The following is a 71,384-nucleotide window of genomic DNA, read 5'->3' on the forward strand; positions in this document are numbered from 1 at the left end:
TTTCTTCTTTTTTTCAGCATGGAATAAACCTATTACTTGACACTGATTTATGCAGAGAGTAGCGGGGGTGGGATGTCAGGGCCATACGACACTTCTTTACTTAGAGAGTGGCAGGCGTGCAATGTCAGGGCCTGACAACACTGCTTAACGCAGAGAGTGGAGGGGTGGGTCTCAGGGCCATATGACAGTGCTTAACGCAGTGAGTGGCGAGGCTGGGATGTCAGGGCTATACGACAGTGCTTTACGCAGAGTGGAGGGGGCGGGATGTCAGGGCCTGACAACACTGCTTAACGCAAAGAGTGGAGGGGTGGGTGTCAGGGCCATATGACAGTGCTTTAGGCAGAAGGTGGCGGGGGTAGGATGTCAGGGCCTGACAACACTGCTTTATGCAGAGAGTGGTGGGGGTGGGATGTCAGGGCCTGACAACACTGCTTAACGCAGAGAGTGGAGGGGTGGGTGTCATGGCCATAAGACACTGCTTTATGCAGATAGTGGAGGGGTGATTGTCAGAGCCATAAGACACTTCTTTACGCACAGAGTGGCAGGGTGGGATGTCAGGGCCTGACGATACTGCTATACGCAGAGAGTGGAAGGGGTTGGATGTCAGGGCCATACGACAGTGCTTTACGCAGAGAGTGGCGGGGGTGGGATGTCAGGGCCTGATGAGACTTCTTTATGCAGAGTGGAAGGGTAGGTGTCAGGGCCATACGACAGGGGTTAACGCAGAGAGTGGAGGGGGTGGGATGTCAGGGCCTGAGGATACTGCTTTACACAGAGAGTGGCAGGGTTGGGATGTCAGGGCCTGACGATACTGCTTATCGTAGAGAGTGGCGGGGGTTAGATGTTAGGGCCATATGACATTTCTTTACGCAGACAGTGGCGAGTGTGGGATGTCAGGGAATGACGATACTGCTTTACGCAGAGAGTGGCGGGGGTGGGATGTCAGGGCATGAAGAGACTTCTTTATGCAGAGTGGAAGGGTGGGTGTCAGGGCCATACGACAGGGGTTAACGCAGAGAGTGGAGGGGGTGGGATGTCAGGGCCTGACGATACTGCTTTACACAGAGAGTGGCAGGGTTGGGATGTCAGGGCCTGACGATACTGCTTTATGCAGAGAGTGGAGGGGTGGGTGTCAGGGCCATACGACAGTGCTTAATGCAGTGAGCGGCGTGGCTGGGATGTCAGGGCCATACGACCATGCTTAACGCAGAGAGTGGAGGGGTGAGTGTCAGGGCCATATGACAGTGCTTTACGCAGAGAGTGTCGGGGGTGGGATGTCAGGGCCTGACGATACTGCTTTACGCAGAGATTGGCGGGGGTGGGATGTCAGTGCATGAAGACACTGGTGTATGCAGAGAGTGGAGGGGTGGGATGTCAGGGCATAAATACACTGCTTCATGCAGAGAGTGGAGGGGTGGGTGTCAGGGCCTGACAACACTGCTTAACGCAGAGAGTGGAGGGGTGAGTGTCAGGGCCATATGACAGTGCTTTAGGCAGAGAGTGGCGTGGGTGGGATGTCATAGCCTGACCATACAACTTTACGCAGAGAGTGGCAGGGTTGGGATGTCAGGGCCTCACGAGACTGCATTATGCAGAGAGTTGAGGGGTGGGTGTCAGGGCCATGCGACACTTCTTTATGCAGAGAGTGGCTGGGGTGGGATGTCAGGGCCTGACGATCCTGCTTATCGTAGAGAGTGGCGGGGGTTAGATGTTAGGGCCATACGACATTTCTTTACGCAGACAGTGGTGAGTTTGGGATGTCAGGGCATGAAGACAATGCTTTTTGTAGAAAATGGAGGGGTGGGTGTCAGGGCCATACGACAATTCTTTAGGCAGAGAGTGGCGGGGTTGGGATGTCAGAGCCTGACAGCACTGCTTAACGCAGAGTGTGGAGGGGTGGGTATCAGGGCCATACGACACTTCTTTTCGCAGAGAGTGGCAGGGGTGGGATGTCAGGGCCTGACGATACTGCTTTACGCAGATAGTGGCGGGGGTGGGATGTCAGGGCTTTACGACACTGCTTTATGCAGAGAGTGGAGGGGTGGGTGTCAGGGCCATACGACAATTCCTTACGCAGAGAGTGGCGGGGTTGGGATGTCAGAGCCTGAGAGCACTGCTTAATGCAGAGAGTGGAGGGGTGAGTGTCAGGGCCTGACGATACTGCTTTATGCAGATAGTGGCGGGGGTGGGATGTCAGGGCTTGACGACACTGCTTTTCGCAGAGAGTGGAGGGGTGGGTGTCAGGGCCATACGACAGTGCTTAACGCAGTGAGCGGCGAGGCTGGGATGTCAGGGCCATACGACAGTGTTAACGCAGAGAGTGGAGGGGTGAGTGTCAGGGCCATGTGACAGTGCTTTAGGCAGAGAGTAGCGTGGGTGGGATGTCAGGGCCTGACCATACTGCTTTACGCAGAGAGTGGCAGGGGTGGGATGTCAGGGCCTGACGAGACTGCTTAATGCAAAGAGTGGAGGGGTGGGTGTCAGGGCCATACGACAGTGCATTATGCAGATAGTGGAGGGTGTCGGATGTCAGGGTTTGACAACACTGCTTTATGCAAAGTGTGCAGGGGTGGGTGTCAGGGCTATACGACAGGGGTTAACGCAGAGAGTGGCGGGGGTGGGAAGTCAGGGCCTGACGATACTGCTTTACGCGGAGAGTGGCGGGGGTGGGATGTCAGGGCATGAAGACACTGGTTTATGCAGAGAATGGAGGGGTGGGTATCAGGGCCATACGACACTTCTTTTCGCAGAGAGTGGCAGGGGTGGGATGTCAGGGCCTGACGATACTGCTTTACACAGATAGTGGCGGGGGTGGGATGTCAGGGCTTGAGGACACTGCTTTATGCAGAGAGTGGAGGGGTGGGTGTCAGGGCCATACGACAATTCTTTACGCAGAGAGTGGCAGGGTTGGGATGTCAGAGCCTGACAGCACTGCTTAATGCAGAAAGTGGAGGGGTTGGTATCAGGGCCATATGACACTTCTTTACGCAGAGAGTGGAGGGGGTGGGTGTCAGGTCCATACGACAGTGCTTAATGCAGTGAGCGGCGAGGCTGGGATTTCAGGGCCTGACCATACTGCTTTACGCAGAGAGTGACGGGGGTGGGATGTCAGGGCCATACGAAAGTGCTTAACGCAGATAGTGGAGGGTGTGGGATGTCAAGGCTTAACAACACTGCTTTATGCAGAGAGTGGAGGGGTGGGTGTCAGGGCTATACGACACTTCTTTACGTGGAGAGTGGCGGGGGTGGGTGTCAGGGCATGAAGACACTGCTTCCTGCAGAGAGTGGAGGGGTGGGTGTCAGGGCCATACGACAGTGCTTAACGCAGTGAGCGACGAGGCTGGGATGTCAGGGCCTGACCATACTGCTTTACGCAGAGAGTGACGGGGGTGGGATGTCAGGGCCATACGAAAGTGCTTAACGCAGATAGTGGAGGGTGTGGGATGTCAGGGCTTAACAACACTGCTTTATGCAGAGAGTGGAGGGGTGGGTGTCAGGGCCATATGACAGTGCTTTAGGCAGAGAGTGGCGTGGGTGGGATGTCAGGGCCTGACCATACTGCTTTACGCAGATAGTGGAGGGTGTGGGATGTCAGGGCCTGACCAGACTGCTTAATGCAGAGAGTGGAGGGGTGGGTGTCAGGGCCATATGACAGTGCTTTAGGCAGAGAGTGGCGTGGGTGGGATGTCAGGGCATGACCACACTGCTTTACGCAGAGAGTGGCGGGGGTTGGATGTCAGGGCCTGACCAGACTGCTTAACACAGAGTGTGGAGGGGTGGGTATCAGGGCAATACGACACTTCTTTTCGCAGAGAGTGGCAGGGGTGGGATGTCAGGGCCTGACGATACTGCTTTACGCATATAGTGGCGGGGTTGGTATGTCAGGGCATGAAGACACTGCTTCCTGCAGAGAGTGGAAGGGTGGGTGTCAGGGCCATACGACACTTATTTACGCAGAGAGTGACAGGGCCATACGACAGTGCTTTATTCAGAAAGTGGTGGGGGTGGATTTTCAGGGCCAGATGAGACTGCTTTATGCAGAGTGCGGAGGGGTGGGTGTCAGGGCCATACGACACTTCTTTACGTAGAGAGTGGCGGGGGTGGGATGTTAGGGCCTGACGATATTGCTTTACGCAGATAGTGTCAGGGGTGTGATGTCAGGGCCATTCGACACTGCTTTACACAGTGAGTGGCGGGGTTGGGATGTCAGGGCCATATGACACTGTTTTACACAGAGAGTGGAGGGGTGGGTTTCAGGGCTATACGACAGTGCTTTACGCAGGGAGTGGCAGGGGTGGGATGTCAGGGCCTGACGATACTGCTTTACGCAGAGAGTGGTGGGGGTGTGATGTCAGGGCCATATGACACTGTTTTACACAGAGAGTGGACGGGTGGGTGTCAGGTCCATACGACACTTCTTTACGCAGAGAGTTGCGGGATTGGGATGTCAGGGCCTGAAGATACTACTTTACGCAGTTAGTGGTGGGGGTGGGATATCAGGGCCATACGACACTTCTTTACGTAGAGAGTGGCGGGGGTGGGATGTCGGGGCTTGATGACACTGCTTTATTCAATGAGTGGAGGGGTGGGTGTCAGGGCTATACGACAGTGCTTTCCGTAGAGAGTGGTGGGGGTGTGATGTCAGGGCCATACGACACTGCTTTACACAGTGAGTGGCGGGGTTGGGATGTCAGGGATGACAACCGAGGAGCCGAGAGATCATTTCAGCATTTCGCGACCAACTCGGAATGACTTGCCTTTGACGCTTTTCAAAGCGTTCTTTGTGCAAGACGACTGCGCCACCTAGCAGATACAAATGGGTTGTAGAACTTTGAACTAGCAAATGGAAGAGGGCTAAGCCCCCTCTCTTTTAGCCCAGGTTCGATCTGTCTCCCAGAATCACCAGGGCGCACCCACACACACACACCCGTGCCGTTGAAGTGCTCTGCTTCATTTCTAAGGGCAACTCAACATTCACTCCTACCCCGAGTGCAGAAAAGACAGCGTCCGCAACAACAACAGCTCAGGTCTCTGCACAGGAGCTAAGCTGCCCCCATCTCCTCTGCTCTGCGGCTCCTGCGGAGTGGAGTCCTGCCTGGAGCCGTGTTTGCAGGCGGCAGTTCGCTGCGCCCTGTCTGTGCGTCGTGTCCAAGAGCTCCTGGGAGGAAGAGAGAGCCCTCCCACTCGGGGGCTTTTCCACGGTCTGTGTGAGGAGGGGCGGGTGTGTCCAGTAGCTTATCAAGCGGAAGCCTGGGGAGGCGGAGAGCTGTGATCGTGCAGACCTTGAGGTGTCACCTCTTTGTCTGCTTTCCCGCCCCCCCTCCGCCCAAGCTCTGCTCCAAAGTAGCCCGGCAACCCCTCACACCTGCACGTGTCACAACCTAAGGTGTGGTCATGAGACACCCATGGGGTGTCGTTCTGTTCTTGCTAATTGTTTCCTGCCCGTCGCAGGCAGGAGTCCATGCGAGGAAGATGCGCTGGACAGAGCTCAGAGGGCGCACCTGGGTGGCTTTCCTTCAGAGTGACGTTCCTGCAACACTCTCCCGCTACTCTTGGTGCGCTCATGCCGCAACACAGGAAGGCTGGAGCAGGTGGCTGTGGGCTCTGCGCACCGCCAAAATAGCTCAGTTGGGAGAGCGTTAGACTGAAGATCTAAAGGTCCCTGGTTTGATCCCGGGTTTTGGTATTTTGTTTCATCGCGCCCTTTGTTCCTCTCTCCAGCGCACCCTGCCTAAAGTGACGCGTCCCTTTCTCAGCCCGAAACGCAAGCAAGACACCAGCAGCGGTCCCTGCGGGTTTCCGTAGTGTAGCGGCTATCACGTTCGCCTACCACGCGAAAGGTCCCCGGTTCGAGACCGGGTGGAAGCAGCCTCGTTTTGCACGCTCCTGTACTTCACAGAGGTCTTGAACGACCGGTCATTTGTTCCCAATGTATTTCCGGTGCCTTCGTGCACTCTTGTACCAAACGCACGTTCCTTCTGTACATGGAGCCGATGATTTGCAATTGGGCTATGCCGACAGACCAGGACGAGCTCTGTCGGCTCAAAAGCAGCGCAGGACCTGCAAGAACAACAGAAAGATTAGCATCCAGCGGGGGCCTCTTAGTGAGCCCAAGATCTCATCAAGAATCGGCTCCAGCAACAGGGCTGGGCGCATTGTTCCATTCTCCGACCACTCTCGGTGTAAACAAGTCCCTCCTGGTCTCTGCTTGAAATGCACTTTCCTGCGTTTGCTTTGGTGTAACTGGCTTCCCCTGCATGGGCGAATGTGAAGAAGATCCTTAGTAAGTCATTGAAGAAAACCAAGAAGAGGTCGGAGTGGCCTCTGTCGTTCATTAACGATCCAGTCAGGCAGTACTCCTCCTATTCTGCCAGTATGCGGCTTCGAACCGGGGTTGTTGCGGCCACAACACAAATTCTGAGCACTATACGATCACAGCGAGTTACCGAGACATACACAGCCAGTAGGAAAGGATGTACTCTCTTTGTGTGACACTAGTCGGAAAAGTCCTGACGCTGCATTTCAACTGAGCCCTAGTATACATCAACCCTTCGACACTCTGAGTGCCAACTCTCTTGTGTGTTTTCTCCATCAAGCAGGTCATGAAGGCAGCAATTAAAGTTTGCTTACATGACGCACGCACAACATGGCTGTATGCTCCCATATGGTCTAGCGGTTACGATACCTGATCTTCACCCAGGTGGCCTGGTTTCAGCTCCTTGTATGAGAACGTGTCAGTTTTGCCTCCTGCTTTCCAAAGATCAGCACCATGTTTTACGCCTCCCCCGAATATCGAAGCTGCCTCTAAATCTGCAAAAGAAGATGAGTCGATAAACCACTTGTTTTTCGTATAACTATACATATATTCATTTATTACTGATTTCATTCATTGAGCACGGATACAATAGAGGTACAGCCATTCACTGTTTGACATGTCTGCACTGGTACAGAACCTAGCAATCAGAAAACCGGTGAAACTGTCTTGAGAATTAGCATACAGTACCGAGGCCCCCATGACCAAATAAAGGCTAACCTCGATAATCAGCCTAAATAATGCAGACAACAGCAAAACGACTGACTTTGAAAAGGGAATGAATGTCCGGAAGGAGTAGTGTAACCAGCTTGAAATGCTTCTCCGGACCTCTAACTAAAAGAAACCGGGAACCAGCAGTGGCATCGACTCCTTTCGAACTGGGATCCTATCGCAGCTCGTGGTGTCCTAACTCTCCCGTATCTGATATTGGACCAAGCACATCAGGAGAGAGCGCGAACGCAGTCCCCCACTACCAGAAATTATGCAGTCGAGATTCCCACATTTGGGGAATTCGCAGGGGTCAGCACAGCCGGAGTGCAATGGCCGAGCCTCGCCCTGGGTGAATCGATTTTTTAAGAACTTTATTTTCTTTTCACAAAAAAATACAGGACATCACAAATTAGAAAGCTTTACATTAATATACATACTTAAAACAGTATATATAATCACATCTCATTACATATTGACACGGTACCAGTTATATAGCAACAATTTATTTTTTTCTGGTGCAAATCACATTCTTTACTTAAACATGATAATGTTTTCACAGTTTCTTGAGATATTGACCTATGCTCTCAATTTCCCACAGATTTTCTGCTTCCTCCCTCCCTTCTCTCCACAGATCTCTGAGGTAATAGTTCTCTCGGGTGATGAACAGGGCCAGGCTACCTGCTGCCTTGACTGGGACCTCGATGCCTTTGAACAGCCCCATGTTCCTCACTCTCCACAGGGCGTCTTTCCCACTGTTCACCACGGCCCAGATCCTGTCAAACACGTCAGGAGGAAGTTTGACAGGAGAGATGCCGTTGTAGCGGCAATGCTTGTTAATAAGACAGAATTAGGCGGTGGTATTCTGTCCTAAATGAGGCCCCATCTCACCCTCCATCTTTGTGGTGCAGCCACAGAGAAAGTATTCATGCAGGTTGATTTAAGATGTTTTCTTTTGATAATGGACAGCTCCCAGATGGGGATGCACTTAGCTTAGCCTGGCTATCATGATCAATGGTCATCCATTGGTGCCTATCTGTCTAGGGAGTGCCGAATGGACATCTGGACTGCATTCCTAAGTGTCAAGAGTAAGTGACTCATATCTCACCTTGACCAACCAATCAGGGACTGGCAGGGCGTGGTAATACCACCTGGGTCTCTAATGCCCGCCAAACTCTCAACCAATCAGCACACATCTATGTCTTGGTCAAAAAGGGAGCGCAAGCTCAGATCGGGGCTCTCCTTGGCCATTTTCGCGCATCCTCAGAGACAATCACGTGACAACTGCTGTTGTCTGCAAAGGGACTTGGACTTTGTTCTAAGCGCGAGGCCGAGGATCCCATACGTACTCAGAATTCTACCAACGTGAATGATCCGCTTGATCAACGGCAGCCTACAGTTGGACCCTCATCGACAACCTGAATAGCTTATTCAGAAGCAGCGCTGGACCAGGAACGAACCAGCTTCTTCCCAGGCAAAAGAGTGACTTGTGAGGACTCGCGGTCACACTCTGTGCATAGAGACTTTCTACTAGCCAGATGGACTGCTGGTAGATCTCCTCGGAGCAACGACTGCCTTGCGCGCCGCAGTCAGATTCCCCCGCCCGTCCTACTCCGAGCTGTACCTCAACTGGTTGGCCGGTAGCCAGAGGACGCCGGGACAACGCCCATTGGACAACCGCTGGAACAGAGGCTGCAACAGAGCCTGTCAGCTGGTTTGGTGTTCATGCCGGGAGATTCCAAATCCATACACAGTGGATAAGTAAACCCCATGTTCTACATTGTGTCTCGAGAATTCAATTGTACCTCAACACATGTTGTTATCAATTTAATTCATGAGTAATGTATTTACTTCCGAGTTTAGAGTAACAGTGGGTAATAACACTGATTAGCGATTTGGTAACCGAATGATATATATTGACATATATTCTCTGTTGTGTATCTCTTTGTGTTGGCATCTCTTCGAGATTATATACCTTGTATATTGATAACCCTCACAGTAAGGTCTGCCGCTCGTATCCAGGCAGACTAGTATATGTTTGGTGCACAATTTATATGAATAAATGTATCTCGTGTATTGAACCCGTGTGTGTGCGTTGTTAGTTGTTCTGACGATTGATTTTCTAAAAGCCACAACGAACAACCTCGTGATTACTGCTACAATTAATAATTGTCTCAGTAAACCCATCAAACCTCTACAACCATGATACACCACCATAAACTATATTAATTTAGGAACATAAACATGTAGTGTAAACTGTATATGGCTGGTATTGGTAGTTTAAAGAAAAAATACACACCAGTATTCCACTTTCTTCCTAAACATTTTAAGCATCAAAGTCTTACATGTAGTAAGATTTTACCACATTTCGGAAACGTTTTTACATGCTCCTTCTGACCATCTTAACTTTATATACTTTGTGAAAAGTCATAAGATATTAACATTTTCTGTGAATGTGCTCGTTATCGGAGTAAACAAAAGCATACTTTTAGAATTTGATTAATAGGGAATATAATATGGAATCACGTACCTAAAGAAATTAATAACGATATAATTATTTTTATGTACTGTAGCTCAAATAGTAGTATAATATACTTTCTATGGATACATGTGCCTCTGCGCAACGCAGAAGCACATCCACAAGTAACATTACCTAGCTAAGAGAAGACATTGGCTAGCCATTATGATAAATACAGTGGAAAAAAGCAATTGGGAAAATAAGACCTGCTGATCTGTTATACATACCAGGAAGAGAACAGAATATGATTTTTTTCTGTTCGAAACGTGTGTTGTCTTTATGAAATTCATGTATTTTAAACGTTTAATTAAGCAGAAAAAAAATTACAGAAAGATACTAAGCTGATCACGAGATAGAAAGATCACCCGTTTTTCGCGCATCAAAAGTGGCTATTAACTGGATGAACTGTTATTAACTGGAGTCAACTGGGTGAAAACACATAATATGAACATGAAACAAAACAAAAAATAAAAATAAGATACAATCTACAGACATTAAAACCGGTGTCATGGAAATATAACTATCAAGGAAGCCACAAGAGAGAGTTCTCACCTGAGTAAGGTCTTTATTTCAATATTGGGAGCAACCAGAGACTCAATTTGTTACAGGCAGTACAGGGTTTTCATAAGACGTTGCGCTGGAAAAAAGCTCAGCGCTTTGTCCCTTCTAAAACTTCCACTTTCCCTAAGAGAAAACAGATTACATCAAAAAGCGAAAGAAGAAGCACTAGATATGTTATTCAAAGCTTTTCAGTTACTTTCAGCTAATTCTAACGACCCAGACAGCATATATTGTTTTGGAAAATTGTCTTCTAAAGTAACCTAAACAGTGTACTTTGTTGACGCACTGTTTTCTAAAATTCTGCACGTACTGTAGCACAGCAATTACATCCTTGAAATATATTATCTAAACGCCCCAATATATTTATTTGCAAAGCTCTCTACATTTTAAGAATCAATTTACTTATTAGATTTCCACTTCAAGACTTGTTCGGCTGGCGTTCGGGGAGTCGCGTTTTACAGAATTGTATTGAGATCGTTTTCCACAGAGCTCAGATGTCAAAGCACAGCAGCAGCTCTCCACAGCGATCCTCTATAGCGGCCTTTCTCCCGCAGCTCCGTCCTCATTGGAAGGAAGCAAGAGTGAAAGGCTGAAGTGAAATAGAGCGGGGACGAAGGCAGTGAAGAGAGAGAACGTGGGAAGAAGAGAAAAACGCAAGGGAAAAAAAGTAGCGTCGTAAAAGAGGTGACGGAGCTGTCCTCTCAATAAGAAGGGTGCCAGCGAGCCTTGCTCTCGCTTGCGGCCACACCCCCTTGAGCACGCCTGATCTCGTCTGATCTCGGAAGCTAAACAGGGATGGGCCTGGTTAGTACTTGGATGGGAGACCGCCTGGGAATACCAGGTGCTGTAAGTTTTAAGCGCAGGAGGCGACCTATCCCCACTCGCTCGCTCATTCCCCTGTTCACACGTGCAGTGCGGCTTGTCCGTCTGTTTATTTGTCAGCTTTGGCGAGGCACGGGTGCTTGTGTATTAGCGTGAGCGTTTTTTATTCTGATCATGAACAGTTTTACAAGTCCGCAAAGGATCGAGGAAAGGTTTATCGCCAGCTGAAAAGAGACACAGCGCTTCGGCTGTGGAGACTTGTTCGGCTGGCGTTCGGAGAGTCGCGTTTTTCAGAATTGTATTGAGATCGTTTTCCACAGAGCTCAGATGTCAAAACACAGCAGCAGCTCTCCACAGCGATCCTCTATAGCGCCCTTTCTCCCGCAGCTCCGTCCTCATTGGAAGGAAGCAAGAGTGAAAGGCTGAAGTGAAATAGAGTGGGGACGAAGGCAGTGAAGAGAGAGAACGTGGGAAGAAGAGAAAAACGCAAGGGAAAAAAAGCAGCGTCGTAAAAGAGGTGACGGAGCTGTCCTCTCAATAAGAAGGGTGCCAGCGAGCCTTGCTCTTGCTTACGGCCACACCCCCTTGAGCACGCCTGATCTCGTCTGATCTCGGAAACTAAACAGGGATGGGCCTGGTTATTACTTGGATGGGAGACCGCCTGGGAATACCAGGTGCTGTAAGCTTTTAAGCGCAGGAGGCGCCCTATCCCCGCTCGCTCGCTCATTCCCCTGTTCACACATGCAGTGCGGCTTGTCCGTCTGTTTATTTGTCAGCTTTGGCGAGACACGGGTGCTTGTGTATTAGCGTGAGCGTTTTTTATTCTGATCATGAACAGTTTTACAAGTCCGCAAAGGATCGAGGAAAGGTTTATCGCCAGCTGAAAAAAGACACAGCGCTTCGGCTGTGGAGACTTGTTCGGCTGGCGTTCGGTGAGTCGCGTTTTTCAGAATTGTATTGAGATCGTTTTCCACAGAGCTCAGATGTCAAAGCACAGCAGCAGCTCTCCACAGCGATCCTCTATAGCGCCCTTTCTCCCGCAGCTCCGTCCTCATTGGAAGGAAGCAAGAGTGAAAGGCTGAAGTGAAATAGAGCGGGGACGAAGGCAGTGAAGAGAGAGAACGTGGGAAGAAGAGAAAAACGCAAGGGAAAAAAAGCAGCGTCGTAAAAGAGGTGACGGAGCTGTCCTCTCAATAAGAAGGGTGCCAGCGAGCCTTGCTCTCGCTTACGGCCACACCCCCTTGAGCACGCCTAATCTCGTCTGATCTCGGAAGCTAAACAGGGATGGGCCTGGTTAGTACTTGGATGGGAGACCGCCTGGGAATACCAGGTGCTGTAAGCTTTTAAGCGCAGGAGGCGCCCTATCCCCGCTCGCTCGCTCATTCCCCTGTTCACACGTGCAGTGCGGCTTGTCCGTCTGTTTATTTGTCAGCTTTGGCGAGACACGGGTGCTTATGTATTAGCGTGAGCGTTTTTTTATTCTGTTCATGAACAGTTTTACAAGTCCGCAAAGGATCCAGGAAAGGTTTATCGCCAGCTGAAAAGAGACACAGCGCTTCGGCTGTGGAGACTTGTTCGGCTGGCGTTCGGAGAGTCGCGTTTTTCAGAATTGTATTGAGATCGTTTTCCACAGAGCTCAGATGTCAAAGCAATAAGAACTCTGTTATACCCATCTAGAAACATGCAATCAGCATGTTATTGCTGAAGCAATAGTCACAACATTATTCCACACCTGGGTGAGAGGCGGGTTATGATGACAGTCATGCTTTCTACACCTTATACTGAGCTCAGAAATGGACCAAGCGGACATCTCACGAGCAGATCCCTCCGCGTATAAGAAAGGCAACTTGTCTCAGCAAAAATACCACGGATTCACATCCAAAATATGATAAAAAGGCAAAAACCCCACACTTGGAATGCAAACGTACCCTAAAAAGGAAACACGGTTTTAAAACCAACTTGATTTTCCCCTGGAGAAACCTTTTTATGGACACACATCGCATCTATTACACATGTAGAACTAAATATAAAGATAAAACTTAATATAAGAAGTCATGACATATCACACATGACGAAGTCTGGTCCAGAATAAACAGTTTACACTGACCCACCTTTATTTACCCTGGTCACTCACTTCTATTAACTGTTTAACTGGGTAACAAATTAATATTTGTTTCAATTTGGGATCTACACCTGGGAGCCCTGAAATGTTGGCCAGAGGGGAGAAGCTGATATTCAGACGTGAGAATATATTTAAAAAAAGGATCTGATGTTGTTTTTCACCTGTCTAATCAAAGCTTGTTCAAAAATTATCTGATTATAGGACACACGAGTTTATAATCATACTCATTCCACTTTTTAACCCCGTATATATGCACAATATGAAACGTATATACACTAAATCTCACGTGTGAGTCACATAATATACATTTCTTTATGAAAATTAGTAACACTTACTACAATTATCAACCCCCCATAACGAGGCAATATTTCATACCTTTGTTTCTTTGTGGGTTCAAAGTTCTGTCCTGTCGTTTCACACGTAATGTTTTGGTAGTTATCTCAATTTTCCTTTGCAATTATCTCCAAGATCATCATCAACTTTTTGTAAAACGCTATGCACAACTGATATTTAAAGAAAGTCCTGTACAAAAACGTCTTCGTAGGGAAAGACAACTTTTTTTTCCTTACGTTAGTCGCTACACGGTTACTCAGAAAATCCATTCACCGCCTTTAAAAAAAAAGTTTCGTTTTTTATTGTGGTTCACTGACATTTCTGTCACAATTCTTAGGGACCCCAAATAAAATTCACTTGCCGGTATAAAGACTCCGGCGAGGATAAGACAGGTATCGAGCCACCTGCGTATCTAGCGGACGTTTAAAATAAAAAAATGGCGTGTAATGTTGCGAAGGGCTACTGTTTTTTATATTTTTTCGATTGTAAGGGACGTGGGCCGCGACAGAAATACTGGACGGGGTGGGAAAAGGTTTATTGATGGTTTATTGTACCGCAACGGTCACAATTGACTCACCAGCAAAGATGGCGCCAAGGCCACATCGACTCCCTCCCGCCCTGCCTCGCACCGAAGCTCGAGCTGCGTAGCGCGACGCCAAACCGCCGGTCCACGGTCGCGGGCGCCGGACATAGACGTCATAAACCCTTCCGAGACGCAGGAATTATAGATCACTGTAGTTTCTTCTGGACCCGGGTTAGGGACAGTGTGCCCTCCGTGAGAGTCTTCTGAGGAAGCCAGTGTCTCATGGGTGTCCAGGCTTGGTACCATCTGTCCATCACAGGACACACAGACACACACACTCACACACCCTGGACAGGACACCAGTCCATCACAGGACACACACACACTCACTCACACACCCTGGACAGGACACCAGTCACTCACAGGACACACACACACACACTCACACACCCTGAACAGGACACCAGTCCCTCACAGGACACACACACACAACCTGGATAGGACACCAGTCCCTCACAGGACACTCAGACACACACACTCACACACCCTGGACAGGAACCAGTCCATCACATGACAAACACACACTCACTCACACACCCTGGACAGGACAGCACTCCATCACAGGACACACACACACCAGGGCCAGTTTTCCCAGAAGCCAATTAGCCCAAAAGCCTGTCTTTGGACCCGGAGAACACAGGGAGAACATGCAGACTCCACACAGACAGTCCCCCCCCCCCCGGGTCCAGACCCGAGCCCGGAGCCTCCCCGCGCTGAACCCCTCCTTACAGACGGCCGCACACAGCTCCATTGTTCCCGATTCCCGAGGTGATCTGTTAAAAGAAGCCGGTGTGTTGCCTCCAGGTGACATTTCCTACTGGAGTCAGGACAGGAGGCTCTTCTGTACACAGAAGGGGGTGGGGGTGGGGAACAAGCCGCCCAGCCCTGTGGTTGAAGCCGATACCCCGGCTTCTCTCCAGACACAGCTGGGTGAGCTCCTCCAGTCAGTACAGGGGGCTCTACTGTACACAGAGGGTGGTGGGGGTGTGGAACAACTCCTTTGTTCGGGGCCTTGGGGCATTCTTGTTGTGAAAGGCGCTATATAAAAAAACTGAATTGAAATTGAATCTTACAGGTTTGGGTTTTTCGGAGATCTTGTCAGAGATCTTGTCTGACGTGCCATTTCAAAAACGTAACGACACTCCTCACGTCCGAGCGCCGCCGGTCTGTGACGTAACGTATGCTTACACAACCATGACGGTTTCATCATGGACAGCACGAAAGCCCGAAAAGTGGTTGACGTTTTAATTTGGCGATGGATCCCAGTTTTTTTTTTTATTTTGGAGGCCAAAGAGGACAATAAAGGAAACGTCTGGAGGTGGATCGATGGTCATCTCTGCGGTTGTTCTGATGTTCTGGAAAAAACAAAACAAAAAAAAACGGCTCGCTTGCCCGGTCGTGTAGTGTTTCCACACCCCACGCAAATCAACTTCTCTTCGCCCCCGGGGGCTCGTCGCCCGCCGCACCCCTCTCACGTGATAGGGGCTTCCCCCCGGCTGTGACGTACTTACCCTACCCCCTTTTCCGCCAACGTCATACCGAAGGTCGCGCTTCGGGCCGCGGCGATGTTGACGGACTGTCTTGTAGCGTGAGAAGGGTTTAAATTTTGACTTAAGGAGTTGGCCATCGTTATATTTCGCGAGGTATCATACGGGGGGAAAAAGAACATTTATATTTATCAACCTACTAGTAATACTGGGTGGATGTCACATTCCCCAAAGTTCAGTGCCTCTCTCTAATAAAGTAGAAACGCGACATTAAACTCCGTTCGAAACGGGAGAAATCACCAGGACACGATACAACTGACGTCCGGAAAAGAAAAAAAGAACTCCTATTCCCATTTGTAATGACCCCGTCGTGTTTTTCCCGGTGTGCGCTTATCTTTCGGAGACTGTTTCTCTCTGGTGTTGTTTTGCTGTTGGAATAAATGCCGAGGTGACCCTTCTGTGTGGGGTCTGCGTGTTCTCTCCAGCGGGTCGTTTCCTCCACCGCAGGGGCTGGTCGATCCGGGGTCTCCCAATCGTCACAGAAGTGTGTATCGTTTTGGGTGGTGGTGGGGGGGTGCATCGGGGATACTGCGCCCCGAGGGGTTGACCTCTCACCTTACTCCGGACAAAGGGAGAAGACCTGTACCTTCACGAGTCCGGGTTGTGAAAACTTCTTCTGGCAGTTCAAAACGTTTCGAAGGGACTACAGCGCTACCCTGTTTTCCATTTGTATCGTGTATTATTAGACAGTCATGAGTATCTGTACTGATCACAGAGTCCCCCTCTCACTGCCAGGACTGAAGACCAGTGCAGCACGAATAATAATAATAATTAATAAGTCTGGACTCTCCACTCAGAGCTCCTCCCAGGTCAGGGGGATCCCCTCCAGCCCCCCCAGTGTGCAGCCCCTACCTGGATGATGCTCCAGTCCGCTCAGCACACAGCAGCTCTCAGTGGGGAGGAGAGCAGAGGGATGGAGCCAGTTCAGAGAGGGGGGTGATAAGGAGGCCATGATGGGTCAAGACCAGGGGGGGAATCAGGCCAGGACACTGGGGTAACACCCCTACTCTTCTCCAGAAACACCCCGGGATTGTTAACGAGCACAGAGAGTCAGGACCTCGGTTTTACGTCTCATCCGAAGGACGGCGCCTGTTTACAGTCCAGTGTCCCCCGTCACTATACTGGGGCATCAGGACCCACACAGACTGCAGGGTGAGAGCGCCCCCTGCTGGCCCCACTCACACCTCTCCCAGCAGCAACCTTAGGGGGGGGGGGAGGGAAAAAACCAAAAGCTAAACAGATTTTTTTTTTAAAAATGTATTGATGCTTAACAAAAGGTCATCAGTCCAGTCTGGGGCCCCTCAGCTTCAGTCCAGACCAGTCTGGGGCCCATCAGCTTCAGTCCAGTGCAGTCTGGGGTCCCTCAGCTTCAGTCCAGACTGGGGTCCCTCAGCATCGGTCCAGCACAGTCTGGGGTCCCTCAGCTTCGGTCCAGCACAGACTGGGGTCCCTCAGCTTCGGTCCAGTCTGGGGTCCCTCAGCTTCGGTCCAGCACAGACTGGGGTCCCTCAGCTTCGGTCCAGTCTGGGGTCCCTCAGCTTCGGTCCAGCACAGACTGGGGTCCCTCAGCTTCGGTCCAGACTGGGGTCCCTAAGCTTCGGTCCAGCACAGTCTGGGGTCCCTCAGCTTTGGTACAGCACAGCCTGAGGTCCCTCAGCTTTGGTCCAGTCCAGTCTGGGGCCTCTCAGCTCCAGTCTAGTCCAGTCTGGGGCCCCTCAGCTCCAGTCCAGTCCAGTCTGGTGTCCCTCAGCTTCAGAACAGCACAGTCTGGGGTCCCTCAGCTTCGGTCCAGCACAGTCTGGGGTCCCTCAGCTTCGGCCCAGCACAGACTGGGGTCCCTCAGCTTCGGTCCAGCATAGACTGGGGTCCCTCAGCTTCGGTCCAGCACAGTATGGTGTCCCTCAGCTCCTGTCCAGTCCAGTCTGGGGTCCCTCAGCTTCGGTCCAGCACAGTCTGGGGTCCCTCAGCTTCGGTCCAATCTGGTGTCTCTCAGCTCCGGTCCAGTCCAGTCTGGTGTCCCTAGGTTGCAGTCCAGTCGTCTGGTGTCTCTCAGCTCCGGTTCAGTCCAATTCAGTCCAGTCCAGTCCAGTCCAGATCTTAGCAGGCACAGAACCAGGAAAGGAACCTGGAAAGAATATTGTTATTGCAGGTGTGAGGGACACAGACACAGACGTCACCATGACATCAAACAGCAAGAGGAGACTCCTCCTTGAATCACAGACACGACCGGGCAGCGCCCCCCTGTCTGCTCACCTGCACCTCCTCTTCCTCTTCTTGTCCTTCCCGGCAGCCTGCTCCTCCTCTCCCTCGCTCTTCCTCTCCTGAGCTACGGTCTCCGCCGCCTCCATCGGCTCGTCCTGATCTTCTGTCTCCACTGACACGCAGCTCAGGGACTTCAAAAAGACGCATCGGCGCTTCTGAAGCAGAGACAGGAGAGTCACGTTAAGAGTCGGACTGGACACTCCAGTACATGAACACTGCACTGAGAGAGAGAGGGGTTCATACAAACACACTGACTGGACACTCCAGGACATGAACACTGCACTGAGAGAGAGAGGGGTTCATACAGACACACTGACTGGACACTCCAGGACATGAACACTGCACTGAGAGAGAGAGGGGTTCATACAGACACACTGACTGGACACTCCAGTACATGAACACTGCACTGAGAGAGAGAGGGGTTCATACAGACACACTGACTGGACACTGACTGGACACTAGACAGGAGTAAAGAGAGGATCAGAGCATTACCCACCTTCTTTTTCTTCTATCTCACAGGAGGTGGTGATTGGACCTCCTCCAGCTGGAGTCCGAGGAGGGAGAGAGGGGGTAGGAGAGGGACAGCACAGGGAGAGGAAGAGACAGGTGAGTCAAGTGTCCCAAGAGCACAGAGACTCTGCTGAGATCACACTCGCAGGGAGTGAGCCTGGGTGTAGCCCACTAATACTGACCCCCTGGACACCACAGGACAGAGAGGAGGAGGAGTAGAGAGACACACTGCCTGGACACCACAGGACAGAGAGGAGGAGGAGAGAGACACACTGCCTGGACACCACAGGACAGAGAGGAGGAGGAGAGAGACATACTGACTGGACACCACAGGACAGAGAGGAGGAGGAGAGAGACACACTGACTGGACACCACAGGACAGAGAGGAGGAGGAGAGAGACACACTGAGGACAGAGAGGAGGAGGAGAGAGACACTGACAGACAGGGCTGAACGAGAGAGAGACACTGAGACCCAGGGACAGACAAGACGGCGAAACTCCACCACAGACAGGACAGGAGGCAGTGTGGGACCAGCACTGACCTCCTTCCTCTCTCCTGCCGGAGGAGCTGTCTCCACCTCCTCCTCCTCCTGCAAGTCAAGAGACAGGCTGAGAGAGGGACGGGCTGGCGGGACATCGGCGAACAGAGCTGAAGGCAGAGAGCCGGGGAGACAGAGAGGCAGGGACAGACAGACAGCAGGGCGAGAGAGAGACAGAGATCGAGGGACAATAATTTGGTTTCGAAATTTATTCTGAAAATATACAATCATTCACTCCTGAAAAATATCGAGTTCAAATTATACATTATGTACAATATTGTAATCAACATATGGCTAATCATCAAAAATAAAAAAAAAACTGTACTGGGGGACACAGCTGGCTGTGCTGCTCTGGACAGAACACACTGAGGTCCAGTTTCCACCTCCTGCAGGATCAAACAGCACCTCAACTGGCTCTCCAGTGAACAGAGGGACAGACAGAGAGGCTTCAGGCTGCAGGGTGACAGTGTCTCTGTGAGCTGAAAGACAATCAAGACAGAGGATGATATAAGAACACACTCTGTCAAGAATATGGAGCCCTCTAGTGACCCTACTGTAGACCTGCTCACCACCCACAGTGACGATCACAGTGCTGATACTGCTTCCCTTAAGGTCCCTCACTGTGTAGTTGCCCTGATCAGCTGGAGTGAGGGAGCGGAGTGTCAGAGAGCTGTTCTGCACTGACACTCACTGTTCGTACCTGGGGCCAGGGAGCCCTGCGCTGATCAGTAAGACTATACAAGACTGGACAGATCCTGCAGGATCAAACAGCACCTCCACTGGACCAGCAGTGTGGAGGGGGAGAGACAGAGAGGCACCAGGCTGCAAGCTGTGGACTTCTGAGTGAGCTGAAAAGGGACAGGTAGAAACATGTTGAATATTTAGTTTTACAACAATACCTTGAGTTTGGACTGCGATCAGCTTCATTTTGTATTTCAGCTGTGAAAATGCAATTTCAAAAATGCACGCCCCAGTCATGTTAGGTTCAAGTTACAGTTGCATCACAACTCAATACATTTGCAATTCACTTCAAATGTTGTTTTTGTTTGATCCAGTGTGTCCTCACCTAAAGGAGATACTTACTTTTAACACCTTTTATTTCTTCTGGGAGGTTAACTGGCTTCTGAGAAAATTGTTCCTGGTGTTTGTGTTGTGTATGCCTTGCAATGGAGGGGTGAGAAATAATGGACTTATTACATTATAATGAATAATAATTGCTTACACTTATATAGTGCTTTTCTAGACACTCCACTCAAAACGCTTTGCAGGACATGGGGACTGCCCTCCACCACCACCAATGTGCAGCATCCACCTGGATGATGCGACGGCAGCCATAGTGCGCCAGAACGCTCCCCACACACCAGCTATCAGTGGGGAGGAGAGCAGAGTAATGAAGCCAATTCATAAATGGGGGTTATTAGGAGGCCATGATTGGTAAGGGTCAATGGGAAATTTGGCCAGGACACTGGGGTAAAACCCCTACTCTTTTCGAGAAACACCCTGGGATTTTTAATGACCACAGAGAGTCAGGACCTCGGTTTTACGTCTCATCCGAAGGACGGCGCCAGTTTACAGTCCAGTGTCCCCATCACTAGACTGGGGCATTAGGACCCACACAGACCGCAGGGTGAGCACCCCCTGCTGGCCCCATTAACAACTCTTCCAGCAGCCACCTTAGTTATTATTGTCGAGAAGGAAAGAATATTAGGAACATGAAAAGGCTGAATTTCTTAAATGCATTTTTTATACTGAAACAGAGAGGCACACACACGTCATTACAAACGCACACCCGCACAGAGACGTCCTCAAGCGCCTTGTTCACAATTATGGGCTCCAACAGGAACAAAAAACGCAAGCCTGACAACTCGAGCATTCAAACCAAGAACCCAACACGTACTCACGTTGGCAGCCTGTGCAGAAAAGCATAAAGAACCACAAGCCTTCTCTTTTGGGAGGAAAAACACACAGTCCCTCTCTCACACTCCTGATTTCCTTAAATAGCTCATTCTTCATCTCTGGCTCCTACATACAGTATAGCAGCGCTCAGTCTGCTTTGAATAAGCCATAAATCCAAGATTTGTTTAATCTGTTCCTCTTGTCTAGGCCTAGAGCTGCTTTTCATAAAAGAGCTGTTTGCATAAATAGCTAGGGTTACAGCTGAAGACACCAGCTTCATCCCCCAGTGTGTTGTACGTCGAGAGCAAGAGAAGAGGTCGTGTCTTTTCATAGATTTTTCTTCTGAAAAGTCGGGTTCTCGGAGGCAGATTTAGCCCCTCATGCAGTGTAGAGAGATAGACAGGCCCGCGCGCGCACAGTTAGAGCTGCACCCTCACACAGAGTCAGACCCGCACAGACACGTCCTCTTGTTTAAACAAATACACAAACCTGACGGCGCTCACAATGATCCAGACACACACACACACACACACACACACACACACACACACACACACGACATCAGTAGTCACTCTCGCACACTGGACCCCAGCTCAGTCCTCACCTCCAGCTCCTGCAAACCGCTTCGAACAAACTGCATTAAGAAAATTAGGTTGCGTTCCGGTAGCAGGCCATCCTGGGCACCAGTGTGAGTTACACACTCATTTGTAAAAGCCCTTCCGCATCGTCGGGCATGCTTCACAGTGCTGGACCTGGGGTGTGGGTGCTGTCTGTGTGGAGTTTGCATGTTCTCTCCCTGGTCTGTGGGGGTTTCCTCCAGGTGCTCCAGTTTCCCACAGTCCAGGGACAGGCTGCCACTTTCACTGGGCAGTGCACCGTCACCGTGGCAGCATGGTGGGTCGGATCTGATTTCAGTCTTTATTTCCTTTTTTAGAGATCCTGTAACCAGGACCTGTTCACTGCCATGACGGACACAAGGAACAATAAAGCCAAAGTCTTGTTTCCCACAAGAAACAACAAAACCGAAGTATTGTTCGATGTGCCGGTACAAACTTTTAGGTTATATAATCCTTCCTTGCTGCTTCAGACGTCATTCGGTGTTATGGTAAGGGGGGGGGGGGTCGTGGTATTTGGCCAGTTAAGAGACCCTGGCCAAATGGTCAGTTTAAGATTATGCCCCCTCGCATCTGGAATCCTTATCAGTTAACCCCCTTTCCTGCCATAAACCCCTGTTGCTTAGAAGTCTAATTTTCAGGCAGAACTGACTTAAGTTAACCCTATTTACATCTTGTCTCTTACTTCAGCCCTCTTCCATTTGCTAGTTTAAAGTTGTACAACCCATTTGTATGCGACAAAAGAAGCCAGTCTGTTTCCGCCCGGTTTCGAACCGAGGGCCTTTCGCATGCAAGGCGAACATGATAACCACTACACTACGGAAACGGTGGTAAGATGTGCCCAGCGGCCCAGTGCTGAGCTTCGCCAATGCGTTTCAGCTGCTTCCAGTGCCTTTATTGGAGTGCGCTGATGGACCGTGCTCTCTCTCCAGAGACCAGCACGCCTGTCATGGACGGAGCAGGAAAGGCGGTGCCACATTCTACAGCCCTCTCCACGCAATCGGGCTACTGAAGTGGAGAAAATCGCCTCTCCAGAAAGTGCAAATATCATAGAAGTAGAGGTAGGGAGAGAGGAGGAGTACAAATTCAAGCAGAGGCCTGAGTGGAGCACTGTCGTATGGCCCTGACATCAATCCCTCAACTCTCTGCATAAAGCAGTGTCTTATGGCCATAACATCCCACCCCCACCACTCTCAATGGAAAGCACTGTCGTATAACCATGACATCCCACCCCCACCACTCTCTGCATAAAGAAGTGTCGTATGGCCCTGACGCCCACCCCTCCACTCTCTGCGTTAAGCTGTGTTGTCAGGCCCTGACATCCCACCTCCGCCACTCTCTGCGTAAAGCAGTATCTTCAGGCCCTGACATCCCACCCCCGCCACTCTCTGTATAAAGCAGTGTCATATGGCCCTGACATCCCACCCCCACCACTCTCTGCGGAAAGCACTGTCATATAGCCCTGACACCCACCCCTCCACTCTTTGAATAAAGCAGTGACGTCAAGCCCTGACATCCCACCTCCGCCACTCTCTACGTTAACCCCTGTTAACTCGCTTGCTGAATGATCTCTCAAGAAATCCCTGGTGAGATTCAACAGGTGTTTTCTTCAACAGCCACTAAAAGTCTGATGACCTTCTCTGGATTTCCTGAATATGATGTAAAATTAGTTCAAATCATTTGGTAGTTAACAGAACAAAATGCTTTGGAGGTACATTTAAAACAGCAGAGCAACACTGTAGCACTTCGTGTGTGACTGAGTTTAATTGTGTAAACCTGTCTCTCTATGAACACGAGCAAAGAGTTCTCACTCAACAGAAGATTGCGATGTGAGCACAATAATGTAAGACATCTGGTGATGCCAGGGATTGAACTCGGAACTTCATACATGAAAACCATTGAACTACATCCCCTATGGCACAGATGGTGGAACTGACTTAAAGATGTGCATATGTTCACTGACCACAATCCACCCTTCATGAATAATTGAAATGAATAATTTATTTTTATATCCAGTCACATGGGCGACGGTGGTTGATTCTTCAACGGGGGAGAGCGTTTTTCTACCTCCTTACTCGACTGTCTTTCAATTATGTTTTCTTTGAAATCTTTTTGCATCTTTTAAGTGCTTGCGATTAAATTACGCATAGAAAAACAGCAGTACAGTTGATGTTCATGGACCGATGCACACAACTCCAGTGATAAAGCCGTCTGTAAATATTGTAGAAGAACGTTAAAGGGCGAAACAACGCTCCAACCACGGGAATGGTAACATGAAGGATCATGTTCTTATTTAATATGTGCTTTTGAATTGCCTTGTCAATACACACAGGCTTTAGAGATGGACAAATAATTTACAGTGGTGTTTGTAAACAAAGATGGAACATGTTTTTTTCTATACCAGGAAGAAAGGAGCAGAGTCTTAAACTTTAAGAGACAGAAACAATACCTCATCACAGCTAACACTAATTAAAACAACATCACAACAGAAGAGTGAAGCCTTGGGTGAATCAAATTAGTTTTCATTGGTCGTCTGTGTCTTCATAACTTTGTAGGTGAGAGAGAGGATTGCGAAAATGTGCGGGTGCTTCTTAGAAGTGTGTTGGTAGTACAGGTGACTTCCAAATAATTGAGCCGGGTTTTAATCCCGGCCAGTGCATCCCCAAACCTTTTCAAGATAATCATTTATCCGGTAGCACATCTCCTGAAACTAACATTCGAGGTAGGAAGCGTGCTCTTAAACACCAAAACACTCAAAAAGGAAGAAGCAGATCTCTGTACACAAGACAGTAGTGCGATATTAGAATTTCTGAGTTCTTGATGGATTCAGGCTCCTTCTCAGAGGTCCTTGCTCGCCAAATAACTTTACATCTGAGGAAGAGCACCACGGAAAAAAAACCCAACTCAACAAGCGAGCGTGTTGGTTGCTCTTGCTCTTAATGCAAGGAGCTGTTTTTTTTTCCTTGCAATAATCATTATTAACCAAAAACAGTAGCACAGGTAAGTTGCATTTGTGATTATGTCACTTCTCTGCTTCAGCAAGGTCAATAAAAGACTCTGAAAGTAGTAAAGCAAAACTGAACTCAAAATCATATTAGGAATTCTGAGCGATATCTCCATACAGGTAATCCAATAAGAACGTTGAAATATTTGAATATAATCTCTCTATATATTTCGCTGCTTTTTACCCGGAGTAAAACTATTGGATTGAAGGAATGCTAACCGCTGGGTTAAAATGTATAGTTGTTATTTGGAGAAATCTGTAAACTCGTGATCTTATATGTTTTAAAAGACAGCACAGGGAAAAACGACAGTGCTGATTATTTTCCAGAGACAGAGCACTGATGACCTCTCCGAGCTGATTGATAAAGCCCACCCAGTGGATACTCTAGCAGAACGTCAAAGAACATTCACCTCTGTATCCAAAGAAACGACAGGAACAACATCAGGAAGCACAATCAATTCCCCTTTTAAATCTTTCCTGTAAGGTATGGTATGTGAATCCATGAAGTTAATCCTCTGATCTCTTTTGATCACGAACAAAGTATTTCTGATGGAGCGCTATGTTCAAAGATTTAATAAGCTTTACCCCTGCCAACGATTCGGCGTGAAGAATTAAAAGTTTCACAGACAAAAGCAGCTCACCACCACAGCCAATATTAAATGTACTTGCCGGTACACTATCATGTGCACTGCCTCAAAAGTGATCTCGGCAGATGTTGTTCCCTACATAAAGCTGAACGTGCCAAAGAGAATTTCTTATGAGAAAACAAAATATTTTTTCTGCCTTGATGTTAAGCCTGTCTTTTAGAAAGTCTATCTCTAAACACCTCCCGCAGCCTAACAAAAAGCGCTTTTACTGATTGTATTGCAGGTCTTAAAACATTAATATTTGGCAGCAGTGGGATTCAAACCCACGCCCCCAGAGAGACTGGAGCCTAAATCCAGTACCTTAGACCACTCAGCCACGCTACCTTCCTCCATACCCATCTTCACATTGCTGGCTTGGACTAGGGGGGGCTTCAGCTCTTGTCGTCAGATCTAATGATATCATGACACGTGGAAGTGACTGCACCTTCATCTTCCGAGATGCTTTCAATAACACAAACGCTACTTTCACTGGCACAAACACAGCAATAATGAAGGTGGTGGGATTCATCCTTTGTGCTTTTTGTAGGGGTGCAACTCTACGGTGATCTGCTGACTTGAAGAGCAAAAATCAAAATCCTCTGCTATTACTGTTGCTTTTTTCATAGTTTCTTCAAATGCTTCATTTGAACGTAGATTTTGAAGGATATTGATGATAATACCACATAAATTGTGGTTTTCTTGTGATCGCCAATTTTATTCAAATAACAGCCTTTTTTACAGTTCCTTGTGTGTTTCACAAGGTATAATAGCCCCCTTCGCATCCTCAGCTAACATATTTTAAAATTACAATAGCTTATACAGCATGCATGTTTACATTTATATTAAAATTAAAGTAAATATACAAGAATACATACAGTGCTAACCCAATAATTCTTGTCAGGTTCTGCAACAAATCTGCGTTGTTATTTTAACATGTTTCAGCTGAGGGTGCAACAGGAGTATAAATGAATTTTCCCGCCAGCCATTCAAAGACCAAATTCCATGAGTGAACATTATTTTCTCAGATGTTGCCGGCATTGGACTTTGCCGGTGGTATTGAATTATGTCCACAACTGTTGTAGTAGTTCCTTCTTGAAATTCGACACGTGCAAAGCACTCGTAATATCATAGGTGTTAAAGTTCGCTGAGTCTATTCGAGTCATGGTGTGTATCCCTGCCTATCATTGGGAGACGGGTAACTTTTTTACAATCAGATTCCAATCTTCAATGCTTTGTGTGAGAGCTTACATAACTTTCATTTTCTCACAATTTCTGACGATTGTTCCAAAGGGGCACCCTGTCAATTCCGAATACTTTTCAAAAATCTGCCTGCATGTTTGATTATTGTCATTTCATTTAGAAAAAGTTCAATATTGATCATAACTAAAGAAAATAATGATCACGAACAAAAAAGGGATAAAGATGCAAGTCGATCTTGAATCAGAGCTGGGTGAAACGGCTTCTGTTCTGATATGGTTGTATGAGAAACAGGAGGAATCGCCAATCTCCTATAGAACATGAGTTGAATCAGGAGTGAGACATTTCATATACTCGTGCATATGTCAACGCCTGACCTACATCGTAAAACTAAATTAAAAACTAACATTAAGTTGTCAGAGTCATTCATTTATATACAAACAAGAGACAGACCAAGTAATAATTCTACATTAGTTCAGGTGGGTAAACTTGAACTAACTAACTAATAAACCTTTTAATAATTCTACATTAACGTGTCCTACATTGATCAGACTAATTGACATGGTCTGATTCAGAGCCTGTGCAGTTCGTGCTAATTACAACAAGGACAGTTCTGATCCCTCATCACCGAACTGAACACAAGTTCAGCTGTTCTCCAGTTTTGTTACGCATGGTTTTTCATTGCAATTGAGTTCAGAGCTGGAGCTGATCTCCAGACAGTACAGTGTTTTGGGTAAGTTGTCGAAATTCGCATGAGGCTGCAGACAACTTACCCAAAGTGTTTTCTATAGCTTTCAGGTGGAGTTCATTTATATAAAACAACGTAAGTGGTATAAACGCAACAAGCCAGACGGCAGTCCAACTTATAATTTTCTGACGCGAGGCCTGATGCGTTATTCATTATGCCACTGACCCTGCTATTGTAGTGCTAAAAAACACGTTTTCTACATTTATGTCTGTTCACTCTAAAAACTCTAAAAAGGACAAAGGGTTTGTGTGTCCCGCTAAAATTCCGCTTCATTTCGAATGCAAATAAAAACCGTTTTGTTCCAAGAAATCATAGATTTGTCACATCCTTCATACTATACTTCTCTCTTGTATTAGTAAAGCATTTTGATTTAAACTGAACAATATATGAAAGGTTTCATCTATACACTTACACATAATAAGTATACGAATAAATACTCGGAAGAAGCCGCAGCTCAGGTATTAGAGAGATTTAAAATCGGATCGGAGGATTTAGAGTCCAGACTGCAAACCAACAGCTTACATAGGTCTTTTATAGAACCCTTTTGATTTCCTCTACTTTGTCCCTGTGATGTCATTGTCCTGCTCGCAGCCGAGCCCGACACACGTCTGGTTTCTGTCGCTTGACGCACACCCTGCGGTCCATGCGGGTCCTAATACCCCAGTACAATGAAGGGGACACTAAACTGTAAACAGGTGCCGTCCTTCGGCTGAGACGTAAAACCGAGGTCCTGACTCTCTGTGATCATTCAGGAGAATGGTGGTGGTGGAGGGGACTCCCATTATCTGTAAAGCGCATTGAGTGGAGTATCCAGAACAGCGCTATATAAGTGTGCGTAATAATAATAATAATTATTATTATTATAATTGTAATGTAAAATGCAATAAAAAATAAAAAAATATCAAACTTTGATTCAAAATAGATTAATGTAAAAACTGATAAAGCTAATGCTTTTTTCAGGGCTATAGCTGTAGCTGCGAGAAGGTTAAAAGCGCACAAGTGATCTGTCTTTCGTCAAAGTAATTGCCGGAGCAGTAAGACGCAGAGCACCATCCAGCAGCTGTAGACGATGTTCGGGGAAGAGCTAATTCTGTTTTTAGCACAGGGAGTGAGAATGAGCTCAGTCCGGCTCCGAGCAGAATCCATCCTGGTTTGGTTACAGTGCGCCTGAGGATCTTTGGATCGCAACGTAAAAAAAACAATTGCTCACATCGTGTGACTTCCACGACAGGAAGGAAAGATATCACTTAAAAAAATCAGAACTGAAGATTTGGATCCTGGGCCTCAATTTGATCAAATTATTAAAATAATAATTATTAAAATATCAAATTGTGTTTCTGCAACATTTCGTGCACAGTACGCCATTTTTATCTAAAAATAAAACAACAGTCACAACGAGAGCTTATACGCAGTCTGGGGTATATTCCCCTTTTATATTTTTGCCACTTTATATCGAACCTGTTATACTCCCAGAAGTGCACAGTAGCTTGTACAAATGTACAATTCACCACTGGTATAAACAGATGTGTGCCCTGTTTGCCTTTGTAAGCATTTGTTTAAAAAATAAGTTCACAGTACGATAAAAACACAGAAAGCACAAACTTCATAATACAACGATACAAAATCAATACCAAATCATTATGCCAATTAAGTACCTATCCTTTGAAAACAGAGAACACCTTTATATCTACAAAAAAACTTGACATTTGTATGTATTTTTGAATTACAAAGCAGACAGAGTAGTCCCTTAATTCAAAGATCGGATCTTGGCCAAAACAAGACAATCAGACGTGGGCTGAATTCGGAACAGGAACCTCTACTTCGTCGTTTATTGAACTTTTGATAAATGTCTGAATGAAACAGATTCGCTTTTTTAACTCTTTGATTAAAGTACACAAAAAGCACCTTCCTTCGAGCCGGAATCGAACCAGCGACCTTAGGATTCCCTAATGACTCCACTACAGTCCTCCGCTCTACCAACTGAGCTATCGAAGGGATGTCAAGCAATGCTCCCTAGCACATACTGCCCAATGTAGTGAAATGTTCCGGGTGATTTAAATCCCACTTTGACATCAAGTTTCCAACTCGTTTCCTTAGTCTTGTTTACCTTGAATTTAAGCCACGAACCAGGATTCTACTGTATAAACTTCCAGGGATATTACAAAATGTTTGATGGGGCATCAATCATTCCAGGCGGAAATTGACTCCTTTTTTTTCTCGAGGGATCATATTAAACATTTCATTAGTATCGAGAGGAGGATCACCATGAGACACAAAACAAATAGTTTCTTTCTGTCTTTATTAGAAAGTAGCGTTTGTGCTACATTAATAATATTTTCGTGGAAATAAAGAAGTTTCGAAATGTGGTTTTGAGTTAAATATTAGCGTGTTCATGTAATTAGTTTGTGTTTGTCATTACTATATATATATATTGCCATGTTACTAGAATTTGTAACTGAAGTTTACTAGTTGTGTTTTTTATGATGGTTAGACATTTGTTGATTACAATATTGTATATAATGTATAATTTGAACTACATATTTTTCAGGTGTGAATAGTTGTATATTTTAAGAATAAATTTCTAAAATAAATCATTGGCTTTATTTACTAGTTTCTACACCTATAAAAATCTTTCTTTGATGTATAATAGACCTTTAACTATATATGTATAGTAGTCTTCTAAATTTATCCGTATAATAGAACTACAACCATTTATGTATAATAAACATATAATCAATTTCATTCTAGACCAGTTACGGAGCACAGTTACACGTCTGGTATGCGTTCAATAGTCGTATATTCTACATCTTTTGCCCACTGGGATGTGCCGATTTTAACTTGGCAAACCAAGATACACATTTTCTAATGAAACCTTAATTAAAAGACAGTTTGTTTCTCGAAAGCGTGTTATGTAAAAAAAGAGAAAAACGAAAATATATGGATGGTAATCTTTCAAAGCTGAAGATTTTACTTTTGAAAAATTGACATTTTATGTACTGTATGCAGATGCATTCGCTGGTTTTAGAACTTTGCTGTACTTCCTGAATCGTTTTCAGTATTATAAAGTGGGTGTAGATTTTTCTTTCAGGTTAGGACGCGAGTGTGTACATGTGTTTGATTTTCGTTTCACTGATTCTCATTGAAGATTTGGGAATTAACGACGAAAGAATCAGTTGCCTCGGAAAGCAGAAGGTTTGGTTCTCAACGATATTGAAGACACGCCCATGTAGAGCAGCGGGTGATGATTTGTGCTATAAAAGACCAAGTGCTCAAAGTGACATCTGCGTTTACCGTTTAGACTTTTCATCTCGGGCGCACTTTTAGAAAGCAAAGATAGAGCAGTTGTGTTGAATCACATTATAACAGCTGTCAGCAGAGTGCCGCAGCGGAAGCGTGCTGGGCCCATAACCCAGAGGTCGATGGATCGAAACCATCCTCTGCTATGTACACTTTATGCACGATTGATAAGCATACCATCAGTTTAATGAAGTGCATTAAAACTGTTTTTTTCTCTCGTGTGTATGAAAGCTTCACACTTAAGGTACTCTTTCATCTTTACCAATAGCAGATGCCCAAATGTATCTTTGGTTGTTCTGCGATCCTTCATAGTTTCCTCAATTCCTTCAAATGAACATCCATATCAAAGCAATTATGTATATATATATTACAATTAAGGTACATATTAAAAATATCAACGCACATTTGTATAATGCTCATTTAATAATGATTGTCAAGGATTGTCAAGTTCTCCAACAAATCTGTGTTCTAATTTTAAAATATTTTTGCTAAGGATACAACGGGTGTATAAATGAATTCTCCCAACAGCCAGTTAAAGAAAAATTCCACATGTGAAGATGGTTTTCTTGGACATTGACTTAGGTACTTATTTGTTTACTTGTTGTAGTTGCACACGAGTAAAACACAAAGATTTCCTGCCACATTCAAGAGGGTTTGCGAAGAAATCCCTTCAATTTTTAGCGGAGATTTTGTTTACATCATCACAATCTGAAGCACGTCCCTGAGTACGTTTGACCCACCAGCCCTTTGTTTAACAGCTGCACAGGGACACATTCCCGTTGCTTTTCACAACTCACATGTTTGTAGTTAAAGAAAATAAAATACTGTCATTTTCCTGCCAGCTGGCAGTATTTCTTCTGCACTAAGAGTAACCAAGAAGTTCATTTCATCTTTCGCAGGCTGTAATCTACAGAAAAGGAAGTGAATACTTGTATTAAGCTAAATCAAGCCGACGGAGTTGCACTGCTGTTGTTTTTCTCCACTTTTCGTTAAAAGGAGAAAAAATCACTGGCATTTTTTGGAAGCATTTCTTCTGTCCTGAGAAGCAAGATTTGTATTTTATCTTTCAGAAGTTGTATGAATTTCTTGAAGTTCAGAAACAACTTGTTCCAGAAAAGAAATTAACACTTGCTTCAAAGTAAATCAAGACGTCGGTGTCTCTTGCTGTGTGTGCTCTTATCTGTCCATCTCTCTATCCTCTTCTCTCTGGCAGTCTGTGTAGAGTATCTGAAGGGGATGTAACACCACTTGGAAAAGAAAAAAATTCTCAGGAAAATTCTCAGGCAGAATAAAAAATCATTATTCTCTTCTCAGTGAGATTCACAGCTCAGACTCACACTCAGACAGGATCTCAACTCCGTACTGCTCTCTATCCTCACAATCCAGAACCAGAAGATATTCAGACAATCAGTGCTGCTACATGAACAATATCAGACAGAACAGCCTGGACTCATGTCACATTTCCCCCTTTTATCTTTCCTCCCAGCCCTCTTAGAGACATAGAAGAGCTCCTGGTTCTCCTCTCTGTGAACTGGGCTCAGGGGTCACTGATCTGGCAGTTGTGGGCTCTGTTCCAGGTCGAAAGCAAGAAGGATCTATTAACGCTTTCCAGGACTTCCAAACCCTTCAGTATTACTTTCTTTACTGTATGTCAGCCTCCCAAAATGTTTATAAATGTTTTATGAGTGTGGAATTATCTTATTATTTATATACAGTATTTATGTAATAAACAACAGTAGTGACACTATGATCGGTATATTGATTATTTGTAGCCTATGGTCCGATGGTCGTGTCTACAATAGTGACCATTTGACCAGTCTGTAGCTCTGAGCAGTGGGACTCAGATCACACAGAAGACCCGCCTGTGTGTGATTCCATACCAGCCCTGGGATTCAGCTACTCTCACAAATGTCTCACAGACCGTCTTATAAATTTACAATTAGATGAAGTCATGTAACAGTTTTACAGATAATTTAAATAATCAGACAGCAGTTTTGGCAGTGGATACATCTCCACATGGGAGAAAGGAACTGAAATATATGTGCTCACTGTAAAGTAGGAAGAGGTGGTCAGACAAGCAAAACAACTTTGCAGATAATGTGAAGTGACATTGTTTTGTGTCAATCAGCTCACAGATTTCGCTTCATGTGCCTTAAGCTGTGCAATTTGTATGGTTGTTGAATGAGATTGATTTCTTCACAAGCCCAGTCAATTGACAGTGGAGAGCTTGCCGACACACACCTTCATGAAGACTCTCTTCATTGTCAAGTCGCCTCCTTTGCATACAATAGTAGCACCGACACTAAGAGAAAGGATGAGAAATAGCGTTTATCAAGCGATTGCAGTGTTTGTTTGACTGAGGATCCTTGTGTGCTGAACTGGCCTCTGGAGAAGTGTAGTGCAGTAAAACAGAAGGTTTGTGTCACTCAAGATTGTTACAGAACAGAACAATACAATTACAATACTTTTATGAGAGTAAATATTACTGGTGCATCACAGTTCTTATAATGGTGAAAACAGGAGCACCTTCTCTACATTTTTGACTGAAGTATTTAAATGGAAAGAAATACTATCACTATGCAATTCATAAATGCAATTGACCTCCTCTAAATGTTCTAGTTTGATGAAACAATGTATGGAATTAGGTGACAATATCGGAATTCATTCAAATGCTCAGGATTAATTTTCAGCAACAAAAAAAGTGCTCGGAAATATTTTACAAGAATGAAACCTTACATTCACCTAAATAAACATTCACCATCTACATTAGCAGAGAACAGTAGGACAGAAGGTTAGTGTCACTGGACACTGCATCAGAGAGGCCGATCTCTTCTCCCTCATTATGCAGGCTTACCCACTCATGATGAACTGTCCTCCAGCGATACTCAGCTGCCATCATCGACTCAGACATGACGTTCATGTACATATTATACCTTAATATGGCACTGCGTTACAATAATTTGATCAAAACAACTGGTGAAAAAAAAGATAAAGACTTTGTCCAAAAAAGAAGCATTTATACCTTTCCTCTCCTACCAGCCATTACAAGTCACCTAGTTTTTAATTTAGAGCTAGATTAAAGCTCTAGTCTCTTTGGGGGTGTGAGTTGGAATCCCACTGCTGCCAAATAAGAAGCAAAAAACACACATTTGCTGCAGAAGTAACAGGAGAATTTGTGCCATTCAGCCTCATAGCGTGATGTCATTTTCTCAGGCTCATTTTTAGATGCTTGTGATCGAATCTATGATTCTTATGAGTGTGCCCTCCATAAAGGTAGCACAGATATAACGTGCCAAGTTTTCAGAGAATCGCATTAAATACAGGTCAGAAGAAGGCGACAAAGTGTCCGCTAGGCAGTTCAGCTATTTCAACGGTGTTCTCTGTTGTTTAGGTCCAGAATGACACCCGTTAAAACCAGGAAACACACAGTGTCAGGCATCAAAAAGACTTCCCAAAACCCTGATCCTCTCCTTGATCCGGTGATGGCATCCAGACATTTCCTGCAACAAAGCCAGGATACGGTCTTCAACAACACGAGTGAAAGGCTAATTCCCAGCTTTTGCAATCCTTTGCAAAGAAGGACCGCATGTGCTCAGTGTTAAATGCGCTGTTCATTATTATTATTAATAATAATAATCTATACATTATATAGTGCCTTTAAAGGTGGCTTTTCAAAGTGCTTTATAGAATGAAACCAATAAAGTTAAAAAATACACAAGATAAGCAGGATGAGAATACACAGTTAGAGGAGACAATAGATGGTGGTATTAAATACAGTAGGAACAGAGGGGTAAAGAATAGTTCATTAAAGGCTCTTCTAAAGAAGAGGGTTTTGAGTCTGGATTTGAAGGAGTTTAGAGAAGGTGACTCTCTGATATCCTTGGGAATAAAGATCCAGAGCTTTGGTACAAAACAGGAGAAGGCCCTGTCACCCATAGAGTGTAGATGGACTGGGGGACAGATAGGAGACCAGAATTAGAAGAGCGAAGGTTGTGAGGTGGGGAGTAGGGCGATAACCCAGACAGGTACTGTGGTGTCAAGCCATGGAGAGCCTTATAGGTGAGCATGAGGATTTTGAAGTTGACAGGAAGCCAGTGCAAGGAGTCCAGGACAGGAGTAATGCGATCACAGTCCAGTGCTAATTTCTTTCTTGTGGCTGCTGGTTCATTTTCAACTGTGGACTCTTAAGAAGTCCTTTATTTGACTTGATCAACACTGATCCCTAGAGGATTTTGAAAGGTTGAATCAAAATGATACATGACTCTGGTGGGACTCAAACCCACAACCTTTGAATGACTTCATTCTATCAAAGCCTAGAAGTCCAATGCGCTCTCCATTGCGCCACAGAGCCAACCAATGCATCGCTATATAAAACAGCTACAGAAAGCTGTAACTCATGCTTCTCCCGTTGTCTTTAAATTAAGCTCCATAAATATTGACAATGAGTGGCCTGTTGTCTACGAATAGATACCGCTGGGATTCACACCCAGGGTCTCCTGGTTTTTAGTGAGGCGTCTTAACCAGCTAAGCCATGGTGCCAAACCTGCTAAATGTTATCCACAACTTCAACCACCTGTGAGAAACGGGCAACTGCAGTGTTACACCTGCTGGCTCAACAGATAATCCTTTTCGAAGTTTAAGGAGAGGATTTCTTTGTCAATTCAATTAAACATTTTAGAAATGCTGAACGATTGATGTGTTTCACGCGCAGAAATATTTTATCGTTACGTACTTTTTCTGTGCAGTAAGTTCTCCTTCAACTCCGCCCAACAACAGAGGTCGTTTTTAATACAGGAGTAAAGGCACACTGCACATCAGCAAAACATCCCGTACAGGTTTAGGGAGAGCGACATCAGTGATTGGAAGGTTGGAAGTTTCGGGTCACTTTTTTATTATAGATTCAAGCAGCCCTGAATACCTTTTCAAGAAACATTTCAGAATCCCAGTCACGTCCAGTATGATTGCTACACAGGTCTACAGTATACAATCAGAATACTGTTTGTGCATTATATAAAACACACCGCCCAAAGCATTTCTAAAACAGGAATTACATGTTTCTGAATGGCCCTCCTTTATAAATAAAATAAAAGGTCTGAAGCCTGCTCCAAAGAAGCACTTTATTCAGAGCTGACAAAGATGTGATAGGAAACATCTCGGAAAACGAAGATGCAGTCATTTCCACGCTTCGCACAACAAGAGCTGAACCCACCCGACGTTCTCAAGAGAGTAAGGTGTAAGGAGTGTGGCTGGGTGGTCTAAGTGCTGGGTTTGTGCTCCATTTTCTTCGCTGGGTTAGGTTTGAATCTTGCCACTGCTAAGTGTTGGTGGGTTAAGACCTTCCTTCTATTGCGACGTCAATGGGTAACAGCTTTGCTTGGCAGTCTGTCGAGAGACTGAACTAGGTGTTTCAAGATAGTCTTTGTCAGCTTAACATCAAGGCATAAAAAAACCTAATTTTGTGTTCCCAACAGCAATGCTCTTTGGTCCCTTCAGCATTATGCAGGGAACAACATCTGCCGTGATCACTTTTGAGTCAGTGTGAATCGTAGTGTGCCGCAATTGTTTTTAAAATTGGTTCTGTAGTGTAAGAAAAACTGGCCGTTCAGGGACGCCAAATATGTAACTGTAGTGGCTCTCTGAAGGCACCAGTTCTGTAGGGTTTGGGCATTTACTGAGACAATTATTTATTGTAGCAGTAAATCACAAAGTTGATTCTTTTGATGGCTTTAGAGTCCAACCATGCGACATAACTCAAACAACGCACACACACAGGTGCTAATACACGAGGATACATTTATTAATACATAGAATATGCATGTAAACCTAACAGATCTTATCGAGAGGGTTATCAGAATACAAAAGATATATATTCAATCAGTTACAAAGTGTTACACATATCAAGAGGACATACGTTCAGTATATCATTCATTAAGACCGTTTCGTAAAGTGAACTTGGTTACAACTTCTACATTAGATACTCAAAACAAGTACATAACTCTTAGGAATTAAATTGATATCAACTGGTTTGGATAACAATGGAATTCTCGAACTGTAATGCAGTGAAGTTGAATACTCATCCAATTTCTGGGGATTCAGATCTCCTGCGGGCACAAACAAACAGTTGCAGGCTGTTGCTGTCCAATCCGCGCTCTCTGGCTCGGTGCCAGGCTGTGCTGTGCGGCTTGTGACGGTGCACTGCTGATGCTCACTGTTGGCTTTAACTAGCAAAGTTTGTGCACAGGAGAAAAGATGACTGTGGGTCCCAGAAAGTCAGGAAGAGGACCGGTTCGTTCCTGATGAAGAGCTAGTTCTGAATAGTGATTCAGCTGTCCACAGTTCCGACCTGTTCACGAGGCCTGCTGCTGGTTACTCTCTGGCAACCTCCACTCTAGACTCTTAGAACAAAGGAAAGTTCTGGCACTCGGACACACTGGCCGTTCCGTGGTTGTCCGAGCTGAGTCTCAGGATGGTCAGGAGGCACGCTGCGAGAATGTCCTGCCCTTGGGAGCCTTCTGCTCCTGGGCCGTCCTGCCCTGGAATTCTCCTTTGAATTCCCTTTAGAACAGTCCACAGAATCCTCTCCAGAATCTTACTGAATCTCCCTGAATCTTACTGAATCTCTCAGGCTCTCTGTGTTGCCTGTTTTTACCTGGAGGAACTTCAGCTCGTTGATTGGCTGAAAGTTCCATGGGCATCAGAGTCCCACGTGGGTTACTCGGCCCTACCAGCCCCTGATTGGTTGATCAAGGTGAAATATGAGTCACTTACTCCTGACACTTAGGAATGCAGTCCAGATGTCCAACTGGCACTCCCTAGACAGATAGGCACCAATGGATGACCATTGATCATGATAGCCAGGCTTAGCTAAGTGCATCCCCTTTGGGAGCTGTCCTTATCAGGAACCTTAAATCAGCCTGCATGAATAGTTTCTCTGTGGCTGCACCACAGAGATGAACACAGAAATGGGGCCTCATTTGGGAAGGCTCAGAACACTTAATTCTTTCTTATTAATAAGCCTCGCCGCTACAGTAGGCATGGTGCATTTGTCTGTGAAACTTGAATGCTGTGCTTTTTCACGCAGAATCATCGGCAGGAGCAAAGCTTATTCAATCTTTGCGCACAGCGCTCCATCAGAAATACTTTGTCCAGGTTTTGAAGAGATTGTGGGATTCTCTGCACACGCTCACATCGCGTACCTCAGACAACACCACCATTCGATGGGAAATTGATTCTACTTCTTGCAGTTGTTCCTGTGGTTGTGATAGTTACAAAGTTGCACTTTCCTCCACCTTCTGCTATAGTATTCATTGGGTGAGCTTCATCAATTGGCTCAGAAAGGTCAACTGTGCTTCGGAAAAAATCAGCAGCAGTGTCTTTATTTTGTCGGTGAGTATGGCTGTCTTTTAAAGCACATGAAAAACACGAGTTTGTGGATTTCTCCAAATAGCAACGAATTCAGCTGTGCAGAGCCTTACTGCTTTCAGAGGGTCTTTTACCGACGCTGCTGTAGTAGAGAAGTGACATAATCACAAACGCAACCATTTGTGCTGGCTGTTTAACTAAGTATTAAGCTTTTTTAACTATCACATGATTTTAACTAATTTAACATCATCTCCAGAAGAGCACCTCGCACTGCTCACTGAGCTGATGTATGTGCCCATTTCTCAAAAAATTAAATATCATCTGAACTGATTTTTTTCTACTTTAAATGCTTTCCTACTCTTTTAATATTTCAGTAAAATCTTTTATTTTGAAGTACTTTCCATTGATACTAATCCTAGTCCCGATGAATGATTCTGGGACATGGTGCGTCTTGAATAATGTTCTTATAGGTTTCAGTTTGGAAAAGTGCGCTCTCCAGAAGCTACCGAAACCTCTAATGGTCACACAAAGCTTAATGCAATAGCAACGTTTGGGGTTGAAAAAGAATATAACTTGCTATGAATATGAACACTGTTCCAGGAGGCGTGTAAGGACTATTTTGGCTCAGATCACCAATTTACCTTACATTTCTGATCCATTAATATCGCTATTGAATGCTTAAGGAAGGTCCTGGCAATACTTCTTGAGATCTTCTTTAGAAAAATTAAAAAAATATATATTTCCAGTACTAAACAAAAAGTAAAAAATACTGATTACGTGCAACTGATAAAATCTCTCTTCCAGGGACGTTGTAGCTACATGCAAATTACAATGGAAAACTTTATCAGCTTTAAAAGTTTCTTTTGCATTTATAAGACGATCAGCATGACACTCAAAACATACCTGTATTCAGTAAGCGGTGAGTCTGCTGGCTGAGCAAGTTGCCTCCTCTACACACAATAGCAGCCCTGACGCTAAGATAAATGAAAAGAAATTGCTTTTATTGGGCACTTTTCATATCCGATGAGCTTGACATCTCCCAAGGGCGATGGAGTTTTTTTGCGACACTGCTTTTCCCTTTTTTCTTCTTTCTGTACTCTGATGGAAAAAAAAAGAGAAATCATGTAAGGGAAAAATGTATTTTTTTCATGGAGAAAACGTGCACCAGGAATGTTTTGTTTTGAAGAAGTGATTTAACATGATACATGACCTAATTTACTAGAGTAAATGCTCACACTGCAAGGTCTGCTTTACTACAAGAGAGAAGTAGAGTGAAAGATGTCATAATTGCACTGCGTTGTTGAAGAAAGCATCTTTTTCTTTGAATTCTAAATCAATCAGAATTTCAAAGTGAAACACAAACCTTTTGTCTGTATTAAAGAGATGATATTTTAAAACTGATAAAAATGTAGAAAACACGTTTCTCACTTAGAAATTTAGGATGGGATTATTACTATTACTAGTAATTACTAGTTGCAGTGCTGAACTCACCATGGTGCAATTCAGTTACATGATTGGCCAGTGGTTTCATGGATAACGCGTCTGATTTTGCATCATGAGATTGGAGGTTCGACTTCTACCGGGTTCGTGTGTTTTTAAATCAGGCTACTCAGAAATAGAAGTCCATTATGTGAATGAACCGCACCTGAAAGCAAACGTTGGTCAGGTTTCCTTCTTTCCAGCATGAAATAGCAAATCGTTACAAAAAGCACCAGCTAATGTCCAATAGCATTAGTCATTTTAATTAACATGAATATACTGTAAGGTCTTGGTACATGGGATTGGATTTCATCCACAATTTAAAAAAGGGCAAATTATATTTATAGGCTTCAGACACATTTTAATACAAAAGTGACCTAAAACTCTGTAACTTTCAGGTTAGTTTGAACCTGTAATGAAAAAGGGGCCTGAAACTTCCATTCTGTGATGTAACTGTCTCTAAAGTCGGACGTGATGTTTCACGGATGTGCAATGCGCCTTTTCTCTTGTCATGTTCAAAATGACTTGCTGTGTAATTTCCTGAATGCGTGTCCTGTACTGCTCTGTTATTTCATTTAGATTATCTATGTGGTGTACAGATAAAACCAAACGGCATGGTCTAATTCCTGGGTTCGGCACCAGCTGAACCTGAACATACATCATCCGATCTCAACATGATTTGAACACACAACCTTTTGATGTGGTATCAGATGCACTACCATCACACCACTCCCCATAAGTGCTTTTAATTCCCCCAAGGAGAAAAATATTTTTTTTCATTCTCTCCTGTGAGAAGCACCGCTCTTCCAACGAGGGTCTCTTCTTCCCAGACCACAGATTATTTTTCCTGTCTGGCTCTCACACAGAGGGCAGACACACTGTCTCCACTAATGTGTTTACTACATCTATAGATCTGACCCCCTTACAGCCCTGATATTCCTGGACAGGATCCCATATTGAGCAGTATTTCTCGCGTTCTGAACTTACAGTGTATACACAATGTACTTTATACACAAAGTAAGTGTTTTCGTAACTCTTGGACGTTTTGTCAAAATGTTACTGGCATGCCAAAATCGCCCCCTCAACTGAACAGTCCCACCCCCCTCAGTTTTGGATAAATTGTCAATGGTCAGATAACTACACTAACCCCGAATTCACAGTTACTACATCAGACTGTTTAATGTGCAGGAGGGCTATCTGTCCAGGAACAGCACGTTACATAGTGTCTATGTTTTGGGGTGTCAACATTATTATGACCTTATTTGCTCAGGTGGACCAATGCCTTGCAGTAGTTTATCCTTATACTTACAATCGTTATATAACTAGGACTGTAGTTATAGAAGTTTCTACTTTCTGTTGGTTTTACAATGATTTCTTAATGATTCAGAACCTCGTTACCGTTGATGTTGTTGCAAAAATGAACACATATGGTTGATGCTCCAGGCAAAAATAATCACGTGAGTTCTGATGAACGTGGAACTGTTCTTCATCACTAAATACCAGATTGCTTGTCGTTATCTTCTAACATGAAATACTAATCAGTGGCATGCTTGCGAGAATTCACTTGGATGGTTGCAATGGCTCCATTTAAACCGAAATATCACTACCCCCCTCAGGATTTCAGACCCCCCCCCCCCCTACAGATCATTCCCCTGGCGCCAGTCCTGGGTATAATGATGAACATAGCTGCCTTGCAAGCAGTGAATCTGGGTGTGATTCCCACCTGACCCATCAACAAACCTTTTCCAATGAATCTTTGATCAATTTAAAAAAGTCTTGAAGCTGGTAGGCTAGGGAAGAAGCACTGTTTGAGTGCACTGAGGAAAATGTGCTACTGTGCTGTGCTGCTCCAGTAGCGCAATTGGTCAGGTTGTGGTGCTTTTATAGTGGAGTTATACCGAGGTTGTGAGCTCAATCATCACGTGGAGTATGTTCTGTTTTCAGCTGCAGAAACGTGCTGTTGAATTTATGTCGGTTCTTGTGTTACTTTTTCCTCTCGATGGAGCTGTATTAATGCAGGCACACCTGCTTCCATGTCAAGTTATTTTATCGTTGCTTACAAACCAACACACTGCAGACACCTCTGATATTGTCACTGCTTGTGGGCCACGTGTTCCTGCTGTCAGCCTACCATGATCATACACCTATAGAAATATTACTGCTGTAGGACAGGAGCGAAGAAACAAAACGAAAGCACACCAAGTTTAAAAAGGTCAAAATGTGTCAAAGCCCTTCCTCGAGGAGAATGGTGTTCAAACCTACTTGTGCAGAGTATCATGTATTAAGAGGAGATTGCCTTAACCACTAGGCCACCTCCATACACACTTCAGCCCCCTCCGGACATGAGTTGCCTCTTTCCCCATACTCAAGGGTAATTTTCCTCTTCCACCTACAATTTCAACATTTACCTTGTGAGATGTCAAACCACAGAGCCTGTGCTGCGCTTCAGTGTTAGCTGTAGTGGACACCCCATTGAACATAAAAAGCATATTGAACTCCTTGGACATAAGCCATTTCTCGTCACTTGCTCAGCGAGCAGGCTCAGCGTACACTGAATGCAGGTGTCTCAGAGCAATTGAGATGTGTCCAAGTGGCTGTAAAAGGGATATCTGATGCCAGTGCCGTGGCTTAGTTCTCCGATGGCAGGCATAGCGGCGCGCCGGTTGGAGTATTCTCGGTCGCATTTAATGGCAACGTCATGGCAACGTCAGCTCAAACCACCAAATGGAGACAGGCGTGCTGACAAGCTGACCCTGCTGATGCAGAATTAACACTAGGATGTGAGAATGCTGTGGCTTAGTTGGTTAGAGTGCCTGCCTAGTAAACAGGAGATCCTGGGGTTGAGTCTCAGTGGTGCCTGTCTTGCCACACAGTTTATCATTATGGAAATCAACATCCTTCTACATTAAATTTAATGGAAGTGTTCATTTAATTTTTGGAACAACTTGTTTTTAAAAAAATCCATACAAATTGCGAAAGATAAAATACTCATCTGTTTTGTCAGTGCAGAGGAATTACTGCCAGCTGGCAAGGAAACAAAAACGATTTTTTTGTCTTTAGCCAAAAACCTGTGAATGTAGAAAAAATGTGATGTGTGCGTTAGTTTTTATGGCACAGTCAGTCCGCATATCCTTCAGTTAAACATAACGTTGGTAAATCAAAAGTCCCCAGAGACGCATTTCAAATTAATCGGACCTCAACACCGTCTCCCCTAAATGTGATGGGGTTTCTTTGGATGTCCTTAAGCATCCTGATAGTTGCAGAGATTTCAAACTTTTGGCTAAAGTCAAACTACAAGAAGTTAATAGTTGAGCGCCTAAGTCAATATCACTGGGAATGTGACTATGTAAACTTAAATAGTATTCAAAATATTGCAATTTTGTTGTAGTTTAAAAAGATATTTTAGCTGGGGATCCTCAAATGATGAGGGTAGAAAAGAGAACTATTCGACACCATCAGGAGTGCTTAACGTGTGATAAAAGTGTTTTTTAATCACAAAGTGAAAATAGTGAATTTGTCTTTCACTTAGATGTTCATCAAAAGCTCATTAAACAATGAAGGAGAGGCTCGTGTTCCAAATTCACTTCGTGTCTCATTATCTTGCTTAGATTTTTAAAATGTACACTGTTGACTATACACTCTTCCTAACACGATTAAAGAGCCAAGTTTAGTTCAGAGGTAAAGCATCTCATGCATCGTATGAAGCTCTGTTTTCTATCACCAGCGTCTCCACTCTGATTTCTTTTTAAGCGCGATATCTTTTCTGTGATTTCTTTCGTTTGAATGCCCTCATGTGTGAATTTCAGCACAACACATAAACTTGTTTGTCTGTTTTAAAGAGATGCAATTTTTAAAACAGACAAAATGAAAGACTTATTAACTAAATACACATAGAAAACGTGCACCTAATTGAGAAAATTTGGACTGGGGCGATTTATTATTGTAGCGGTGCAAGCTCACAGTGGTGCACTTGAGGAATGCGGTACAAGGGCCAGTGGTGCATTGGATAACGCATCTGATTACGGATCAGGAGACTGTAGGATCGTAATGCTCTTAAACCCAGTACCATAACCGTAGTGTGTTCAGTCCTACACAACCTTTCTATCGACTGAATAAGCCTCCTGTTCCATCTCCATCTTCTTCCCACACATTCCGGCTATTTCAGCACCGTTATTGTTGGACCACAGTCACAGATACGTAAGGGACACTATTCTGAAGAACCGTCTTAAATAAATAACGTTGCAAAAGGTAACAATAATGTTTTCTTAACGTAACCTTACATTTGGGCGTACAATACAATTTTCTGTACCCTCAAATAAAACAAAATCTTACTGCTTTCTCCTGAGAAACACAAGTGTAGTGTTAAATCACAATAAATAATACAACAAATATACTAAACTAACACCCAGATGTGACAACACACAGCTATGACAGAACACATTGAAGACTTAAAAGCCCTTTAAATTTTTATTTCCTTAATTTCCATTCTCTTCCCTCCCCAGGATAACTGAAAACTAACTATAATGAAGACTGTATATGCCTTACTTGTAATACAGCTACTAATAAAAATATACATGGAACATATACATAATTATTAATAAATAACACTTTTATTAGTAAATACGTGTAATGATAACATTCATTGTGAATATTTGTGGTGTCTGGAAAGCAATTTTAGTTAAATATAATAATAATTTTCAAGCAAGTGGTGCATAAGCTTGTTACTTAATGAGTACATTATTTCCATTACATTCAAGACAGTTCTAATGTGATCGATTGTTCTGCTTAGTCCGCTACTGAGTAGCTTAAAACCTATGAAGAGGTGGTTTAAGCTAGACTCCTAATGCAGTAACATCTAACGGGCAGCAGCTGTTATTTTAGGTTTGTTGCAATTGAGAACAGGTTTAGTACAGAGCTGCTGACAAATTTCAGTGGAGTTTATTGTATAAGGGTTTATTGCAATTGACCCATTGTAGCTACCAATCAGCAGCAAGGAAAAACAAACTTCACTTGTGCCTTTTAAAAAAAGGGAAACAGAGTAGTAGTTTATGTGGTAATTTCAGGTACAATGTAAGAACTAAAGTTATCTACTCCCATAGTAATGCGTGGGGTCCTATAAATAGAAAAAAACAATTTTAACCCGAAAACACAACAAACACAAAACAAGAAGTCTTCCAGGAACCTAGGTAAATCCCTGTAGTAGTCTAACAACTACAAAAAAAAAAAAAAACAAATGCAACAACTTCAAAAGAAAAAGAACATTAAAAACAAATCTGGGGAACAACAAAAACACAGAGTCTAATTCGAGAGCTTTTTCAAGTCTTCAGTGCTCCTCTCGTCTCAGTAGACCTCTCTCATATATTTGTGTACAGGTCAGCTGGAGGTACACAGCTGATGGTAATTTAAGTAGGGAGCTGCGTCAGAATGCATGGGCTTCAAAGGAAAAAGTCAAGGTTTATTCCATGCTGAAAAGAGAAGGAAACACAATGTTTCAGCTGTGGAGCCTTATTTGATTGTGACTCGAAGTAAACCTTTACTTCTTCGTTTGATGTTAATTTATCTCCATCAGATACCTAATAATATCTAAACTTGACAGTTGCTTTCAGTAGCTAAAGACGCTGCTCCAGGTGAGGCTCGAACTCACAACCTCGGCATAACTTCGCTGTGCACTGCTGTATAAGTACCGCGCGCTGACCGATTGCGCCACTGGAGCTGTGCAAAGTGTGCTCCTCATACAGACTGACGCTGCAGAAACACAGGGTGAAAACGGTTTCGGTTGTGGATCCATCTATACATGGGGAACACTGAAATAGCAAGGAGAATACAAGAAAAGAAACTGAAAGAATTGTGCTAACAGCAAAGGGGGACGGAGGGAGGTGGTCGGACAAGTAAATCAGCCTGGTAGATTGTTTGTAGCGACATTTTTGAGTCAATCGGCACACTGATTTCTCTTCATGTGCCTTGAACTGTGCAGTTTGTATTTTCGTTGTAGATAGGTTTCTTCAGAAGTCCAGTAAATTGACAATAATGGAGAACTAGCTGACGCACCCCGTCGTGAAGACCCTCTGTAAGGTGATTACACGTTTCATTTTCAAGTCGCCTCCTTTACACTCAATTGCTTCCTCGACACTGAGAGAACATGAGAAATGGCTTCAATTTCAATGTGAAGCGCAGTTCAGGCTCGATGGCTTCACATCTCCAATCAATCAAATAAAATTGCAGTGAAGCGATCTAAATAAGACTCTGAAGTACTGGGAAAGATGATTATTTTGAGCGTGCCTCCCAGGGTCTGCTACGAGGCTGAAGTTGGCTTCTTATTCGCCAGCTTCTTATGCGTGTTTTTCGTTCCACCTTAAATGCTGCTGCTGTGATGTTATGTCGCCTTTCGCCTGTAGATGGCTCTCTTCGATCAGTACTAATCCGGCTGGAAAACTGTAGACATCTTCACTGAAAGGGAATATCCAAATAGCGACTATCCAAACTATATTTTTGTATGGAATATATTTCAGAAAATCGCAAACCAATTTTAAAAACTCACCATAACACGGACTTACACTGGGAAAAAGTGATTGCACTTTCTGCTTATTTCTACGGCCTCCCCCCCGATTATGAAAATGTCTCACAGTTCTGACACTGATGTGTGAAAGACAATGTAACAGACTATCAAAATCCTGAAGTACAAACAATTTTAATGCACCAGTTTTTTAAATATAACCCTCTGATCTTGGCATGTCAGAATACATCGGGAAAAAGTATGGCACGAATTGCAATGTCACGCATTGTTGAGAATATCACTGACCTTGCCGATATTTGCAGGGGATACGAATGTTTTGCACATGTTGAACTACAACATGTAAAAATTGAGCTCCTTAGTCAATATCACTGGGAATGTCCAATAATGACGTACATCAGTAGCCTCAAAGAAACTTAGACTCACACATGGAGTTTTATCTTTGTATGGAGATTGGGAGAATTAATTTATACTCTCGTTGCTCATTAGCTAAATTATTTTAAAAATATGACTCAGATTTGTTTGAGAAACTTGTAATTGCCTTAAAGAGAGTCTTCTTGAAGATGTGCACCAGCTAGCTCTCCACTGTCAATTGACAGGACTTGAGAAGAAACTGTTCTCATACAACCAACATACAAATTACACATCTTAAGGAACATGATGAGAAATCCGTGTACTAAATAACATAAAACTGTCGCTGCAAATTATCACCAAGCTGTTTTATGTATCTGACCACCTCTTTCCTACTTTGCAGCGAGCACAATTCTTTCTGTTTCTTCATTGCTATTTTACTGTCTCTTTCCCCCATGCGGAGATGGATCCACAGCCGAAACTTTAGGTCGGTTCCTGTTACTCTGTCCGATTGAAAGGGCTGTATGAAAGGCACTCCCATCTCTGCAGGAAAGTTATTGCTGCTCTCAACACAATATACTGCAGCCAGATGTGATAGCGATACTGTCACTGCCTGTGGGCCACGTGTTCCTGCTGTCAGCCTATTATGTCATGTTCATCCACACCCAGAAACATTACTGCTGTAGCACAAGAGTTATAGGTGCAGTTGATAGAGCATGAATCTCTTAATCTCAGAACTGTGGGTTCAGTCCCCACATTAGGTCCCTCTGTGTCAGTTTGATCCCCCAAATCCTCCTAGCATGACCTGATGGTGTAACAGTGATACCCAGTACCCAGCGTAATTCAGCTTTCTTTCCACTTGATTCAGATTTTGATCTGAAATCATCGGCCGAACAAAAGTTTGTCTAAATCGAGGGAGATCTGCTCTCAATCAAGTATTAAACACTTCAGCATTTACTGTTTGAATACCGCACTTTGTCAAAACACTGCCGCTTCTTAAGCTAATAAGTAACGGTTTTTGAGCATGCATTGTATTGTTAATGCTTATATTAAAAAAGCATAAATTCACATAATGGAATTTTGACGGAACAAAGTAGTCCAGCCCCTTTACAACATTACACACCCACTGATTAAAGCTTAAAACTACAGTAGCAGGAGTAATAATAATGGCAAGAACATGTTTGGAGTTCGGCATTTCATTTATTCTGCGGAAACATCGTATCGGAATGAACTGCCCGAGATAAAAGAGTAATTGCAGCTTCAGATCATATTTTCCAGAGCATTGCATTGTTCTGTTCATGCTGACTACACGCTTTAAATTTGTAATTTACTGCAAGCGTTGCTTTTCCAGATTTTTCTGAAATTCCTCGCATTTGACTTGACTTGAACTTTATTGCCATATGTAACCGGTGCTGGTACAATGGAATTCTTACTTACAGAAAGTCTCTCGATTGTAAAACAAGTGTAAAAAAAACAAAACAAAGTGCAAACAGTGCATCAAGACAATGTACAAACAAACAATAGACAATGTGCAAGTAAACATGCAGACAGTTTGAATATAAACAATACAGACGTGTAAACAATGACTGGAGACGTACAATAAATAAATTAAAATGAGGTAGATGGTGATGGTGTAGGTGTGGTCCGAGGGGGATGGCTAAATGTGTTCGCCAGTCTCACTGCTTGTGGATAAAAGCTATTGAAGAATCTAGTGGTAAGTGTCCGTATGCTCTTATATCTCTTGCCTGAGGGCAGTGGGGTGAAGAGCTCATGCCCGGGGTGGTGACTGTCCTCTGTGATGGCCAGAATTCTACCATGGCAGCGGTCCTCATAGAGCTGTTTAATCTTGGTGAGACCGCAGCCGATGATCTTCCGGGCCATATTTACCATTCTCTGCAGTGCCTTTCTTTCTCGCGAAGAGGTGTTGCCATACCACACGGTGATCCCGTTGGTGAGGACGCTCTCGATAGTGCAGCGGTAGAAGTTCACCAACACATGTATTGGCATCCCCCATCGCTTGAGGCACCTCAAGAAATAAAGGAGCTGCTGAGCCTTCTTCATGATAGAGTCAGTGTTCACAGTCCAGGTTAGATCTTTAGAGATGTGAATTCCCAAAAACCTAAAGCTGGTGACTGTTTCCACTTCCGTTCCATCAATACTGAGTGGGCTGTGAGTGTGTGGCCTGTGTCTCCGAAAGTCCACTATTAGCTCTTTCGTTTTCTTTATGTTCAAGTCCAGGTTATTGCTATGACACCACCGAAGCAGCTGTACAACTTCATCCCTGTAAGTGGACTCGTCATCATCACTGATCAGTCCTATTATAGTGGTGTCATCGGCAAACTTAATGATGTGGTTGTTGCTGTGTCTTGCTGTGCAGTCGTGAGTAAATAGGGAGTACAACCTTGGACTCAGACAGCAGCCTTGTGGGGTTCCAGTGCTCAGGGTGAGTGGTGTTGATGTTTTATTGCCTATCCGCACCACCTGTGGTCTCTCGATAAGAAAGTCCAGCAGCCAGTTGCAGACAGAGATGCACAGACCTAATCCCCTGAGCTTTGTCACCAGTTGACTGGGTATGATGGAATTGAATGCTGCACTGTAGTCCAAAAACAGCATTCTCACATACGAGTTCTTAGTGTCCAGGTGTTCCAAGGCTGTATGCAGAGCCAGGGAGACAGCATCATCCACTGATCTGTTGCTCTGGTAGGCGAACTGCAGGGGGTCCAGGGACTCTGTGATGGAGGAGTTGATGTGTGACAACACCAGCTTCTCCAGGCATTTTATCACCACAGATGTTAATGCTACTGGGCGGTAATTATTCAGGCATGCCACTTTTGTCTTTTTGGGGGTTGGAACAATAGTGTTTTTTTTAAAGCAGAGCCAGCACTAAAATATTTAATTCCCGTCGCTGAATACATCGTGGAAACGGTATTTGCAACGGAATGCTGTCACACATGAAACCTTTTTGTTTTTCGGTTCTGAAGTTTGAAAATGTAAATAAAACGGGGGTCACCTCATAGGCTTGAAAGAAGTCCAAGCAGCATAAAAACCCGCAAATTCTCACAAATTGTGTTGCATTGTGCTGCACCTTTCTTCTGCTGCTTTTTTAAATCAGCCTTAAACATTTGAATGCATACCTTACTGCTGCTAATCACATTCACGTGTTTACGAAGCTTTTTTCTGTCCGTTATGTTTTTGCTAAGCAGTTTCTCCATTTTCCTCGTACTGTGATTGTGAGCGAGCACAACAACACTGAAACAGTGTAAAGACAGATAAAAAAGTCAGGGTAACACGCCTGAATGTCGGGAGTGGGATTTGAACCCGTGCCTCTATTTGGAGAGCGAAACACAAAGCTTAAAAGACATGAAGCTGTGAATTTGCTGTTTTAAACCGCTTGGCTATCCTGAAAAATGTGTGCTGATTGTACCAGTCGCATCCGATTTTCCGTAACTTTAGAACGATTGATATGACTGGACGAACACAATTTATGGCGTTTAGCATGACATGGAAAACGGTACCGGAGCATTCGGGTCCGGACTACCAGACTCAGAAACAGTTTTTACCCCCGCACTATCAAACTATTAAACTCCCAGCCTCTCTCACTCTCTCCTCACCTCTCACCTATGATCTGAACCTCACAGTGCCTTCTTTCTTATCAAAAACCCAAACACACATTGAAAATCTACCTCTACCATACATGTCAAAAGCTCACTCCCCATCATTTCTATCCCTTTATTTCATTCTTTTGATGCATGTTTTTGCACATAACCTGTTACCTTTTTGTTGTTTTGCACACTGCCTGTTGTTGTTTTTTGCACATCGGCTGTTGTCTCTTTCTTTTGTTATACAATTGTATTGTTGTTGTGTTTTTTTCTTTGTACTACTTATGTCCGAGAGCTAGCTAAATACCATTTCGTTATTCCATATACCTGCGTATGAGTATAATGACAATAAACTTGAACTTTTAACTTGAATTTGAACTTGAACTTGACATAATCTTGCAGGCAGTATATTATTTTATCGTTTACTCGTATAAAAAAACATGGTCTTCTCGTTCCTAAGTCAGATTTTTAGTGCTTTCGAACGTTACTTCCAACCTGGACTGACAGCTCACCCGATCTGTTTGTGATCAGACCATGGAGTCTGGGGCTGTACCAAGCGCACGTTCCTTCCCAATGCTGGGGCGATCATTCAGAAGATGGGTGTGAAGAGAGATAAGCTTTGTCGACTAAAAAACAAGGCAGGATATGCACGAATACTAATCACTGGCGACAGTTATGCTCTCTTACTATTGAGATCCCTACATTGCAAGTTTTTTTAAGACTTTGAAACTAAAGGAAAGCGGTGACAAATGAAACAGGCACAGGTGGGGTTTGAACCCACGCTCTTCAGTTTACAAGGCCAACGCCTTACCACTTGGCCAACGTGCCTTTGAGTAAGCATGGGAATAAGGTTGTTCAAATTATTTTTTTCTGAATCTGGTTTACATCGCCTGGATGCAGCAACAACAATAAAAGGTATACTTGTCCTTAAACTCGGACGTGATGTTCTGCAGACATGTGCACAATGTCCTGTTTTCTTGCAGTGTAGACATTTTGCTGTTCACGCTCCGCATTCATCTGCTTTGTGCGTTGTTAGTCCGCACCTGTAACATGTAATGTCAGCCGTCCCCTGTTCTTCTATTTCTCTAGCATGACTGTGTCCTGCTGCTCGGCTTTTGTTTGTAAAGTTTGAGCGAGCGCCCCGTTCAGTGTCACTTTGTCACTGTGGTCAGAAAGCATTCTTGATTCTGCTTGAGCTGCTTCATGAATTTTAGCGACTGTAAGAGCTCTTTTTAAAGTCAGCCCTTCCTCCTGCAGCAATTTATAGTCTCTTATGTGCACATTTTTCCACAAGTTGATTTCTTAACATGTCAGTTTCCAATACTCCAAAGTCACAAGATTTAGCCAATTCTCTTAGTGCAGTCACAAAAGCATCAACAGATTCGTCCTGAGACTAAGTTCTCTGCCTAAATTTATGCCGTTCCAAAACCACATTTCTCCGCGGTGTAAAGTAAGCGTCTAAGGCAGCTACAGTCTTTTCATATGTACCTTTTTCTCCAGGGAGATTGGCGAAAATCCGCTGCACGGGAGCCCCGATACAGTGCAGTAATGTAGCACGTCTCACGGCATCCTGAGCTTCTGTAGATCCACCGGCTATTTAAAAAAAATCTGTACGACTCCATCCATATCTTGTATTCCGTATACAAATCCGGAGCTACGAGGTTCAGTAGAAGCGGTGAAAAAAGCCGGGCATAAGCAAAGCTTCTCGGCGCGGCTGCCATATCTTCCAATGGGCAAGCTAAACGAACAGTCAGAAAATTCAAATGTTCGTTTCTACCAGCAAGAGAACTAAAATCTGCAGTGTTCTGCTCGCTCAAGCACTCGTCTCTCGTCGCCATAAATGTTGTGTATCTTAATAAAGAGACGTTTTAATATTATTTTAACTATTTTGTTAACTACACAGATCATGCCCTTACACCTTATATTCCTGCTTTCTACTCTCGTTCTGTTGTCTCGCGATGTCTACTCACTAAACTACATTTAGCATGACTTCTTGTTGCAGTTGAGCTCAAAGCTGGAGATGATCTCCATATTCTACCGCACTAACTAGTCCGAAACGTAGTACACAGTACACACTTTTTAAGTGAAGTCAGATTGTTAAAAAATTAAACCAGCGCCCTGTCACAGAAACGTACCCCAGTCTCCCGCGCAACAGCCTGTACTAACGAGGAGCGCTTGTCTGCAGCTGAGCGTCAGCTCTGTTTACTGTCGGCAGTCATTTCCTCATTTCCAAAGACTTTTTCACCTGCTCTCAACTTTTAAAGACGGTCATAAACGCTCAAGAAGTAATTAATGTCAGTTGGAAGTCTGTTTCTGTTGTCTCAGCTCTTGATAAAGACAAGCCGTGCGTGGGAGACTCCCTCCCCGAAGACGTTTGCCGTCACCCTGCGAGGGAGAAGAGCCATCAATCACCAAAGCAACCACTGAGACAGTTAACATTAAACACGTGAAATGCGAGATGTTGTGATTTTTTCCCCCGCTTAAGGCTTCTATCGTTTCTACTCTAACGAGAAAGACCTCTTTATTAGAAGTGAGATTTTAACAAACGTCTCCAGGGGTAACTGCGACCTGAACGCAACGGCATCTTGCCTGTGGTACTTATAATGAAGTATATATTTTATTTCTTTCTACTCGTTGATAAGAAAAAAAGTGAAATCATGTAATTAGGGATATGTCTTTTTTTCATGGGGAAAACTAGCCCGAGCAAATGTAAAGTTTAGAGCAGCGCTCAATAAAAATGATCAGAACCCGAAAGCGCTTCTTATGCGGATCAGTATATTCCGATACCACTGGTTCTGCAGAAGAAATAAGAAAAGCCGAACTCAAAGCAGAAACGTGTTGCCATTACGGGTACTCTGTCTGCAGCTGCTTTAAGATCTACTCACACCGCGATGCCATTAAGGCTACCTAGTTAAAAAAAAAAACATCGTCACCTTTTTGAACGTGATTATTAGACACCCGTAAAATCTCAACCGAGGTTTCTTGAGAGATCGTTCAGCGAGCGAGTAATAAAAAACTACTTCGCTTCCAACCTCTGCTGTCACTGTAAACTCGGACGTGATGTTCTGCAGATGTGCAGTGTGCCTTTCCTCTTGTCGTATTCAAGAGTACTCACTGTGTGAGCCTCTCACTGCGTGTCCTGTACTCTACTGTGATTTAATTTAGATAATGACGTGGAGTAGAGTGACAAGATCTACTTGAACATTTTCGGTTTGTGAAATGAAACACTAAATACACTACTGTAAATACAAGTAATGGACATTTAAAATAACCACAGTACAGCTAGAAGAGTGAAAGATAAAAGACTATTTAGAATGACATTCACAATAGACTTAAGAATAGCACATCCACCGAACAGGGACTTGAACCCTGGGCCCTCAGATTAAAAGTCTGATGCTCTACCGACTGAGCTATCCGGGCTCTGAAAGAAAATCGACACTGTCGGGATCCTCGCAAGTCACGTGTACCATTCCCAGTAGAATGAGTGAGAAATACAGCATGACATGGGTAGTTAAGGGGCTCCCACAGTCCATCTTTCCTCACATTATTGATTTTTTTCAATAGCATTTTGACCTTTTTTCACATTCAGATTTTTTTCACATTTAATAAAATCTTTTAATCAACAACATTAAAAAGAAAACAAATGGAACATTTTTTGGAACAATAATTAAAAAAAAACTTTCAATGCCTTGGTTGTATACTTGTGCACACCCTTTATAAAGGGAGTTGCAACAGTGCTGAAATTTAAAGAGCATTTCTGTAGAGAAAACAGCCTTGATGTTAAGCTTAGGGAGCCTGTCTTTTAGAAATTCTATTTCTTAACACCTTGCACAGCCTCCCGCCAGACTAACAAATATTTTTTTGGAGAAATTGACTCACACACCGGAAGACACTAACGTTTATTTACGTTAGAGCATGTGAATAACAGTTTAACCGAAAAAGGTTGTAATTGTGATTTTGTTAAAATTCAATAAATCGTCTATCAACAGTTAGAATTCATTTAGAAATTGTTTTATTTCATAAACTATAAGACAATTAAGAGAGTTTATAGGTCATATCCGTCGCTTATGTTCTTTTAACTCTAGCGTTCAGGATCCAAACCCAGGTGCGGACGATTGTGTTTCTTGAATCTCTTGTAATCATCAAAAGTCGATGTGTAGTCCTTCAGTACTTTCTCGAGTTGTGCCATGGATATTTTATACGATCAATACTTGTCATGCTCTTTTGCATTTTCCTTAACAAACGGAAAAAGTTCAAGGTGTGTTTACGGCTGTGCTTCACATCTACACGAGAGCAGTACAGGACACGGAGTGAGGAGTTCGTGAAGCTTTCAGTTTAGTACTGAGTTCAGAAGGAGGATTCGCTCGCTGAATGATCAATCAAGAAATCCCGGGTGAGATTCAACAGGTGTTTTCTGCAACAGCCACGACAAGTGTGAAGCAATCTCTGGATTTCCTGACTTTGAACTAAATTATTAGTTCAAATAATTTAGGATTTAACAGAACTAAAAGAGGTATATTTAAAATAGCAGCGCAACCCTGCAGCACGTCGAGTTTAATTGTGTAAACTGCATTTAATTGTGTAAACCTGTCTCTCTCTGAACACGAGCAAAGAGTTCTCACTCAACAGAAGATTGCGATGCGAGTACTCTAATATAAAAGCACCTGGAGATACCAGGGATTGAACTCGAGACCTCATACATGCAAAGCATGCGCTCTACCACTGAGCTACATCCCCGATGATAAAGTTTATGGAACAGACTTAGAGATGTGCAAATGCTCACTGATCACACCACTCACGAAGAATGCCTGCAGTTTCCCACTTTCGCGTTTCTTCTACTACAGAGTAAATTCATAGGAATGAAGAAATAAGGAAGGAAAAATAATCGCATCGAAGCTTCAAGAGACTGGGCACAAATTAATCTGTTATTTTTGTATCCAGTTACATGGGCGACGGTGGTTGATTCCCAGACGGGGGAGTACTTTTTTTCTACCTCCTTACTCGACTGTCTTTCAATTCTATTTTATTTGAAAGCTTTTTGCATCTTTTAAGTGCTCTTGATTAAACTATCCATAGAAAAACAGCAGTACTGATGATTTAACGCAAAAGGGTGAAACAACGCCCCAACCACAGGAATGGTAACAGGAAGGATCGTGTTCTTATTTAATATGTCCTTTTGAGATGTCTTGTCAATGCTCACAGGCGGTGGAGCTGAATAATTTACTTTTAGTGGTGTTTTTAAACAAAGATGGAACACGTTCTTTCTATCCCAGGAGAAAAAGAGCAGACTTTACCTTTAAGTGGCAAAAATGACACCTTATCAAAGCTAATATTAATTAAAATGATATCACAACAAAGGATTTGAGCCTTGAGCTTTCATTGGACGTCTGTGTCTCCATAACTTTGTAGGTGAGAGAGAGGATTGTGATAATTTGTAGGTGCTTCTCGGAAGTGCGTTGGTGGTACAGGCGCCTTCCAAATAATTGAGTCAGGTTTGAATCCCAGCCAGTGCAAACCCAAATCTTTTCAAGATAATCTGTGGTCCGCTAACACATCTTTTGAAATACTACAACAGGTAACACCCCGTGTGAAACATCGTGAGCATCTGTTAAACCTCTCTACCTACCCGTTCCTCACAGAGACATGGCGAGGGTCTAAAGGGACATTTTGAGCCGTAGAAACATTTTATCATTCTGTACTTTCCTGTGCGGTCAGGCCAGTTCCACTTTAACTGCGCCCGACAACGGAGGTCGTTTTGAAAACAACGAGAGTAAAGGGACACAGCACGTCTGCAGAACATCACGTCCGAGTTTAAGGACAGCAAGAGATTGGAAGCTAGGGAGATTCGGGTCTGTGTTTTTATTATAGGTTCAAGAAAATCTGAATACCTTTTCAAGAAGTATTTCAGAATCCCAGTCAAATCCAGTACAAATGCCGCATAGATCTGCATTGTACAATTAGTATACTGTTTGTCCATTGAATCAAACATGCCTTATGAAGCATTTCTAAAACAGGAGAGATCGTTAGGGAATGCGTCTTCCTGTAAAAATAAAATGACTTCAAGGGCACTATAAGCAGAGGTGCTCTACAGGAAAAACTATAGCCAGAGATGCCAAAGAGGTCGAGATTTCACCACATAAGAGAAAGCATCTCAGAAAATGAAGTTGCGGTCGTTTCCACGCGTTATAAAACCACTAGGTCAAACAACAAGAGCTGAAGAGCCGCTGTTGAGAGTAACACGGCCGAGCGCTCTAAGGAGCTGGCTTAAACCTCCAGTCTCTTCAGGAGCATCTGTTGGAGTCGCACTGCTACAGCGCATCTCCTTGTTAAGTATCCCTTTTATTGTTGTTGCTGCCTCCAGGCGATGTAAACCAGGTTCAGAAAAAAATAATTTGAACAACATTATTCTCCTGTTTATTTGAAGGCGCGGTGGCCAAGTGGTAAGGCGTCGGTCTCGTAAACCGAAGATCGTGGGTTCAATCCCCACCCGTACCTGTTTCGTTTGTCTCCGCTTACCTTTAGTTTCAAAGTCTTCAAAAAAAATGTAGGAGTCTCAATAGTAAGAGAGCACAACTGTCGCCAGTGATTAGTATTCATGCTTATCCTGCCTTGTTTTTTAGTCGACAAAGCTTGTCTCTCTTCACACCCATCTTCCAAATGATCGCCTCAGCATTGGGAAGGAACCTACGCTTGGTACAGTCCCCGACTCTATGGTCTGATCACAAACAGATCGGGTGAGCTGTCAGTCCAGGTTGGAAGTAACGTTCGAAAGCACTAAAAATCTGACTTAGGAACGAGAAGACCATGTTTTTTTATACGAGTAAACGATAAAATAATATACTGCCTGCAAGACTATGTCAAGTTCAAGTTCAAATTCAAGTTAAAAGTTCAAGTTCAAGTTTATAGTCATTATTCATACGCAGGTATATGGAATAACGAAATGGTATTTAGCTAGCTCTCGGACATAAGTAGTACAAAGAAAAAAACACAACAACAATACAATTGTATAACAAAAGAAAGAGACAACAGCCGATGTGAATAAAACAACAACAGGCAGTTTGCAAAACAATAAAAAGGTAACAGGTTATGTGCAAAAATATACATCAAAAGAATGAAATAAAGGGATAGAAATGATGGGGAGTGAGCTTTTGACATGTATGGTAGAGGTAGATTTTCAATGTGTGTTTGGGTTTTTGGTAAGAAAGAAGGCACTGTGAGTTTCAGATCCTAGGTGAGAGGTGAGGAGAGAGTGAGAGAGGCTGGGAGTTTAATAGTTTGATAGTGCGGGGGTAAAAACTGTTTCTGAGTCTGGTAGTCCGGACCCGAATGCTCCGGTACCGTTTTCCATGTCATGCTAAACGCCACAAATTGTGTTCGTCCATTCGTATCAATTGTCCTAAAGTTACGGAAAATCGCATACGACTGGTGCAATCAGCACACATTTTTTCAGGATAGTCAAGCAGTTTAAAACAGCAAATTCCCAGTTTCGTGTCTTTTAAGCTTTGTGTTTCGCTCTCCAAATAGAGGCAGGGGTTCAAATCCCACTCCCGACAATTAGGCGTTTTACCCTGTCTTTTTTACCTGCCTTTACACTGTTTCAGTCTTCTTGTGTTCGCTTGACAATCACAGTACGAGGAAAACGGAGAAACTGCTTCGCAAGAACATAACGGACAGAAAAAAGCTTTGTAAACACGTGAATGTGATTAGTAGCAGTAAGGTACCTGTATGTATTCAAATGTTTAAGGCTGATTTATAAAAGCAGCAGAAGAAAGGTGCAGCACAATGCAATTTGTGAGAATACGCGGGTTTTTATGCTGCTTGGACTTCTTTCAAGCCTATGAAGTGACCCCCGTTTTATTTTCATTTTCAAACTTCAGAACCGAATAACAAAGAGGTTTCATGTGTGACAGCATTCCGTTGCAAATACCGTTTCCACGATGTATTCAGCGACGGGAATGAAATATTTTAGTGCTGGCTCAAATGCGAAGAATTTCAGAAAAACCTGGAAAAGCAACGCTTGCAGTAAATGACAAATTTAAAGCGTGTAGTCAGCATGAACAGAACAACGCAATGCTCTGTAAAAACGATCTGAAGCCGCAATTACTCTTTTATCTCTTTTATCTTAAGTTCATTCCGATATGATGTTTCCGCAGAATAAATGAAATGCCGATCTCCAAACATGTTGCCACTATTGTTACTCCTGCTGCTGTAGTTTTAAGCTTTAATCAGTGGGTATGTAATGTTGTAAAGGGGCTGGAATACTTTGTTCAGTCCAAATTCCGTTATGTGAATTTATGCTTTTTTTAATATAAGCATTAACAATACAATGCGTGCTCAAAAACCGTTACTCTTAAGAAGCGGCAGTGTTTTGACAAAGTGTGGTATTCGAACAGTAAATGCTGAAGTGTTTAATACTTGCTTGTGAGCAGATCTCCCTCGATTTAGACAAACTCTTGTTCGGCCGATGTGGAAAGAAAGCTGAATTACGCTGGGTACTGGGTATCACTGTTACGCCATCAGGTCATGCTAGAAGGATTGGGGGATCAAATTGACACAGAGGGACCCAATGTGGGGGCTGAACCCACAGTTCTGAGATTAAGAGATTCATGCTCTATGGACTGCACCTATATAACTCTTGTGCTCCAGCAGTAATGTTTCTGGGTGTGGATGAACATGACATAATAGACTGACAGTAGGAACACGTGGCCCACAGGCAGTGCCAGTATCGCTATATTTGGCTGCAGTATATTGTGTTGAGAGCAGCAATAACTTTCCTGCAGAGATGGGAGTGCCTTTAATACAGCTCTTTCAATACAGCTCTTTCAATCAGACAGAGTAACAGGAACTGACCTAAAGTTTCGTCTGTGGATCCATCTCCACATGGGGGAAAGAGACAGTAAAATAGCGATGAAGAAACAGAAAGAATTGTGCTCGCTGCAAAGTAGGAAAGAGGTGGTCAGACACATAAAACAGTTTGGTGATAATTTGCAGCGACAGTTTTATGTTATTTAGTACACGGATTTGTTCCTTAAGATGTGTAATTTTTATGTTGGTTGTATGAGAACAGTTTCTTCTAAAGTCCTGTCAATTGACAGTGGAGAGCTAGCTGGTGCACATCTTCAAGAAGACTCACTTTAAGGCGATTACAAGTTTCTCGAACAAATCTGTGTCATATTTTTAAAATAGTTTAGCTAATGAGCAACGAGAGTACAAATGAATTCTCCCACCCTCCATTCGAAGATAAAACTCCATGTGCGAGTCTAAGTTTCCTTGAAGCTACTGATGTTCGTCATTATTGGACATTCCCGGTGATATTGACTAAGAAGCTCAATTTTTACTTGTTGTAGTTCAACATGTGCAAAACATTCGTATCCCCTGCAAATATCGGCAAGGTCAGTGATATTCTCAACAATTTGTGCCATTCAATTAGTGCAATTCATGCCATACTTTTTCGAAATGTATTCTGACATGCCAGGATCAGAGGGTCATATTTAAAAAACTGGTGCATTAAAATTTCTTGTACTTCAGGATTTTGATCCTCTGTAACATTGTCTTTCACATGTCGGTGTCAGAACTGTGAGACATTTTCATAATCGGGGGGAAGGCTGTAGCAATAAGCAGAAAGTGCAATCACCTTTTCCCAGTGTAAGTCCGTGTTGTGGGGAGTTTTTAAAATTGGTTTGCGATTTTCTGAAATATATTCCATACAAAAATATAATTTGGACAGTCGCTATTTATTTGGATATTCACTTTCAGTGAAGATGTCTACAGTATTCCAGCCGGATTAGTACTGATCGAAGAGAGCCATCTACAGGCGAAAGGCGACATAACATCACAGCAGCACCATTTAAGGTGGAACGAAAAACACGCATAAGAAGCTGGCGAATAAGTAGCTACTGTAACTTCAGCCTCGTAGCAGTCCCTGGGAGGCACACTCAAAATAATCATCTTTCCCAGTACTTCAGAGTCATATTTAGATCGCTTTACTGCAATTTTATTTAATTGATGGGAGATGTGAAGCCATCGAGCCTGTACTGCGCTTTCACATTGAAATTGAAGACATTTCTCATGCTTTCTCTCAGTGTCCGGGCTGCAATTGCGTGTAAAGGAGGCGACTTGAACATGAAACGTGTAATCACCTTACAGAGGGTCTTCACGACGGGGTGCGTCAGCTAGTTCTCCATTATTGTCAGTTTACTGGAATTCTGAAGAAACCTATCTACAACGAAGATACAGACTGCACAGTTTAAGGCACATGAAGAAAAATATGTTTGCTGATTGACTCAACAAATGTCGATACAAATAATCTGCCAGGCTGATTTACTTGTCCGACCACCTCCCTCCGTCCCCCTTTGCTGTTAGCACAATTCTTTCAGTTTCTTTTCTTGTATTTTCCTTGCTATTTTAGTGTTCCCCATGTATAGATGGAGCCACAACCGAAACCGTTTTCACCCTGTGTTTCTGCACACCTTGCACAGTTCCAGTGGCGCAATCGGTCAGTGTGCGGTACTTACACAGTAGTGCACAGCGGAGTCATGCCGAGGTTGTGAGTTCAAGCCTCACCTAGTGTCTTTAGCTACTGAAAGCAACTGTTAAGTTTAGATACTATCAGGTATCTGATGAAGATAAATTAACATCAAACGAAGAAGTAAAGGTTTACTTCGAGTCACAATCAAATAAGGCTCCGCAGCTGAAACATTGTGTTTCCTTCTCTTTTCTGCATGGAATAAACCTTGACTTTTTCCTTTGAAGCTCATGCAAGCTGACGCAGCTCCCTACTTAAATTACCATCAGCTGTGTACCTCCAGCTGACCTGTACACAAATATATGAGAGAGGTCTACTGAGACGAGAGGAGCACTGACGACTTGAAAAAGCTCTCGCATTAGACTCTGTGTTTTTGTTGTTCCCCAGATTTGTTTTTAATGTTCTTTTTCTTTTGAAGTTGTTGCGTTTGGTTTTTTTTTCGTAGTTGTTAGACTACTACAGGGATTTACCTAGGTTCCTGGAAGACTTCTTGTTTTGTGTTTGTTGTGTTTTCGGGTTACAACAATTTTTTTTCTATTGATAGGACCCAACGCATTACTATGGGAGTAGTTAACATTAGTTCTTACATTGTACAGTACCTGAAATTACCACATAAACTACTACTCTGTTTCCCTTTTTTTAAAAGGCACAAATGAACTTTGTTTTTCCTTGCTGCTGATTGGTAGCTACAATGGGTCAATTGCAATAAACTTATATTCACAATGAATGTTATCATTACACGTATTTATTAATAAAAGTGTTATTTATTAATAATTAAGTTCCATGTATATCTTTATTAGTAGCTGTATTACAAGTAATGCATATACAGTCTTTATTATAGTTAGTTTTCAGTTATCCTGGGGAGGGAAGAGAATGGAAATTAAGGAAATAAAAATTTAAAGGGCTTTTAAGTCTTCAATGTGTTCTGTCATAGCTGTGTGTTGTCATATCTGGGTGTTAATTTAGTATATTTGTTGTATTATTTATTGTGATTTGACACTACACTTGTGTTTCTCAGGAGAAAGCAGTAATATTTTTTTTTAGTTTTTTGAGGGTACAGAAAATTGTATTGTACGGCCAAATGTAAGGTTACGTTAAGAAAGCATTATTGTTACCTTTTGCAACGTTATTTATTTAAGACAGTTCTTCGGAATAGTGTCCCTTACGTATCTGTGACTGTGGTCCAACAATAACGGTGCTGAAATAGCCGGAATGTGTGGGAAGAAGATGGAGATGGAACAGGAGGCTTATTCAGTCGATAGAAAGGTTGTGTAGGACTGAACACACTACGCTTATGGTACTGGGTTTAAGAGCATTACGATCCTACAGTCTCCTGATCCGTAATCAGATGCGTTATCCAATACGCCACTGGCCCTTGTACTGCATTCCTCAAGTGCACCACTGTGAGCTTGCGCCGCTACAATAATACATCGCCCCAGTCCAAATTTTCTCAATTAGGTGCACGTTTTCTATGTGTATTTAGTTAATAAGTCTTTCATTTTGTCTGTTTTAAAAATTGCATCTCTTTAAAACAAACGAGTTTATGTGTCGCGCTGAAATTCACACGAGGGAATTCAAACGAAAGAAATCACAGAAAAGATATTGCGCTTAAAAAGAAATCCAGAGTGGAGACGCTGGTGATAGAAAACAGAGCTTCATACGATGCATGAGATGCATTACCTCTGAACTAAACTCGGCTCTTTAATCGTGTTAGGAAGAGTGTATAGTCAACAGTGTACATTTTAAAAATCAAAGCAAGACAATGAGACACGAAGTGAATTCGGAACACGAGCCTCTCCTTCATTGTTTAATGAGCTTTTGATGAACATCTAAGTGAAAGACAAATTCACTATTTTCACTTTGTGATTAAAAAACACTTTTATCACATGTTAAGCACTCCTGATGGTGTCGAATAGTTCTCTTTTCTACCCTCATCATTTGAGGATCCCCAGCTAAAATATCTTTTTAAACGACAACAAAATTGCAATATTTTGAATACTATTTAAGTTTACATAGTCACATTCCCGGTGATATTGACTTAGGCGCTCAACTATTAACTTCTTGTAGTTTGACTTTAGCCAAAAGTTTGAAATCTCTGCAACTATCAGGATGCTTGAGGACATGAAACCCCATCTTATTTAGGGGAGACGGTGTTGAGGTCGGATTAATTTGAAATGCGTCTCTGGGGACTTTTGATTTACCAACGTTATGTTTAACTGAAGGATATGCTGACTGACTGTGCCATTGAAACTAACGCACATCACCTTTCTTCTACATTCACAGGTTTTTGGCTAAAGACAAAAAAATCGTTTTTGTTTCCTTGCCAGCTGGCAGTAATTCCTCTGCACTGACAAAACAGATGAGTATTTTATCTTTCGCAATTTGTATGGATTTTTTAAAAAACAAGTTGTTCCAAAAATGAATGAACACTTCCATTAAATTTAATGTAGAAGCATGTTGCTGTCCATAATGATAAACTGTGTGGCAACCCCAGGATCCCCTGTTTACTAAACAGGCACTTTAACCAACTAAGCCACAGCATTCTCTTAGCCTAGTGTTAATCCCGCATCAGCAGGGTCAGCTTGTCGGCACGCCCGTCTCCATTTGGTGGTTTGAGCTGACGTTGCCATGACGTTGCCATTAAATGCGACCGAGAATACTCCAACCGGCGCGCCGCTACGCCTGCCGTCGGAGAAATAAGCCATGGCACTGGCATCAGATATCCCTTTTACAGCCACTTGGACACATCTCAATTGCTCTGAGACACCTGCATTCAGTGTGTGCTGAGCCTGCTCGCTGAGCAAGTGACGAGAAATGGCTTGTGTCCAAGGAGTTCAATATGCTTTTTATGTTCAATGGGGTGTCCACTACAGCTAACACTGAAGCGCAGCACAGGCTCTGTGGTTTGACATCTCACAAGGTAAATGTTGAAATTGTAGGTGGAAGAGGAAAATTACCCTTGAGTATGGGGAAAGAGGCAACTCATGTCCGGAGGGGGCTGAAGTGTGTATGGAGGTGGCCTAGTGGTTAAGGCAATCTCCTCTTAATACATGATACTCTGCACAAGTAGGTTTGAACCCCATTCTCCTTGAGGAAGGGCTTTGACACATTTTGACCTTTTTAAACTTGGTGTGGTTTCGTTTTGTTTCTTCGCTCCTGTACTACAGCAGTAATATTTCTATAGGTGTATGATCATGGTAGGCTGACAGCAGGAACACGTGGCCCACAAGCAGTGACAATATCAGAGGTGTCTGCAGTGTGTTGGTTTGTAAGCAAAGATAAAATAACTTGACATGGAAGCAGGTGTGCCTGCATTAATACAGCTCCATCGAGAGGAAAAAGTAACACAAGAACCGACATAAATTCAACAGCACGTTTCTGCAGCTGAAAACGGAACATACTCCACGTGATGATTGAGCTCACAACCTCGGTATAACTCCACTATAAAAGCACCACAACCTGACCAATTGCGCTACTGGAGCAGCACAGCACAGTAGCACATTTTCCTCAGTGCACTCAAACAGTGCTTCTTCCCTAGCCTACCAGCTTCAAGACTTTTTTAAATTGATCAAAGATTCATTGGAAAAGGTTTGTCGATGGGTCAGGTGGGAATCACACCCAGATTCACTGCTTGCAAGGCAGCTATGTTCATCATTATACCCAGGACTGGCGCCAGGGGAATGATCTGTAGGGGGGGGGGGGAGGTCTGAAATCCTGAGGGGGTAGTGATGTTTCGGTTTAAACGGAGCGATTGCAACCATCCAAGTGAATTCTCGCAAGCATGCCACTGATTAGTATTTCATGTTAGAAGATAACGACAAGCAATCTGGTATTTAGTGATGAAGAACAGTTCCACGTTCATCAGAACTCACGTGATTATTTTTGCCTGGAGCATCAACCATATGTGTTCATTTTTGCAACAACATCAACGGTAACGAGGTTCTGAATCATTAAGAAATCATTGTAAAACCAACAGAAAGTACAAACATCTATAACTACAGTCCTAGTTATATAACGATTGTAAGTATAAGGATAAACTACTGCAAGGCATTGGTCCACCTGAGCAAATAAGGTCGTAATAATGTTGACACCCCAAAACATAGACACTATGTAACGTGCTGTTCCTGGACAGACAGCCCTCCTGCACATCAAACAGTCTGATGTAGTAACTGTGAATTCAGGGTTAGTGTAGTTATCTGACCATTGACAAAGTACAACTATTTTTTACGGCTCAAGTTAAGTAAGTGAAAGTGTTCAAAAACTTTTTATCCAAAACTGAGGGGGGTGGGACTGTTCATTTGAGGGGGCGATTTTGGCATGCCAGTAACATTTTGACAAAACGTCCAAGAGTTACGAAAACACTTACTTTGTGTATAAAGTACATTGTGTACACACTGTAAGTTCAGAACGCGAGAAATACTGCTCAATATGGGATCCTGTCCAGGAATATCAGGGCTGTAAGGGGGTCAGATCTATTGATGTAGTAAACACATTAGTGGAGACAGTGTGTCTGCTCTCTGTGTGAGAGCCGGACAGGAAAAATAATCTGTGGTCTGGGAAGAAGAGACCCTCGTTGGAAGAGCGGCTCTTCTCACAGGAGAGAATGAAAAAAAAATATTTTTCTCCTTGGGGGAATTAAAAGCACTTATGGGGAGTGGTGTGATGGTAGTGCATCTGATACCACATCAAAAGGTTGTGTGTTCAAATCATGTTGAGATCGGATGATGTATGTTCAGGTTCAGCTGGTGCCGAACCCAGGAATTAGACCATGCCGTTTGGTTTTATCTGTACACCACATAGATAATCTAAATGAAATAACAGAGCAGTACAGGACACGCATTCAGGAAATTACACAGCAAGTCATTTTGAACATGACAAGAGAAAAGGCACACCGCACATCCGTGAAACGTCACGTCCGACTTTAGAGACAGTTACATCACAGAATGGAAGTTTCAGGCCCCTTTTTCATTACAGGTTCAAACTAACCTGAAAGTTACAGAGTTTTAGGTCACTTTTGTATTAAAATGTGTCTGAAGCCTATAAATATAATTTGCCCTTTTTTAAATTGTGGATGAAATCCAATCCCATGTACCAAGACCTTACAGTATATTCATGTTAATTAAAATGACTAATGCTAATTGGACATTAGCTGGTGCTTTTGTAACGATTTGCTATTTCATGCTGGAAAGAAGGAAACCCGACCAACGTTTGCTTTCAGGTGCGGTTCATTCACATAATGGACATCTATTTCTGAGGAGCCTGATTTAAAAACACACGAACCCGGTAGAAGTAGAAGTCGAACCTCCAATCTCATGATGCAAAATCAGACGCGTTATCCATGAAACCACTGGCCAATCATGTAACTGAATTGCACCATGGTGAGTTCAGCACTGCAACTAGTAATTACTAGTAATACTAATAATCCCATCCTAAATTTCTAAGTGAGAAACGTGTTTTCTACATTTTTATCAGTTTTAAAATATCATCTCTTTAATACAGACAAAGGGTTTGTTTTTCACTTTGAAATTCTGATTGATTTAGAATTCAAAGAAAAAGATGTTTTCTTCAACAACGCAGTGCAATTATGACATCTTTCACTCTACTTCTCTCTTGTAGTAAAGCAGACCTTGCAGTGTGAGCATTTACTCTAGTAAATTAGGTCATGTATCATGTTAAATCACTTCTTCAAAACAAAACATTCCTGGTGCACATTTTCTCCATGAAAAAAATACATTTTTCCCTTACATGATTTCTCTTTTTTTTTCCATCAGAGTACAGAAAGAAGAAAAAAGGGAAAAGCAGTGTCGCAAAAAAACTCCATCGCCCTTGGGAGATGTCAAGCTCATCGGATATGAAAAGTGCCCAATAAAAGCAATTTCTTTTCATTTATCTTAGCGTCAGGGCTGCTATTTAGTGTAGAGGAGGCAACTTGCTCAGCCAGCAGACTCACCGCTTACTGAATACAGGTATGTTTTGAGTGTCATGCTGATCGTCTTATAAATGCAAAAGAAACTTTTAAAGCTGATAAAGTTTTCCATTGTAATTTGCATGTAGCTACAACGTCCCTGGAAGAGAGATTTTATCAGTTGCACGTAATCAGTATTTTTTACTTTTTGTTTAGTACTGGAAATATATATTTTTTTAATTTTTCTAAAGAAGATCTCAAGAAGTATTGCCAGGACCTACCTTTAGCATTCAATAGCGATATTAATGGATCAGAAATGTAAGGTAAATTGATGATCTGAGCCAAAATAGTCCTTACACGCCTCCTGGAACAGTGTTCATATTCATAGCAAGTTATATTCTTTTTCAACCCCAAACGTTGCTATTGCATTAAGCTTTGTGTGACCATTAGAGGTTTCGGTAGCTTCTGGAGAGCGCACTTTTCCAAACTGAAACCTATAAGAACATTATTCAAGACGCACCATGTCCCAGAATCATTCATCAGGACTAGGATTAATATCAATGGAAAGTACTTCAAAATAAAAGATTTTACTGAAATATTAAAAGAGTAGGAAAGCATTTAAAGTAGAAAAAAATCAGTTCAGATGATATTTAATTTTTTGAGAAATGGGCACATACATCAGCTCAGTGAGCAGTGCGAGGTGCTCTTCTGGAGATGATGTTAAATTAGTTAAAATCATGTGATAGTTAAAAAAGCTTAATACTTAGTTAAACAGCCAGCACAAATGGTTGCGTTTGTGATTATGTCACTTCTCTACTACAGCAGCGTCGGTAAAAAACCCTCTGAAAGCAGTAAGGCTCTGCACAACTGAATTCGTTGCTATTTGGAGAAATCCACAAACTCGTGTTTTTCATGTGCTTTAAAAGACAGCCATACTCACCGACAAAATAAAGACACTGCTGCTGATTTTTTCCGAAGCACAGTTGACCTTTCTGAGCCAATTGATGAAGCTCACCCAATGAATACTATAGCAGAAGGTGGAGGAAAGTGCAACTTTGTAACTATCACAACCACAGGAACAACTGCAAGAAGTAGAATCAATTTCCCATCGAATGGTGGTGTTGTCTGAGGTACGCGATGTGAGCGTGTGCAGAGAATCCCACAATCTCTTCAAAACTTGGACAAAGTATTTCTGATGGAGCGCTGTGCGCAAAGACTGAATAAGCTTTGCTCCTGCCGATGATTCTGCGTGAAAAAGCACAGCATTCAAGTTTCACAGACAAATGCACCATGCCTACTGTAGCGGCGAGGCTTATTAATAAGAAAGAATTAAGTGTTCTGAGCCTTCCCAAATGAGGCCCCATTTCTCTGTTCATCTCTGTGGTGCAGCCACAGAGAAACTATTCATGCAGGCTGATTTAAGGTTCCTGATAAGGACAGCTCCCAAAGGGGGATGCACTTAGCTAAGCCTGGCTATCATGATCAATGGTCATCCATTGGTGCCTATCTGTCTAGGGAGTGCCAGTTGGACATCTGGACTGCATTCCTAAGTGTCAGGAGTAAGTGACTCATATCTCACCTTGATCAACCAATCAGGGGCTGGTAGGGCCGAGTAACCCACGTGGGACTCTGATGCCCATGGAACTTTCAGCCAATCAACGAGCTGAAGTTCCTCCAGGTAAAAACAGGCAACACAGAGAGCCTGAGAGATTCAGTAAGATTCAGGGAGATTCAGTAAGATTCTGGAGAGGATTCTGTGGACTGTTCTAAAGGGAATTCAAAGGAGAATTCCAGGGCAGGACGGCCCAGGAGCAGAAGGCTCCCAAGGGCAGGACATTCTCGCAGCGTGCCTCCTGACCATCCTGAGACTCAGCTCGGACAACCACGGAACGGCCAGTGTGTCCGAGTGCCAGAACTTTCCTTTGTTCTAAGAGTCTAGAGTGGAGGTTGCCAGAGAGTAACCAGCAGCAGGCCTCGTGAACAGGTCGGAACTGTGGACAGCTGAATCACTGTTCAGAACTAGCTCTTCATCAGGAACGAACCGGTCCTCTTCCTGACTTTCTGGGACCCACAGTCATCTTTTCTCCTGTGCACAAACTTTGCTAGTTAAAGCCAACAGTGAGGATCAGCAGTGCACCGTCACAAGCCGCACAGCACAGCCTGGCACCGAGCCAGAGAGCGCGGATTGGACAGCAACAGCCTGCAACTGTTTGTTTGTGCCCGCAGGAGATCTGAATCCCCAGAAATTGGATGAGTATTCAACTTCACTGCATTACAGCTCGAGAATTCCATTGTTATCCAAACCAGTTGATATCAATTTATTTCCTAAGAGTTATGTACTTGTTTTGAGTATCTAATGTAGAAGTTGTAACCAAGTTCACTTTACGAAACGGTCTTAATGAATGATATACTGAACGTATGTCCTCTTGATATGTGTAACACTTTGTAACTGATTGAATATATATCTTTTGTATTCTGATAACCCTCTCGATAAGATCTGTTAGGTTTACATGCATATTCTATGTATTAATAAATGTATCCTCGTGTATTAGCACCTGTGTGTGTGCGTTGTTTGAGTTATGTCGCATGGTTGGACTCTAAAGCCATCAAAAGAATCAACTTTGTGATTTACTGCTACAATAAATAATTGTCTCAGTAAATGCCCAAACCCTACAGAACTGGTGCCTTCAGAGAGCCACTACAGTTACATATTTGGCGTCCCTGAAAGGCCGGTTTTTCTTACACTACAGAACCAATTTTAAAAACAATTGCGGCACACTACGATTCACACTGACTCAAAAGTGATCACGGCAGATGTTGTTCCCTGCATAATGCTGAAGGGACCAAAGAGCATTGCTGTTGGGAACACAAAATGAGGCTTTTTTATGCCTTGATGTTAAGCTGACAAAGACTATCTTGAAACACCTAGTTCAGTCTCTCGACAGACTGCCAAGCAAAGCTTTTACCCATTGACGTCGCAATAGAAGGAAGGTCTTAACCCACCAACACTTAGCAGTGGCAAGATTCAAACCTAACCCAGCGAAGAAAATGGAGCACAAACCCAGCACTTAGACCACCCAGCCACACTCCTCACACCTTACTCTCTTGAGAACGTCGGGTGGGTTCAGCTCTTGTTGTGCGACGCGTGGAAATGACTGCATCTTCATTTTCCGAGATGTTTCCTATCACATCTTTGTCAGCTTTGAATAAAGTGCTTCTTTGGAGCAGGCTTCAGACCTTTTATTTTATTTATAAAGGAGGGCCATTCAGAAACATGTAATTCCTGTTTTAGAAATGCTTTGGGCGGTGTGTTTTATATAATGCACAAACAGTATTCTGATTGTATACTGTAGACCTGTGTAGCAATCATACTGGACGTGACTGGGATTCTGAAATGTTTCTTGAAAAGGTATTCAGGGCTGCTTGAATCTATAATAAAAAAGTGACCCGAAACTTCCAACCTTCCAATCACTGATGTCGCTCTCCCTAAACCTGTACGGGATGTTTTGCTGATGTGCAGTGTGCCTTTACTCCTGTATTAAAAATGACCTCTGTTGTTGGGCGGAGTTGAAGGAGAACTTACTGCACAGAAAAAGTACGTAACGATAAAATATTTCTGCGCGTGAAACACATCAATCGTTCAGCATTTCTAAAATGTTTAATTGAATTGACAAAGAAATCCTCTCCTTAAACTTCGAAAAGGATTATCTGTTGAGCCAGCAGGCGTAACACTGCAGTTGCCCGTTTCTCACAGGTGGTTGAAGTTGTGGATAACATTTAGCAGGTTTGGCACCATGGCTTAGCTGGTTAAGACGCCTCACTAAAAACCAGGAGACCCTGGGTGTGAATCCCAGCGGTATCTATTCGTAGACAACAGGCCACTCATTGTCAATATTTATGGAGCTTAATTTAAAGACAACGGGAGAAGCATGAGTTACAGCTTTCTGTAGCTGTTTTATATAGCAATGTATCGGTTGGCTCTGTGGCGCAATGGAGAGCGCATTGGACTTCTAGGCTTTGATAGAATGAAGTCATTCAAAGGTTGTGGGTTCGAGTCCTACCAGAGTCATGTATCACTTTGATTCAACCTTTCAAAATCCTCTAGGGATTAGTGTTGATCAAGTCAAATAAAGGACTTCTTAAGAGTCCACAGTTGAAAATGAACCAGCAGCCACAAGAAAGAAATTAGCACTGGACTGTGATCACATTACTCCTGTCCTGGACTCCTTGCACTGGCTTCCTGTCAACTTCAAAATCCTCATGCTCACCTATAAGGCTCTCCATGGCTTGACACCACAGTACCTGTCTGGGTTATCGCCCTACTCCCCACCTCACAACCTTTGCGCTTCTAATTCTGGTCTCCTATCTGTCCCCCAGTCCATCTACACTCTATGGGTGACAGGGCCTTCTCCTGTTTTGTACCAAAGCTCTGGATCTTTATTCCCAAGGATATCAGAGAGTCACCTTCTCTAAACTCCTTCAAATCCAGACTCAAAACCCTCTTCTTTAGAAGAGCCTTTAATGAACTATTCTTTACCCCTCTGTTCCTACTGTATTTAATACCACCATCTATTGTCTCCTCTAACTGTGTATTCTCATCCTGCTTATCTTGTGTATTTTTTAACTTTATTGGTTTCATTCTGTAAAGCACTTTGAAAAGCCACCTTTAAAGGCACTATATAATGTATAGATTATTATTATTAATAATAATAATGAACAGCGCATTTAACACTGAGCACATGCGGTCCTTCTTTGCAAAGGATTGCAAAGGCTGGGAATTAGCCTTTCACTCGTGTTGTTGAAGACCGTATCCTGGCTTTGTTGCAGGAAATGTCTGGATGCCATCACCGGATCAAGGAGAGGATCAGGGTTTTGGGAAGTCTTTTTGATGCCTGACACTGTGTGTTTCCTGGTTGTAACGGGTGTCATTCTGGACCTAAACAACAGAGAACACCGTTGAAATAGCTGAACTGCCTAGCGGACACTTTGTCGCCTTCTTCTGACCTGTATTTAATGCGATTCTCTGAAAACTTGGCACGTTATATCTGTGCTACCTTTATGGAGGGCACACTCATAAGAATCATAGATTCGATCACAAGCATCTAAAAATGAGCCTGAGAAAATGACATCACGCTATGAGGCTGAATGGCACAAATTCTCCTGTTACTTCTGCAGCAAATGTGTGTTTTTTGCTTCTTAACACTGAGATAGTTGGAGATATTTGGCAGCAGTGGGATTCCAACTCACACCCCCAAAGAGACTAGAGCTTTAATCTAGCTCTAAATTAAAAACTAGGTGACTTGTAATGGCTGGTAGGAGAGGAAAGGTATAAATGCTTCTTTTTTGGACAAAGTCTTTATCTTTTTTTTCACCAGTTGTTTTGATCAAATTATTGTAACGCAGTGCCATATTAAGGTATAATATGTACATGAACGTCATGTCTGAGTCGATGA

The 71,384-nt window shown here is 43.6% G+C and overlaps 15 non-coding genes and 1 pseudogene across 15 annotated transcripts; 7 read left to right on the forward strand and 9 right to left on the reverse strand.

Annotated features, from left to right (window-relative positions):
- Positions 1 to 5,613: 5,613 nt before the first annotated feature.
- On the forward strand, positions 5,614 to 5,686 carry trnaf-gaa (transfer RNA phenylalanine (anticodon GAA)). The gene has a single exon. It is a non-coding gene; the product is annotated as a tRNA-Phe (tRNA).
- Positions 5,687 to 5,795: 109 nt separating this feature from the next.
- On the forward strand, positions 5,796 to 5,868 carry trnag-acc (transfer RNA glycine (anticodon ACC)). Its single transcript has one exon. It is a non-coding gene; the product is annotated as a tRNA-Gly (tRNA).
- A 1,387-nt stretch (positions 5,869 to 7,255) lies between these two features.
- LOC138243618 (U1 spliceosomal RNA) lies at positions 7,256 to 7,420 on the reverse strand. Its single transcript, XR_011192273.1, has one exon. It is a non-coding gene; the product is annotated as a U1 spliceosomal RNA (small nuclear RNA).
- Positions 7,421 to 10,834: 3,414 nt separating this feature from the next.
- Positions 10,835 to 10,953, forward strand: LOC138216786 (5S ribosomal RNA). Its single transcript, XR_011180498.1, has one exon. It is a non-coding gene; the product is annotated as a 5S ribosomal RNA (ribosomal RNA).
- Positions 10,954 to 11,489: 536 nt separating this feature from the next.
- Positions 11,490 to 11,608, forward strand: LOC138218238 (5S ribosomal RNA; annotated as a pseudogene).
- Positions 11,609 to 12,145: 537 nt separating this feature from the next.
- Positions 12,146 to 12,264, forward strand: LOC138217361 (5S ribosomal RNA). Its single transcript, XR_011181073.1, has one exon. It is a non-coding gene; the product is annotated as a 5S ribosomal RNA (ribosomal RNA).
- A 9,816-nt stretch (positions 12,265 to 22,080) lies between these two features.
- trnaa-ugc (transfer RNA alanine (anticodon UGC)) lies at positions 22,081 to 22,153 on the reverse strand. The gene has a single exon. It is a non-coding gene; the product is annotated as a tRNA-Ala (tRNA).
- Positions 22,154 to 25,220: 3,067 nt separating this feature from the next.
- Positions 25,221 to 25,302, reverse strand: trnal-uag (transfer RNA leucine (anticodon UAG)). The gene has a single exon. It is a non-coding gene; the product is annotated as a tRNA-Leu (tRNA).
- A 3,507-nt stretch (positions 25,303 to 28,809) lies between these two features.
- trnay-gua (transfer RNA tyrosine (anticodon GUA)) lies at positions 28,810 to 28,897 on the reverse strand. The gene is given in 2 exon segments: positions 28,810 to 28,845; positions 28,861 to 28,897. It is a non-coding gene; the product is annotated as a tRNA-Tyr (tRNA).
- Positions 28,898 to 34,457: 5,560 nt separating this feature from the next.
- Positions 34,458 to 34,550, reverse strand: trnar-ucu (transfer RNA arginine (anticodon UCU)). Its single transcript has 2 exons — positions 34,514 to 34,550; positions 34,458 to 34,493 (listed from the first exon to the last, which is right to left on the reverse strand). It is a non-coding gene; the product is annotated as a tRNA-Arg (tRNA).
- A 10,109-nt stretch (positions 34,551 to 44,659) lies between these two features.
- Positions 44,660 to 44,753, reverse strand: trnai-uau (transfer RNA isoleucine (anticodon UAU)). The gene is made up of 2 exons: positions 44,716 to 44,753; positions 44,660 to 44,695 (listed from the first exon to the last, which is right to left on the reverse strand). It is a non-coding gene; the product is annotated as a tRNA-Ile (tRNA).
- A 5,504-nt stretch (positions 44,754 to 50,257) lies between these two features.
- On the reverse strand, positions 50,258 to 50,329 carry trnat-ugu (transfer RNA threonine (anticodon UGU)). Its single transcript has one exon. It is a non-coding gene; the product is annotated as a tRNA-Thr (tRNA).
- A 2,512-nt stretch (positions 50,330 to 52,841) lies between these two features.
- Positions 52,842 to 52,921, reverse strand: trnak-uuu (transfer RNA lysine (anticodon UUU)). The gene has a single exon. It is a non-coding gene; the product is annotated as a tRNA-Lys (tRNA).
- A 1,245-nt stretch (positions 52,922 to 54,166) lies between these two features.
- Positions 54,167 to 54,238, reverse strand: trnaa-ugc (transfer RNA alanine (anticodon UGC)). The gene has a single exon. It is a non-coding gene; the product is annotated as a tRNA-Ala (tRNA).
- Positions 54,239 to 55,924: 1,686 nt separating this feature from the next.
- Positions 55,925 to 55,996, forward strand: trnat-cgu (transfer RNA threonine (anticodon CGU)). The gene has a single exon. It is a non-coding gene; the product is annotated as a tRNA-Thr (tRNA).
- Positions 55,997 to 69,907: 13,911 nt separating this feature from the next.
- Positions 69,908 to 70,000, forward strand: trnar-ucu (transfer RNA arginine (anticodon UCU)). The gene is made up of 2 exons: positions 69,908 to 69,944; positions 69,965 to 70,000. It is a non-coding gene; the product is annotated as a tRNA-Arg (tRNA).
- The last annotated feature ends 1,384 nt before the right edge of the window (positions 70,001 to 71,384 follow it).

The sequence above is a fragment of the Lepisosteus oculatus genome, chromosome 14 (assembly GCF_040954835.1).
Source record: "Lepisosteus oculatus isolate fLepOcu1 chromosome 14, fLepOcu1.hap2, whole genome shotgun sequence".
Lineage (NCBI taxonomy): Eukaryota > Metazoa > Chordata > Actinopteri > Semionotiformes > Lepisosteidae > Lepisosteus > Lepisosteus oculatus.